The following is a 60,948-nucleotide window of genomic DNA, read 5'->3' as shown; positions in this document are numbered from 1 at the left end:
CTGTTGTTGAGATCAAAACAGAATTTCCATATAGGCTGGGTGTGATGTTTAGGCGATACGGGTCGGTAGTCAGACTCCACGCGGTGCGTTGAACCCACGTAATTGTTCCGGATATGTGACAGGTACCGGCCACCACTGGGCACGGGCGTGGTTGATTTTAATTGACGAAACGTGGTGCAATGTTACCACAGTTGCGACTTCGATCTTATAGATAACAACCAGGGGAAGGTCTGCCACTGAACAGCGACTAGATAGACCGATTCTCTGAAAGTTGTTTTCAAACCGAACCCAAACGCATTACTGCTTCTGCCACCTATCGCCAGGTGGTCCTACTACAAGTAACTACACAAATTGTAATTTTGCGGATTTTGATTTTTATTGCACGATGTTATTCCTTCGCCGAGGAAGTCAATCGTGAACAGCAGTTAAGTACATAGGTATTTTATTAGAAAAATTGGTACCTGCCTGCGGGATTCGAACACCGTTGCATCGCTGGATACGAATGCACCGGGCGTCTTATCCTTCAGGCCACGACGACCTCACGCCTGATGGGCCGTGAGCTCATTCTTCTAGATATCCAACAAAACAAATAACCTTATTATTATATTCTCATACATTTATGACAATCCATTTTGTGAAAAATGTCAAAAGTCATCTATTTCACTTTTACAGCACGTTCATATGTTGTGTTTAAGAAATATGTGTATTTTTTATAACTTTATTCCTATTTTTTGTTTGCACATATTTGCTTTTAATTTTGTACTCGTCAAAGTTTACAGCTTAGTTTCCTTTTTGGGGGCTGTTAAAGTTAATTCATTTCGAAATAAAGAATGCCTTTATACAAATGTAAATGATTAAATAAATAAATGAAAGTGCAATTAAAATTATAAAATAAATATCCTTACGAATGTATCGTGCGGCATAAACGGATCTGTTAGGACGGTTTACACCGAAAGCTCGCCATAAAAAGTCATAAAACGCATTTTAACATCCATCCGATAATCAATCTAACACGTCATAACTTTGACATCCAGCGTGCCTGGACTTAAGCCGTACTTCGAATTTGTTCACACAAACTGCACTCATAATCCGGAGACAGTAAAGGTCAATTTGGAATATCAAAACGGGAATGCAAAAGAAAAACTGTCGACGATGGCGACTTACCAAATGAGCGTCTATATAAACATGTTAATTTATAATAAAAGTTTGGTATTTTGATGCACTCAAGATATTTACCAACAAATTGGTAAGATGGAGCTAACAGCTAACCGTATTAACGGATCTGCTTTATTGCTATTTGTAAAGATAAGCTCTTTAAATAAACAAATATACAATAAAGAACTGTCTGTTTATATATATACAACTACAACTGATTATGAGTACAAAGAATGAAGTGAAAATTTACAAATTAAAAAAAAACAAGGTTATATTATTGATTTGCGAGAAGCATCAGTATTGTGAATTAATTTAATCAATAGGTGAGCAATATTTAGCTAAAATACAATTGTTATTGCAATGGAATAAAATAGAGTTCAGTAATGGGTGAAGGTTCCGGGTCGCTGCGTCTCGCGGCGCGCTGTGTGGCGTTTGGCTCGGCCACACTGACCACAATATTGTGTTACTAAATTGTATTAAATGCCACTGATGTACGTAATTAAATTGCTTTCAAATTTTTTGTCGGTAACAAAAAAAAATAAAAAAAATCAAAACTTCTTCACGCCTGTTGTGGGCTTTTGAAATTAAATGGTTAGGCTTTTAGGCCGTTCACCTCTGAATTTCAGAAACGTGACGGTACTTGTTTAAAAGTTCTCAGAATTCTAAGTTATTAGGCGTTACTATATAAGGGGCGGTGCAAAAAGACACAAAGACATGAGACGTATGAATAAACTATTGTTTTGAATTTAAATGAAAATCATTCCTATAACAGTTTTGTGGTCGTCGATGATCAGTCAAGCACTCGGCCCGTATGGCATTAAGTTACTAATGTCCATGGACATCACAACTTGACTGACTCAATTTAAAATATGAGATTGAAGTCGCAATTGTTAATTAAATAATAATATTTCTTCCACTCGAACCGAAATAGCTAGGATGTTTGTAATCATTCGTTAGCAGCTAGGCATACGACCAGTACTTCATGAAATAAGGAATTTCAAAATAGAAAGCACGTGAAGATTCTGCTGTTATAGACCGAAGATAAGTAGTAGTAATAGATAGATAAACTCTAGGACATCAACAAAGATTGAAATTTAGATTCTTTACAACTGTACAAATAGTTTATGTTGAAAATAGGGATTTTCTGACCTTTAATTTTGTATTAAAATTAGTTTTTGTACAAGGGCATATCCCGGCTGTGTTTAACTGAGAATTCTTTCCGGTCGTTTGAATAAAGACTTGATATATCATTGAAGTGACGACCATGAAGGAGATTTGAATATCGATTTGGACAAATATGATCTCCGGAAGCACACTCTGGATAACATCAGTTTCAAGGAGCAACCATACACCACGGGGGCTCGTGGTGTGTGGTAGTCGCACCTACACTTAGAGACATAAAATCAAATTCGACGGAATAATATTCATGATTTCTCCGTCATTTTAAAATAATGAAACCGAAGTATTGATCGCCTTACCTACTCGTGTGGGCAAAACATATAAATGTATAAGTATAGCTAACGTTCTTAAATTTCATACCCATTTAAATATTCATATTGATCTTGATGAGTATAACTAAAAAACAAAAATAACACTAAACATCTCGTAAACTGCTGAAAATCATCTCAAATTGTCCTGTGGTTATAAATGTGCAAAATTATAAATACTATATTATTATTATATAGGTATATAAGAATCTGAAGCCGTCGTGGCTTAAACGATAAGACGTCCGGTGCATTCGTATCTAGCGATGCACCGGTATTCGAATCCCGCAGGCGTATCAATTTGTCTAATGAAATACGTACTTAACAAATATTCTTGTGAATTTCTTCACCGTGGAAGTCAAACAATTGACTTCTACGGTGAAGGAATAGCATCGTGTAATAAAAATCAAAACCTGCAAAATTATAATTTGCGTAATTATTGGTGGTAGGACCTCTTGTGAGTCCACACGGGTAGGTACTACCACCCCGCCTATTTCTGCCGTGACGCAGTAATGCGTTTCGGTTTGAAGGGCAGGGCAGCCGTTGTAACTGTACTGAAACCTTTTCTGTTTAGGGTGGTTGCAAGTCTGCACAGGTACCATTGAAAGATGCAAAAATACCCTACTTCATACAACCCTTGATACAGGTGGGTGCTAAAAACATAATTAAATTCTTAAATTTCTAAGGCCCTAAGTATGAGCCTGCACAAGTGTTCATTATATTATCCTGTCTATTTTTATAACCACTGAGTTTCTCGTCGGATCTTCTCAGTGAGTTGCACTGCTGATCCGGTTGCACATTCTGCGAAGCACTTCTTTTGCTAGGGCTAGTGTTAGCAAGCTCTCTCAAGTTGAGCACTGTAAGCCAGCATAGCTATGTGTAGCCCCTTAGGCTACCAGCGAATAGGTAGGAAAAAAACCGTTTTTTACCGTGGTTCGTGCCTACGCCATAAGTCGATATTGGAATTGGTACCACTTAGAACCTGATTGTTTGATTGGACCAAATAGCCCATAAGATTAAATTGCGCAATAAAACCTTAATCTAAATGAATAATCAAAAAGTAATGTGATATTTTAAAAACCATTTTCTTAAACTATTATTGGAATTAATATTATTGAGTTTGATTCCTTTTATAACTATACAGATATCTTAGAACTTATGTTTCAAGGTGGGTGACGGCATTTGCGTTGTAGATGTTTATGGGCTTCAGTAACTGCTTAATACCAGGTTGGCATCCACCCATCCAAGCAATAAAAAAAAATTGTTTGTATTCTAATGTTAAAATTCGATAAGATATTATTTAAAGTACCTGTTTCGCATAGGTGTGAAATAAACAGAAAGGTACGGCTTGTTTGATTAATCACGGAGCACGGGCATTTTGATTTATAGATGCGGCTGACGGTCAGGTCGCCGGGCCGTCTGCAACGAAACGAATTATTTATTAACATTTTTGATACGATTGCGTAATTATATGATTATTTTTTGAAGCCATACGAAATATGTTATGTTTTCACAGTTATCAACATATATCAGAATTTGAAAGGGTACACTGAAGACCTTAGTTGGTATGTTGATAGCACACAAATCGGTATGTATATGAATTGTGTATTACCATTGGAACTCGATTCGCATGAGAAGTTAATGGATGTATAAAAGAGGAATTAAAAAAGTTTTCCTTTAACTGTGTTGGACGAATGTATGCGAAATTACGGGCGAAAGGCCAGTATTCGACATAAATATTTAGTACATAAAATAATATTATACATGTGCTGCCATCTACCGTCATCATAATTTAACATAGTTAAAATAAATAATCTTTCTAACACTGTGTTAATTATTAACACACTATAAATGATCATGTTGGTACATTAAACTCGCTATGTAGTTAAAAGTAGTAAAATAAAAATTTGAATAGAATCAGGCCAAGTAGATATTTTACTAAACTGTTACTAGATAGGGATAATAGGATACAATACAGATTGACATTACAAAACGGTATATTACTTTAACAGTATATTATTCACTTTGAAAAAATCCGAGGTGCTAGATGAGGAAGCTTTAAAGGAAAGATTAGCATTCTGCTATCTACCATACTATCGACTAACTTAGTCCCTCAAGTCCGACAGGGTCGCCGTGAAGTCAATTCCAGGAACTCGATAATGAAGACCGCCCTCGGGCGCGATCGAGGTAGCTTCTGACCGCAGCTTTAACCCTAGGACTTGTGGTTCAACTAGTGACGCTGTCAAAGAGCTCGAATTGAATCTCATCCCATTCGAGGCATTGATTGGAACATCACGCCCCGGCTTTTTTTTACCTAAGCTGATAGCCTTGAGAGGCTATATCAGCGTAACCCTAACGTGTAGATGAGCTCTCGGGGCTCAAACCAGGAGGCGTTGCTAGCATTGGTCCTAGTAGTGCTTCGCTGAGAAGATCTGGCGAGAAACTTAGCGGGCTGTGTGTATGGGTTACTTTACTCACTGAGGCCTTCGTTGCAAGCGACGGGTTCGACGAGAACGGTGACCAATGCTTCAGGTCTTCCCGGCTACCTATTCTCTAGTTAATATCCTTGACCGCGAAGTTCTTTTACCTGGAAGTCATCCAGGGTATGGCTTTTGAGCTCATGCAAAGTAATTGAGATTAGTCGTCTGGCACACATTGGACCAGAACTAGCTTGATTTGATTGTTCGCCGATCGCCCCAAATCGAATCACCAACCAGGCGACTCAACATTAATTTTTAAGATCTGCTATTAAAAATCTTTGTTTGCGCCATACATTTTAAATGCAACCAAAAGTAGGATATAGCCATAGATTATCACTTTATTTTTGACGTATTAATTTAGCGTTCTGCAAGTATAACAGAATAACAGAAATGTCAAATAATAATGTACATACTAACTACACATCTTTAAGATACCTATTGCTTAGACAAAACTGACCAAATTTTACTTAAACAAAGTAAAGTGAACATTAAAAATAAATATGTTTTTATGGATCTTCCTATCCATATTCTACGTTCAATAACATTATTACAAAAAATTCTACATTATATTATTTGTTACGAAAGTTCGTTCGTTTTGTCATTATATTTCCCTTCGCCCGTTGCACAATTAAATGCTATCCATCTCGACATGCGTGCACTGATCTAGACCTAATCCTACCATAATTTTCCCAGTGAGGATTTAACGTCTCGACTTCCCAGAACGCGTATTTCAACTGAATTCATGTACAAATACGTTCGCAATAACGCAGGACAGTAGCTATCTCGTCAGCTGTAAATCTTGTTCGGCGGCTACCATCAAAGAGTGCAATCAACGTTAAATCATAATAAAGAGAATCGATATCTCGCACGGACGAGAAAAATATCGATTTGAAAAAATATAGATTCCGATGCTAGATTGCGGTCGAGTTTAACCCTTGACTCTGCGTATGTGAAATGAGTCATTTATCAATGTGTAGTGTGGCCATGGAATTTTGGTAATTATTGGACGTCATTGTTTCGAAATATATTATTATCAATGTATCCCGCTATTGCAATTGTCAAATTTCAATTTTAGTTTGTTATTAATTGTGTAGGGCTATTAGAGTATTTAGTATATCTAAAGACTTGCAAGTCCAATTTCATGCCCAAAAAAGGGTTACACAAATACTAATAAATACAAATCTCTTCATCTTGCACATAGGAGTGATGTTGAGTGATAGCGCGGCACGTTTGTGGATCAGGTGCGCGCGCGCCGCTCTCACTTCACATTTGTCACTGTTACCTGCGATTATTCATCTCATTGAAACATTAACACCGCCGAGAACTAATCACGTTGACTAATGGAGCCCCCCGTCGACACTTCCTAAGGCCCTCGTGAGAGAACGATTGCAGCGTCTCGTTTAGGCTATTCGATACGTAGCGGGTTGCTATTTTGATTTATTTTGACTGCGGATAACATTTTTGATGTACATTGGTTGTACATACACACTTAATTGGTTTATTGCTTTTTTTATGATGGAAGGATTACTGGTTGCCCGGAGGCCTCTCCAGTTTCACCAGGACAGTTGAGCGAGCAAAAGCTCGACCAGGTGGAATTTGCTAACAGCTGCCCGAGCGCTTCTGAGAGAGACCTAACAGCTCAAAGATAGTGTTACGCGGTGAGCGGTTTTGTAGTTTTAAAAAAAACTTTATTTTAATATACACTGAATTTATTTATCCTTTACAAAAATCTGATGTTACACGGACAGAGTTACGATGTTATAAGTTTGAAGATTGATGACGAACTCCTAAGTTTCAAGGAGAAAGAGAATTTATACATGAATATTATTTACTAAACAATTAGTAAATGAGTCATTTAGACTATGAACCGTTTTGGTAAACATATTTAGAATCCGTAAGGACACAATTAGTAAATGATGGAATTTTACCGATGTGAAAGGAATACAATATTAACTAATGTTCTAATTCCAAATGAAGATCTGATGTAAAGTAAACAATATACATATGATTTAGTAACATGAGGAAATAAGTATGTTATATAGTAACAATGATTTAGAACTTAAGAACTAAGAGTTAGAGTACATTATGTGTTTATGAGAATTGATATATGACTTAGGTACTAGTGTGAGGGGCATAACATAACAATAGCTACTTCGCGAATGCATCTACTACCGGATCGGAATCGCGACCCTCTGAGAAGTTCCGGCGAGAAACTCAGCGGGCTGATGATTGATTAGGTGAATTTATGGCTATGTTAGTACTCGTAAGTTATCGGCATGCATGTCTTTCAATGACATGCATTTTTTTAAGGATGTGTATTTCAACATTATCTCAGATTGAACAAAAACAGTCTAAATAGAAAAGCGTACGAATGTTGGACACGTTTCTCAATCACGGTAATGATAAAGTGAAGGTTTATGTGCGTACGCGTACTGCCTCGCTCTCGACGGACAAACGAACAACCACGCAAAAAAGTACACCATAAACATTACGTTTATGACGGCAAATAAAGCTCGCCATCTTCCCCGTAGTCCCGTAGTGAATTATTGCTTTATTGCTTCAGAAATATTTCACAAACAGAAAATATTTTATGATTCTCCAGTTAAGAGCGGTCGTATATCATTTTAAGCCATAGATAATAAAATTCGTAAGTCACCATGAGCGAGACAAAGCGCAAAAACGAGAAGCTGTCGACCTGACCTCGGACACTAGAATTAAATCATACCTCGATTTATTATATATAGCTCGTAACAATGGTCTAGTATCTTTTATTGATGTATTTCAACTAAAGATAATATTAAAAAACGATAAAAATATTTAAAAAATTACGCATTATTTGTCGACAAATCGAAATAAATGAATTATGTTCCATGTTGAATTTAATAAGCTATTCGTGATATTACGCCAATATTTAAAGTTTTATTAGTATCTATGTAATAGAAAAAAAAACTTAAAAAGTCGAATATTGTAACACGGATTTTGTGTAAAACTAAAACAAAATATCTATTTTAGTTAAAGCTTCAAGACTTCATGATCGAAATTAATACACAAGCGCAGTAGATCTTTCTAATAGGTAATTCAACAAAATCGATCATAGCAAAATCATCAGATCATTCGTATAAAAACATGCGCGTAATAATAGCGCACCAAAAATCATGCGAGCGAACGTCACGCGTGGAATTTCGCGTTTTGTCCGTCACAAACATAAAATTGGAATAGTTAATGCCCAGCGAAATCGTTAAACGAACGAAGACTGTAATTGGAAGACGTTAAAAATATCCAACAGTTGTTATACTTGACTGTTAAATGTTTTAACGTGGCCATTAGTCTTTTCGTGTTTACACATGTGTTACATTGTTACCTCCTCGATGGTGCACGTCAGCGGTGCAACCACTTATTACATGTATCATGGCTCTATTGTCATATGAAAACGACCTTTGTTTTATTTAAATTGCATTTACATATTTTGTCGTAAACACGCTTATTTACTGACACTGATTTTATGTTTCATTACGTTTGTCACGGTTTATGTTGTGAGGTTTAATATAACGTTATTTATTCATACATCTATGCATGCGCGTAAGTAAATTTTGAGATTGGTACTGAATATCGTTGTTCGAGAAATTAAGACTTGTCGGATCGTGTTTGAGTTTTATTAGTATTGTGGTTGTATCGTACTGGATTTAATGTTTAGGACAAAGGTCATCTTTTTTTTTTTTTTTTTCCCTACGTATTCGCTGGTAGTCTAAGAGGCTAACTACGCCCGGACAGGTAGGAGAGCTCACGGGCTCAATCTGAGTGAATTTGCTAACACTAGCCCTAGAAAGAGCAATGCTTCGCAGAATCTACCAGGGGATCGGAATCGCGACCCACTGAGAAGATATTGCGAGAAACTATGAAACTGTGTCTATGGGTTAGTTCGCGCATCGAACTCTTCGTCGTAATAGACGTTATCATATTTCATTAGGTACTACGGCTCACAATTATTATATAGTTAGCAATTCTCACGTTGCTTGCGACACATTAACAAATTTTAGTATTCACTACACTTTTTTTAACGTCACACAGAGCATCTGCGTAACAAAAACGTCGTATTTACATAAAAATTTCACAAGACACATGTAAGTTTCGACAGCTCAGTGTCGCCGAGATGATTTGGTTCGCTGCGGGTAGCTTATGCCGAAACAAAAGAAAGTTCCCGTTCCCAGAACGATCAAGGAACTTTACGGCTACAATGTTGTAATTGTCGTGATTTTTTCGAAACCGAGGCCTCATGAGTTCTCGGAAGGCCGAAGGACATTACCAAGGTGAGCGTCTATAAAAAATAGTCGGTACATACGTGTCGAGATTCGTATTCTGGGCACGAACTCATTAGCGTTTTTTTACGTTCGATGACGGATTTTAACGTTCATTGATAAATTGCAAGCTCTTAGAGTTAATCATCATTAATCATATTTATTTTGGGAATCATTTTAGTGGTGCTGACGAGGAGTACGATGATCCGTCCGCTTTGGTTTTTGTCTAAACAGGCATAGTCCGTCTCAGATTTCTATGCATACAGTTGATGGGGACATACGGAAGACACATTATATTACGCACACAATGCTTAATTTGAAAAAAAAAAAAAAAAAAAAACTATCAGGCAGCGACTTAGCTGTGCTCCTGGCATTGCTGACATCCACGAGCAATAGTAACAACTTCGCATGAGGTGAGTCGCAAGCGCGTCTGCCTATTAATCGATTGATATATCGCTTCTCATATGGGGCAAACATTCGTGTCATGAACAGGTTTGTTTGCTCTTTGTCTGGGTGTATATTATCTATATATTTAAACGTACTATATATATACATAAGTATGTATGTCAGTCTCTGAAACCCACAACACGAGGAATCCTAATTTGGGGCCGGATAATCGTGTGTTATTTGTTCCCAGTTATTTATTTATTCACTTGGCATCAGGTATTTACTAGTGCTGGTATAAATATCACCAGGAATACCATTAGTCACCTTGAGATATAACGTCGAATTCTCAGTGAAGCTTTTGACAGCTTCATCTCAAAAACCAACTGACTGGTGGGGTCTCCCCGTGTGAGTTTTGCCGTCGGTTTTATTTTTTCATAACACATTATTGTTCCTTCATCGTGCAAGTATTTCCTTCAAAATTTGGTACGTCTCTGGCTCACCAATTTAGTCCATTGAGTTTCTCGCCGAATCTTCTCAGTGGGTCGCGTTTCGGTGATCCGGTGGTAGATTCTGCGAATCACTGCTCTTATTAGGGCTAGTGTTAGCAACGTCCTCAAGTTGGAGTCCCGTGAGCTCATCCATACCAGTATACCAGCTTAGAAAGACCAAAAAAAGGTGAGGTTTGAAACATTTTCAAATATTTTTATGACATTTGTTGGCAGATGTGCGTGCGGCTCATCTGATGATAGCTACATTAATGCAAGGCGCTCAGCTAAGCGGCTGCCTAAAGCAATTTTTTTTTTTTTTTATGTTTGAAAGGTTACTGGTGGCCCGGAGGCTTTTCCAGTTTCACCAGGACAGGTGGGCGAGCAAAATCTCAGCCAGGAGGGGTGTGATTTGCTACCAACTGCCCGAGCGCCTCCGAAGGAGACTTAACAACTCAAGAGAAATTGCTTTGCGAATGAATCTACTACCTACCTACCACCTCAAAAAGCAAATCATGGTTGTGTCGCTCGATGATTCGTTAATTCTTATTAATTTTGTTGCGATTCAAAGTACCATTTCCTAAACGAGATCTCTACGGTTAATATAGCGAGTTAATTCTAGGGTTGTCCGTGTAATTTTTCAGCGCTTGACATTGCAATCGGAAGTGTACCGGCGGCGAAGGTCTTTTTGTTCCTGCAACGCTGTCGCGATGGCTTTCGGAAGTCAGTTCGCAGCGCCGGCCAGAACCATTCAAATATCGACAAATACTATTTCATTCGGCGACTTATTAATGACGCCACGATTGTCCTATGCTGTTCGCGGGAGTATTGATCTGAAAAAAGAGAAGTAGGCATTTTCCACTGCATTCAATTGGTCAATTGTATGAGTTTTGTGAACTAAACAGTTTACTGGATGTGTTTATTTATTATTGTTTCTGTAAAATTTCTTGATGTCTCTATAAATCGAGTAATCTATAAATTTCCTATAAACAATTATTTAGTAAATGTATTTGATGGAGTTAGAAGAACCTAATGAGATTGTAAGCTAGGCCGGTGCCACAAAGCCAAGACGCAGCCCGTCTGACTATTTAGAGTAAAAAATTAGTATTATTCTTCTATTCTATTCTTCTCTTATAGTAGTTCTCGTTTCGTTTGAGGCTCGAATAGGGCTGTCAGTCGATTAAACTCCGGTATGTCCCACCTACCGCCCTCAGTGTTTAAGCCTTGTTGGGACTAGGCGAGTATTTTAGTCGAGTACCCATCGAGTAATTTAGTGGCTAAACTACTCGCTACTCGCCCGAAAAAATTGAACAAAATGGATTGACTTGACTAAATTATTTAATAACCTACTCGACTAAATTTTTGGTGTTCAGACACATTTAGCTACTAAATTACTCGGTTCTCGACTAAAATACTCGCCTAGTGCGAACAAAACTTTAGGGCGAAGTCAGGTGATTTTCTTCTCATTAAAAATATATCTTATCTAATCAGATGATTCCTCATAACATCGTTTTGTAAACATTTATAAGAGATGGGTATTAATGGCTCTGTTATAGACCGCCTTATTAGATTTTTTTTATGAATGATGTTTTTACTGGTGGCCCAGATTCCTTTCCAGTTTCACCAGGACATGTAAATCAGCCAGGTGGGGCCTTCTTAGATACGAGCCGCTTTAACATATTTTTTTAACGAAATAAACTCTTTACTTGATATTAGTATAAAAAAATACACACACAATTTTTTGTCTTTGAGGTTAGTTGCATCTAAGTGTAATTATACGTTGCATTGTATGTTTCTATAATCGCATACAGTTCTGATTTAAGTTGAACACATAAATTTGACACATCAATGATAGTGAATAATATACGGTGCGACAAAAAAAACGTTCCATTTCTTAAAATTACAAACTTCAACGTGGGAAGAACATGCTTTCACGTACGTACACAATGAAAACAGAATATCATCAAATTATTACGCATGTGTCCAAAATTCACGTTCATTAACCCGTGAGAACTTATTGTTTAACGTGACGCGTAATCTGTTCGTGTAATATGTATAAGTATTCACGGATAATAATGTCGAATGTGCTTTATGTATTAATATCAAAACGATATAAGCGCCACAGCAAAATCTCATTCGTTTCGTCGTCCTGTCATTTTGTTTGTTGTACTTACGTCACTTCGTAATCCGAGTCGAAAAACTTTAGGACGTCAAACCAAATAATATTAACTTGTCTCACTCTAATAGTCACGGTGTTTTTGTAGAATGTTTTATTAATTTACGTTTTTCTGTTGTATGTTCTTTTTTTTTGTTTTAGTTTCGGAGTTCCAGGAAAAATACGTGCGTTGGTTGCAAAAAAACGAAGAATTATATTCGTACATTATTGGATTAACGTGTGCTCTTTAATTTTAATATTATGAACATAAAATTGTCGTGGTTCTACATGATGATGTATATGACTCGGTGTAGGTAGATAAAAATAATTTAAAGACTATGATATACGATCAGGATGTCTTTAGTTAGTAACTATGCAGTTCCCGGCTTAGAATACGACAGATCTTTAAATTACTTTTTTTTATTGCATATGTGTGTATACGAGCTCACAGCCCACCTGGTGTTAAGTGGTTACCGGAGCCCATAGACATCTACAACGTAAATGCCACCACCCACTTTGAGATATGAGTTCTAAGGTCTTAGTATAGTTACATGAGCTGCCCCACCCTTCAAAGCGAAACGCATTACTACTTCACGGCAGAAATAGACAGGGTAGTGGTGGTACCTACCCGTGCGGACTCACAAGAGGCCCTACCACCACTAATTACGCAAATTATACTTTTGTGGGCTTGATTTTTATTACACGATGTTATTCCTTCACCATGGAATACAATCGAGAACATTCGTTAAGTACAATTCGAACACTGGTGTATCGCTAGATACGAATGCACCGGACGTCTTATCCTTTAGCCCATGACGACTTCCTGTGTGTTAAGGGGCTATTTCGGGCTACCTATAATCTTATACCAACTATAGGATTTCCAAGGAGGGTTGACGTCGGGCCGGCGGCCAGTCGTAAAACTCATACCAAATCTCTATGCAACATGATAGGTTATGCCGCACCGACTCCCAATTTAACTCAACATATAATTCTACAAACAAACATAGTCTTCGTCTTTCGAGAGTGTAGTAAAAAAAAACCTTTTGATACACTTCAAATTTTGTGTGATTGCTTTTAGTAAAGCATGCTATGATCTTGCACGGGAAGATGCCCATATCCGGCTTTTATCTGGGGCTAAACAACCATATGTTCATGTTTGAAGACTGGAAGGTTATGGTATAGGCTTTGACATCATGGCCCAAGAGGTTGGCGGCTCTTGTTGTGGTAACCACCTAACCTCAGATGGGCTGTGACCTTCCACTCTATTAATGCGATAAAAATATACCAACAATTTGTGAAAGTTAAACTGAGGTAGTTATTCCCTTCACATACATTAATGCCGTACTTTTTAAAGATATACCGAATCATACTAAACATATTTCTTGTTTAACAAAATACTCACTATTTTATCTAGTTATTCTAACCGCCTCGCATCGGGTTGGTCATGAGCTCATCTGTTCAAATGAACTAATAAATATAGATACAAAAATTATCACTTAATACTCATCAAAGAAGTTAATATCTTTAATAATATCTACACAAACTGGCGTGTTAAAAATGAATAATGTTATTAAAATCAACTCTCTTACAACCAGTCATTTATTAACGGACCAATTAATTCAAAGCATGAAAGTATACCGATTTAACATCTCGGACCGCGTAATCTGGCCACAAATATATAGTCCATTTTAATAGCCATAACAGTAACCATAACTCAATTAAAACAAGACTCTATTTTAAATTACCATCTTAATAACACGCACGGAACGGCGCTACCTGGTTTTGGTGGGATCTAAAAGTACTAGAAGCGCTATCTAAAATAATACAAAGAGATCTAAAAGTCTTAGTGGAGAATAATTAAATGTGATACGTGTGGTGAAAAAATTATATAAATCTGCTTATAAAGCATTCGAAGTTGTTGATTGTTATAAGAGATGATCTAGTCCTTTTCAACAAAGCGAATGTTATAATAGAATTTGTTTACTTGAAGATTGACGTCATTGTGCAATATTGTGCGTTATAGCATGAAATTAAAACGCATACAATTTCCTTGTTTATGAATATACTTCGATATTGTTTTCCTGATCGCTATAATTTACGAGATAATAATAATTATAATGTGAAAATTAAACCAATTTCAGGAGTTAAGTGAAATAAATCAATTACGCTTAAAAACGGGACCACCTCAACAGTATGTACCAATATAACAGATACAGAAACAATTTTCAAAATCGGTACACAAATGACGAAGAGATTGGTAAACACAGAAGAGATCCATTGGTACATAGGCTTATACATATATATCCTCATTTTTTAAGTGTATTAAAAATCAATAAGCACGCTATTTTGTAACTTGACCTCCTCATCTCAAGTCCATTCTAAAGTTCATAATTGAATGTGATCGTGCAAAAATATCGTTCTAATTTAAAATATTGTGGATTCTTTGCTTTCTATGGCCACAGTTATTCTTTTAAATGGTAATTTTTTTCTGTACGTGGACGGACCGAGTATACTTGGAAGATGCCTCCCACAGTGACGAATGAAACCATAGTTTCAATAGGACTGAAGTAACGCTCTCTTGTCTTGAGGTTACCGGAGCTCATAAATATCAACAGCGTAAATGCTGCTACCCACCTTGAAATATGAGAATTTCAGTTTTCATAGTACAACGGCTACTTCACCCTTCAAACTGAAACGAATTACTAGTTCAAGGCAGAAATACGCAGGGCGGTGGTACCTAGCCGAGCGGACTCAAAAGACTCCCTACCACCAATTTAACATTTAATTTTCAGCTTTTTTTGTTGTCGATAGCAAATGAGCCTACGTTAGTTCTGATATTAGGCAGCTACGTTATAAACAAAAAAAAAAAAGCCAAAATATGATCGTTAAGAAAAGTGTCATTTCTATTACAATAATTCTGTGTTGAAACCCCTCTAATAGTACCGATTATGAGAACTGTAAAGCGTTCAAGAATAAATAATGAAAAATCGTGTGTAATGTGTTTTGTGTTGTGGACGCGGCCCTGACTATAAATAGTTTAATCCATCATCGTGTCAAAAAACCTGTAGGTAAGTACTGGGCACTTTATGAAATTTAACAGATCGATTTGAATGGTCTTTACAGTAAACGATAAGATAGATAAATCAACATTGAAGACCATGAAGGCGACGACATAAAATACGAAATGGAACAGTTTTCGTTTTTCAAAATTGTCACACAAATTTTACCAAACTATGCCAACTGTAACTTTGTGACGTGTGACGTCATTCAAGCTTAAAATTAACGACGAGCTAAACATAATAATATAATAATGATGATGATCCATCCCATGCCGATTTCGGTATTGTAGACCGTACTGACGTTGGGTGGATGTTTGAATCCACAAACACAATTAGCCTAGTCATACACAGTGCGTTCTTTCTGTTGCCTTATCATTTTTAAACGAAGTAGTTTATTTAATTTTCTAGATGAATCAATTAAAATAGAACAAATCTTTCATCATCATTATCATTATCCTGCCCTTTTCCCAGTTACCTGGGGTCGGTGCAACATGTTTTCTCTTTCCATACTCTTCATCATATACAATTTCTTCGCTCACTCCCCTCTTACCCATATCGTCTTTCACGCAATCCATCCATTTCTTCTTAGGTCTACCTCTTCCTCCATATCCTTCCACATTCATAGTTAACATTTTCTTACCAAACTGATTTTCATTTCGTCTCATCACATGTCCATACCATCCCAAACGCACACTTCTCAGCCTCTCTGTCACAGGTGCCACTTTCAGACTTCCTCTAACTTATTCATTCCGTATTCTATCCATTCCCGTTACTCCACACATCCATCGCAACATTCGCATTTCTGCTTAATAGAATAAATCTTTATTTACTGTAAAATACAAGCTATATTTAAATTTATCAAAATAAATGAATATTAGACCGGCTCTTCCTTTACCTCAAATTTGAAAGTTTTGTGCATAATCGCTTTAATTTAACTACTATTCCTAATAAATATTTTCAAATTGTTTTATTTTTGGTGTCTCATTCCCAATCAAGTCCCTGAAACTATATTAGGATTTTGTATCGGAGACGCAATGTGCGATAAAACTATCAAAAAAAACGGTAGGCAGCGACTTGACTCTGCCTCTGGCATTGCTGAAGTCCATTGGCGACGATAACTTCTCACCATCAGGTGGGTCGTATGCTCATCTGCCTACAAGGGCAATAAAAAAACAAAAAAAAATTAAATGCAGTAAAACAATGCCGTTATATAACTAAATTTAATTTCAGATTAACAACGATAATGGAAACGAGTATTGGAGTCGGAGACCGGTGTTGCAACTGCCAAAAAAGTTGTCTAAGTCTAATTAAATCTGCCCACGTGTTCTAATACATACACGCCTCCGAGCCTCGAGGCGGAATTGTTTTAATTACACATAGTTGATAGTGATACCCCGGATCTCTCCACATCTAGACTTGCTTAGACATGTACAAAATGAATTATAACACGTTTTTTTTTTCTACCTATTCTGATAGCCTTGAGAGGCTATTTTAGCGTAACCTTAACTAGTAGGTGAGCTCACGGGGCTCAAACCTGACGACGTTGCTAGCACGAACCCTAGCAAGAGCCGTGCTTCGCCAAATCTACCACCGGATCCGAAACGCGACCTACTGAGAAGATCCGGCGAGAAACTCAGTGGGCTGTGTCTGTGGGTTAATTTACTCGTCGAGCCTTTCGTCCCAAGCGACGGGTTCGTCGAGAACGATGACCGGTGCTTGAGGTACCTAAAAGCACCGTTAGTGGATCGGGAGGATCCGAGATGACGTGTTTTGGGTGACGTCGACTGCCTCCCATTCTGTCCGCAGGACCGGGAATGTAGTTACCGGCGGCCACAATGAGAGGGTTCTCGTGTCGTGCCGCTTTGTCGAAGTGGAAGAATACGTGCTTGAATTTTTAAATTACGTAATTATAAAACACTACCCCGGACATTTGAAACCATTAAGATTTATTAAGTACTGTATTAATACTATCATTGTTTCATCATCGGTTCGCAATGACATTCACCTAAATTATTTTTACAGCCAAACGAGTCGAGTCGCCAGACTAGTGCATTGTAATAAAAACATAAACCCTTCTATAAATTCCTATCTAGACTCTTTTTTATTACCTTCGAATGCAGACGAGCTTACGGTCCAGCTGATTGTGAGTGGTTACCGTTGCTCGTGGACATTAGAAAGGTCAGAGGACCAATTAAGACACTGCCTATTGGTGTAATAGTTGCATGGTATTTGTGAATCAAGTTGGTTTGAAAGGTAGATTATGAGCTTTATACACGCTCTGAGGTGTATTACAAGATTGGTGTTCAAGTTTTGTCTCCGGTAACGAATTAATATCAGGTGGACCTATCGTAAGCTTCTCGACAGATCTAAATAATAAAGTGGGTAGGTAAAAAAATCAACTGGAAAAATGTGAAATGGATTTAAAAAATGAGGGCCGATAAATGAATCGACTTTATTATGATTAGTAATGTTATGCAGGTTAATGTTATGTCAGGATAATATGTCTTTCGTGAATCGAAAATTGCAATCTATGTTTCGAAGTTAAGGTGTTGATTAAAGCCTGCAGTAGAACCGTACAGCGTATTGCTTAGCTAGATAGCTTATAATCCCTGTTTGTGAAAGACTAGCGATTTCCACGTGCGTATGCTAGAATGGTCTGAGCTGCGTGCGCGTAACGAGCGCTCGTCAACACCTAGCGATAATATCGCTATGACTGGCTGGAAATTATTCCGAATCGTAATTACGACGATTATTCACGGCCGGCCGGGGGCGGCGGCCATTTTTCAACAGTCACCGTTCTTAATTATGAACCGCGCTGGACGCCTGTCGAAGCTTTGAGCCGCGCCGTCACCTCGGGCCGGCTATCGTGCGCCGGGCTTCGAATGCACTTATCTTCGATGTCGTTCGAGATTGCATTGAATTTCCGTACAAGATTTAGAAATTAAGACATTAAAACAGTACCATAATTGGAGTTTCTTTTTGTTTAACACATTCGGTATGTGGTCATTGATTGAAAATGACATCCACGCGGCATTGATTACATTGATTTACATTTATTTTTAAGTTGTAAAAAAAGCACAAAATAAATTTTAATTTTTTTTTCCTATTAGGATACCGAAATCGTCATTACTATTTTAGAGTTCAATATTGTTGCAGTTGCAATATCGAACGATTTTGATAATAAAATCCTTGGTACATTACTCCACACGAGAGTGCGACTAGTGTTTATTTATCGTTTTGGAAGGCTTAGAGAAGACAGATGGAATGTTGTGTTTTTTCCTTCAAGATGAGGTGTAAAGTATGGGTGTCTTTTTATTTTTAATTTCGAAAGTAAACAAAAATCACGGGCCGTTAATTTCGTGACATAATATTATGTAAACGCGTGAGTAATAAAAATGTATTTTTTTATTATCAATTTCATTACGTTGTGTTTTGTTTTTTTTGAAAAACTTTGGTTAACCTGTAGAAATCATACCGAGATTGATCTTTTCTAGACATAACGTATACGTTTTTATATTATTGGAAGATGCTTTTAATTGGAACCCATCCACCCAAGAAGTACAGGGATGTTCTTGCTTGCGGACTTAGAATATGCGAGCTGCACCATCATTAAGATTACATAAACATTTATCTAATCATCAAAAGGGCTAGACTTTGTGTAGTCTGCGGTCTTGTAGATTAATGCCTACACCAGTTTACGCCCTTTATATATTTCGGGAAAAAAATTGCTTTTGATATTGTAGTGTTGTCTACATTTATCGCGTTGGAACAGTATAGTATTAATCCACTTTTTCCCTACCTATGCTGATAGCTTTGAGAGGCTATTTCAGCTTCTCCTTGATGTTTAAGTGAGCTCACAGGGCTCAAACCAGAGTGTTGCTAACACTGGCCAAGAGCATTGCTTCGCAGAATTTACCACCGGATCGGAAACGCGACCCACTGAGAAGATCCAGCGAGAAACTCAGTGGGCTGTCCAAAATCAACACACACACTTCGAAGTGCGTCCTGCAGTCTGCCTGTGAAGGTAATAAGAGATGTCCCTTAAATTGTTGTCCTAATATTTTTCGAAGATCGATTGGCTATTGTTCGCCGATTAGTTAATGTAAACATAGTCTCATCTTTACATTGTTTTAATAATAGGCCTGGTCTAAAATCTCTATCCTGTATACATCGATCCGATGGTAGATTCTGTGAATTACTGCAATTACTAGGGCCAGTATTAGCAAACTCTTTCAAGTCGAGTACCAGCGATTAGGTAGGTTATAAAACATATCCCTTTAAGACATGACGACTCTAAATTTAGGAATAACTACATCCCGTTTTGTCTTTTGCATTGGCAGTATGTTTTAAACAGAAATCAAAATGCCAGATCAATCGCTAAACCCTTCTGAGGCAAACATTTAAAATAAAACAGATGAGCTTACGAGCTATGAGCTAAATGCTGTGGTTAGTAAAAATTCAATGATTAATGAAACACGAAAGTGTAGACAAAATTATCGGATGATATATTATACAATCTTAATAAAAGTAGGATGAGAGAATGATTAAAAGTGCTGCAGTCCGAGCTCGTGAAACGACTTCTAGATAATAATTGAAATCGCTGTCTGGTCACGACTGTAGTTTGTACAGTCCATCGCAAAAGCGTTATTTAGTTACGTTTTTTAACAAGCAGGAGAGGTGTAATAAAGATTCTATGATAACATAATATATGATAAATTCTATCTCTCATCAACCGAATGATCATTGTTCTATACTCTTCGTATATACTGTTTTACTTATAATATTTTGTATTCAAGTTTAACAATTTTTGCTATGTGTATGTGCATTACTATAATTCTCATGTTGTATTTATTATTTTAGGTGTTCTACACACACTCATCACTTTTAATTATTATTCTCATAATCCTCTCGCAAGTCTGCTGGAAGAGATTTCTTAAAGACATAAGCAGTGTCTTTGTACATAATTTTCCTATTACTCTGTACTATGTCTTCTTTTTTGTGTATACATAAATAAATGAAATTAATAATAAAGGATTTCGTAATTTTTTGTTCTGCCCCGTTTTTATGTTGTGGTTTACTTTGGTTTACCTAGAGTCTTGAGAGTGCTTGTCAGTCTAATGTCAGGTTTTTTTTTTGGGATATAGTGAACTTGGATAATGAAAAGGAATTTAATAATCAGATGTCTTTAGTATCCTTAAAAATCGCTACGAACGGATGATACACCAATCACTGCTTGATAAGGTGAGGTAATCCTCATCTTCCATCCGAATCCTCCATCACCGTATCAAAACATAGGTACCTATACTTAACAGACAAACCAGTTGTAGTTTTTGACTGAAGCGAATTTAAGCAACGAAAATATTTTTATAATTTTTCTTATTCTTTCTTTTGTCTAAAATTATTTTTGGCGGAAACGCGACAAAATATGTAATGTGAATTGTTTTATTTTGCCTATTTAGTATTTTCTCCAGGTTTAAACATATTATAATCGCAGTCTTTCAACCTTTTAGTTTTATTGATTGATTAAATAATAGATAAGATTGGGGAAATAAAATAAAATCGTTGGAAATGATATTATTCTTAAAAAAATTATTGAAGCCTCGATAAATTCTTGCCATTTTACTGAGAAAGTTGAAGAACCTATTGTAAAAGGTCGAGTAACCAATGGCAGTAAATAAATTAAAAGAAGTATATTAATAGTTACAAACAAACGATTAGTTATAGGTATCGTAAAATTATTATTTATTAACTTAGCATAATTAAACAACACTATAACACACAATTATTCCACACTTTCTCCATTTTAAATCAATAAATGAAACAAACAGTTACACGGTCGATCTATTTATAAAATAACTTCGAGACAATAGTTGTTAATTAAGCTTTCGTGCTTAACAGTACATGGTTGTTCCAGGCATGCTGACGCCAGCGCGTCTAATCGCCGTTTATTGGAGAAAACCGATTACGGTCCGCTCCATGGCCGAAACCGTTTCGACATGTCACCACACGGGAGCCTAACATCCAAACGTGGTACATGTCGCAGATGATTTTCAGTATAGGAAAATAGAATTTCGAAGCCTTTTGGGCGCTCACGTTCGATGAAAAGGTCAGTGTTTCTGTGAAATTGCTGTACTCTGTCGATGAAGAGCTTGAATGGGGATGTGGATGGGAAAATTTTACTGATGTTTCACGACGGAACTAGTCAATAACGGCCGTCTGGTATAGTGGTAAGTGACATGGTCACTACACAAGAGGGTCGCGGGTTCAAATCAATATTTGTGTGATAAATTATATAAAATGTCTTTTCCAGGGTTATGGATGTATATTCAATATATGTATGTGTATTATAAAAATCTTACATTTATTTCCGTTATCTAGTACCTGTAACACAAGTTCTTTACGAACTTAGCACGGGACCTGTTAACGTGGCGTGATTGTTAGTAAATGTTTATTTATTTATATTTATTTAATTTCTTGTTTAAATGACTTTGAACGTTTTGAACAAAGAAGTTCCGGAAGTTGTAATAAAAAAATAATAATAATAATAAACCAGCGTTATTTGTATGTAGGTTACAACGAGAATTACATAAAACGTATATTTTTATTTTATTATAACAGAATTCAATTTCACTTTCTCACAACATGACTTCGTAAAACAAAATGAATAAACAGCCGAACGGGGTAACGAGTCTTTGATATCAATTTGAAATGTAATCAATTTGTAAATGAGTTTTAGGTGTTACCGAGTCGTGTCGGTCCAAGCGCTCGCGGTCGGTGCCTGGCGCAAGAGCCTCCGTCAACCTGCTAGTCACGGAGGGCGATTTCGGGTAAAAATTACAAAAAACTAAATTATATTGATGGAATCGAGCCCGTTTGATTGATGATGAGTTGGCATTTTATAATTTGTTTCGAGGATTCGAACGAGCCGCTTTTAAGGTCACACATAGTAAGGTCGATTTGTGCAGATTCGGCCACAAATATTTGGGTTCTTCGTGTTTTTGGATATATAAGACGCCATCAGCGCAAAAGTGGTCTCCACAAAAAAAACTAATTTTTTTTAAATTCAAGCTTATAAGACCTATATTGGAATTTATTTAAAATAAATTTTGATGCAAAACCGGCCTGGCCTATCCATAGTTTCACCCATAGATAACTATTGCCTCCATACTGACTATGATAAGCTCAGGCCACTTTTGCGCTGACGGCCTCATATAATAATTAGAATTGTTGCGTGTTTTCTCGTAGATTCTGCGAAGCACTGCTCTTGCTAGGGCCAATGTTAGCAACACTCCGGTTTGAGCCTTGAGAGCTCACCTACACGCTAGGGTGAAGCTGAAATAGCCTCTCAAGGCTATCAGCATAGGTAGGAAAAAAAATCAATCAATGTCAGTACTGTAAAATATTTAGAAACAAAAGTTGTGAATTTGACGAATTTATTCGTTAGGGTTCCGTAACTAAACAGCACTGAACAGAACCTTTCCAATTTCGTCATGACCGTTACTTCTTTTGACGCTGTACAAAAAAACATAGGAAAGCAGACGGCTCAAATTTTATGTTCACGGATGGCTTAAACAAAATTCCTATACATTGCTGGCAATATTTCATTTATATGTGCTAAATTTAGTAAATTTACGTCTTTCCGTTTATTCCTGCGTCCTCCTCCTCCTTCAGTCGATCGCTCATTGCTGAGCATCGTGATGCGCCCGTCTGTGACCTTTTTTTGTAATTTTTAGCTACTTGTGTCGGTTAGTGGCACAGTGAAGTGCGTGGCTCAGTCTCATGTCCAGATACTCAGACACTTGGTCACTCCATCTTTTTCGGCTACGACCTCTGGATCGTCTTCCATCCACTTTACCCGTCATTATGAGTCTCTCCAGGCTTATTCCTGCGTAACAGTTGTAAATAACCTTATCTAGGTTTATTCCTAACTCCTTGACTAAATTCCTATGCAGAGTAGTGGTAATTTTCTATCACAGTGAGCCAAGCAAAAAAAAAAATTATTAATAAACTTTCAAACAAAACTAATTTAGTGCTAATTCTATAATAATTTCGAAGTGTTCATTAGAAAAAAAAAAACTGTACAAACTTAAAAAAAAATCCTTTTTAACGCAAATGTAACGTGACTTATCATTTTTATCGAAAAAAACGGATTCGCATGAAAAACAATGATTAAAACAACAGAGGTTCGTTGCCGGCGCCGCTTTTTTCTCCGGATTTCGCCTTCTGCGTCTATTAATATTAATTGACGTATGTGAAATTTGTGCTCTATCGTACATACACATACGTAGAACAATGACAGTGCAAAGTCGTTGATGAATTTAAAAATGTGTTTCGATTTCTCTCACAGAGATTGATGTTTAAATAACAACGTTTTTATTGTCGCTTTTTTTTGTAGATGAAATTTATCCTGGTTCGGATTTTGTTGATGATAAGTTTTTCATTTCGGATTGATTGCATTGAAGCTTCGGTTAAACTATGTGCTTATTTGTTTTAAGTTAGGTACGCATTGTAGATACTGGATTAGGTTTGTTTAGTAAGATCTTTATTAGATAGTCATACGTCTGATAAGATTCATTATACTGTTTCGAATTACGGTTGTCGCGAGTTGTAGATATAATTAAAGCTACTTTTACGGTCATTCGCGTTTAGTCTTCCGGCACTGAGAAGTATTAATTGAGAAAATATTAATTAAAAGATTGAGCTATAGAGAGAGAGAGAGAGGGGTAGAGATTATGCTTTATTGTACACAAAACAAATAAAAAATGCGAAACGTTAAATACAAAAAAGTACAATTGGCGGTCTTGTCGCTAAGAGCGATCTCTTCCAGACAACCAGGTTGACAAGAATCATTAGGAAAAAATTACCTGTAGGTAATTTACACACATACAGACATAAATATATATGAGTACTTTTAATTATATCTTACAACTTAGATCTGCAGAGTCAGCCTAAGAACCAAATTAATGTAGTAGTGATCTTCTCATGATGTATAACTGTGAGACAAAGAAAATAAAAGCTTTACGTACACACAGTTTCATAGGTATTGCACTCAATTTGAATAATTGAATTGGATCTTTCTTACAATCTCGTAGTCTACCGAGATTCTATAACACACACAAGATTACTGCCAACCTGATGGTAAGTGATCATTGCCGCTTATAATGGCCAACGTTTTAACGTAAGTCATTTTAATGTAAAACTAATGATATTCTTACAAATTTCGTTAACCAACAGAGGTACTACATTGGTAATCTGTTTAGTGTCCATTTTTCATTTGTCGTCACTGCCATGACAATTAAAACCTTGTGCTCATTACAAACAGATTAAAATAGATTAGAATACCGTTGAAAATTTTATTGTTATTTAAAGAAAATATGAATAGAGAAAATAATAATATTTATATGTTTAACCCCACGTAGCGGCTTTAAATCTAAAACATATGTTTATTTTTGTTATATAAACAATGTTATAACCTTCAACTGAAAAATATGTTCGACACGTACACTTGTGCAAGGTAAAATCAATGTTTACAGTAAACAAAGACGTAGGGTGGAATATTTATTAAATTTGTATTAAGATGAAACCTAGCCTTTTGTATTTAATGATTTCGTCCATGGAGTTTTGGATTCCTTTCGCCCGCAAGATTAAATAAATTTTATTTGAAGACCCACGATCAGAGTTTTAAAGTGCTACTTTATTTGTATGAAATTGGGAATCGGACTTGTTTATTTTTATCTCTCGTCCGGGCATAAATTGAGATTGTTTTCCCATCCTAATATTTCCCAAGTATATAATTTAGTACTTGGGAAATATTAGGTATATGAATGAAAAAAATGCCTATGATTTTTCGATTGAACTTGATTAGTCGGAAGTTCTGTAATGAATATAATTGTGTCTGTGCGAAATAAAACTTTGCCCGTAATATAGATTCTATAAAGTTTGGACACTACGATCATAAATTGGAAAATATGCGTCAGTAAATATCTATGTGATTTGTTTCTCAGTCTAAGTTATTATTTTATTTTGCTTATCTATTTAATGATGTACAATGCGCGAGGATTTTTAAAATGTTATTTTATTGAATCGATGCCTGGATGAACTGACGCCCCACCTGGTGTTTAGTGGTTACTGGAGTCCATAGACATCTACATCTACAAAGTAAATGCCGCTACCCACCTTGAGACATGAGTTCTATGTTTCTATTTTTACAGTACAATGGCTGACCCGCCCTTCAAACCGAAACGTATTACTGCTTCACGGCAGAAATAGACATGGTGGTCGTACCTACTCGTGCGGACTCACAAGACGTCCTGCCACCAATAATTTTGTGTAAATTTAATTTATGGAATCGATAAACATCAACTTACTTTTTTTTTTAAAGTCGCCTTCCCTTTCTTCTTTTGAATTATTATAGAACAGAATAAATCCGTCGCAATAACGAAACAGTAGGTATCTGTTGTCACAGATATTTCAGACGTTACCTTACCGTCACAGTGCGCAAACATAACGTGTATGTGGAACACACCTGAACATACTCACGTCAGCGTCATTCCGAGGACGTTACTCTGCGGTCTTCGTTAACATTTGTATATGTGCCTAGATTTTAGATTGTATTTATATAATATGTAGATTACATGTTTTGTAATATTTTTATAAATTTTTTCGTCGTGACATTGAAGTTCAGTTTTTTTTTTAGATCTCTTTTATACCGATTTGTGAACGCAGCGAGTTTATCTGTTAAGTTCTTGGTTGAAGATACAAAGCTTGAAGTTTGGTATTTTGGTATTAAAGCCTATTTTAAAAAACAACAGGTGAATTTAAACATGTTATTATTTTACAAAGCTCACTGGCAGCCTGTGCTGATGAGTAAGATTCGAAGCTCAGATATCTACGTTTGTAATTAATGGAATAATCTCATTGAATAATTCTAATTATCTACTTGAATCGTTTTGGTAATTTATTAATTTTCCACTCAGCGATTTTTATTTCATTGACTAAAGCATGCGGTAATTTGTTGATCTTTTTTTAAATAGAAATGGCAATGGAAAAGAAATAGGAATAATTAACAACCAATAAATTCAAATTCTATTATAATTAACAATACAGTTGTTTCTTTTTTAAATTATTTTCAAAGCGAAGATTCCGTAGAATGTTTTTTTTTTCAGTTTTAAATTTCCCCTATGAATTATTCGCACAATTTATCCCTTTAATTCAATACTGGCTTCGAGACAAGCGATTAGCAAGTCGTTTCTCATACCCCTTTGAGTTTCGACTTGATTTGATATAAAGGCTTACTTGTTTTGATTTGAGTGCTCAAACTGGTTCCGAACTGACCAATCACGTCAGACTAGTAAATAGTTTAGTGCGCGTGTAATTTAGTTTATGTGTTTCAAGATCTATACCTTTAGTTTTGAACTGGCCGTATGTTTTATGACAAGTAAATATTAGCATAGTTTATTCTGGAGTATTTGTCCCAGCGCAGCATACCGATATGAATATACTAGTATGAGCATGGTGCTGTACGGTCGAGATTAGTTCCGTAAAATATTAGTATATGGATAAATGTATTCGTAATTTCAGGTTTTGTATGTCATAATTATGTAGGCGATAGTCGAATTTAAAAAGATTTTCATCAATTATGGACTTAATAAAACTTAAATAAACTGAAAAAACTTACATTTAGGGTGTTTTTATATTAAAACTAGCTTGAAACTAAGTTCCAGAGTCAGTTAAAGCATCGGCTTTCAAAGACGAAACCCGCTTCGAACATCCAGTGCCTGTGCAAACAGCGACGACCGCATATTCCACTGATCCACATTAAATCAAAATAGCACACTGGGCCCTAAAAATTGTATAGGACGAGAGCGAAAGTTGTAATTTGCATATAACAATGCAACACCTGTTAGACGGGACCGCCATGTGGGCGCAGTGTCCTCTCACAATGGTCTTTATTCAACAGTTGCAGCACGGTGTAAATGAACCTTTTTTATCATTATAAATCGTCAAGGTCACCTCTTTTGTACTATCGCACGGCTTTGTGTTCGAAAGCGTTCTCAATCACTTATTATTGTAGTTCGATAATTAAGAAATTACCGGTAATATTGTTACGGTACCGTGGATTATGTTGATCGGTGCCTGAGTTGTAAGTGTAGGTGTTTCGTTATTATTATGAAGCCTGTCGACGTCGCCCAAAACACGTCATTACGGATCACGGAACGGTGCTTTTAGGTACCACAAGCACCGGTCACCGTCCTCGTCGAACCTGTTGCTTGCAACGAAGGGCTCGACAAGCGAATTAACCCATAGACATAGCCCACTGAGTTTCTCGCTGGATCTTCTCAGTGGGTCGCGTTTCCGATCCCGTGGTAGTAGATTCTGCGAAGCACTGCTCTTGCTAGGGCCAGTGTTTGCAACCCTCCGGCTTGAGCCCCGTGAGTTCACCTACATGTTAGGGCGAAGCTGAAATAGCCTCTCATAGGTATAGGTAGCCTCGCATAGGTAGGAAAGGCAAAAAAAGAAGCCTGCACCGGTGGGTATCACCATCCTGCCTATTTCTGCAGCGAAGCCACCACTGGTTCCTCGTTTGAAGGGTGGGACAGTCATCGAACAATACAAATTATTCTTCGGCATCACGTCTTAAGATGCGTGATTGTATTCACGTCGTTTGTGAACTTCGATAACTATTTAGCATCAGGTGGACCAATAGACCCCTTACCGTTACGAGATAGTAGAGTTTCCAGAAAACGCTTAATAATCAAATGATTGTTATTGTAAAATCAATCAAATTCGGTAAAATGCTTTTGAGTATCGATTTGACGGAATAAATGTACTGTTTTAGCGAATATGTTGAAAATAGTCTTTTCAATCAATCACCATACATGTTGTTAACAGGAGGTGTTGTTAGTTTATACAGGTCCATGAGCTGCTGCAAATTCCACTGTCTTATTTCTACTGCGAAGTACGGGTATCGGGATGAAGTGGTTGTCGATTTTAATGATAAGAGCTTTGATCTAACGTCTTAAGGTAATTGGAGTTTTGCTCCCCCATAGACAGAATTCAATGAGTTTCACCGGGTATCGATCCGGTGGTAGATACAGTAAAGCAGTGCTCTCGCTAGGGTCACTTTTTCAGATTGAGCCCGTGAGCTCACCTACTGGTAGGTGAGCAGTTGAAATAGCTCCTTACCTTACTATTAGGTAGGGGAAAAAAGAGCTCCTTGAACTCCGCTACGATTAGAATAGAAAAAAAATTACTATCCATGTAACAAGTTTGGCTTACAAACTAATTTTCTCCACACCAAGATTCAACTTATCTAGTATCTACAATCTGAGCGATTACCAAGTTAAAAAAGCTTAACCAGATTGAATTTAAACAAGATATTATACATAAGGTCCTTTTCTATTCTACAGGTATTAGTAATTTAATACCATAATAATCTTAGCACCAAGGGTTCGCCTTATCTATGCATCTACAACCTGAGCGCTTAGCAAGTTAAACAAGCTACAAGCTATTACCCGCTATCTACATATATAAGTAGAACACGCGTTGATACCAATCTACATTGTGGGTAAATTTACGATTTAAAACATACATTTGCCATGCCATGACCAAAAAAAACATGAACGTAATGTTTTTTTTTTGTCATGGCACTTTTGCGCAAATACAATGCGAAACTGCTGTCAAATGATTAGTTGTATTCGCTTTCGTATTGTGTGCAGTCCGGTCGGTAGGGTTAAGAACAGGGTTATTAAATTACTATAATTCTGGTCGGATGACTTAAGGGCTGGGGTAGCGACCGTTGGTCAGTGGGAAGAAACAACTTTTGTTGGGTTGTTAAAGAAAGATGCCCGCTAGTTAAATGTAATTTAGGACTTGTATTTTTTATCGTTACTGTTTTTTCGTTTGAAATTTCCACTCGAATTATCAACTGCTAGAGGTAAAAAGAGTAACTATATTTTTTTACGTTTAGTGTTTTGGTACAGCCTACTTAACCTGTATGACCCTAATAAAAAAATAAAGGGGTTTTTTTATTTTATTTTTTTAATGCCTTTGTAGGCAGACGAGCATACGGCCCACCTGCTGTGATCACAGTCGCTCATGGACGTCAGCAATGCCAGGGGCAGAGCCAAGCCGCTGCCTACCATTAAAATTGGTTTTGGTATTACTATAGATTTTGATGGCGATAGTTCTTCATGCAGGCAACGTTAGACGACTCCTGTGACGTGGCGAGTCTTGGGAGGAGCTTATGTCCAGCACTGGACGTCTGTGGTCTGAAACATAAATAGATAGTTAATTCATCATCTTTAACAAGTCAATTCACTGAAGTTTATATTTTAAGCGAAACATTTAAATGGATCTACAAATATTTGTATTGTTTTTAGTAGTGTAGATCAATGAACAAGTTTAGAGCGAAGCCGATTTTGTAATGTAACACGTACTTAACACGTGTTCATGAACGAATTTAATGAAAAAGGAATATTACCGTGTAGGTAATAAATTAGAATAGGCCGTAAAATTTCCCTATTGGTATAAATCATTTCGCTTCTGGTGGTAGGGCGTCAGGTCTGTATGAGTAGTACTACCATACTCCTCTATTCTGCCAAGAAGCCGTTATACGGTTCGATTCAAAGGGTAGTACAGTCGAAATACAATAGATTTGAGACTTGGACGTGTCGTGATAGATGGAGGAATTCACGTTATGATGTACATAGATTCCTTAATCACTTAACACTAGCTGATAGCGTGCTCATTCGTCAAAGCAATAATAAAATTAAAATAAGAAATGAATTTAATGAAAAAGGAATAATTACTGTGTAATAAAAATGAAGCCGTAAAATTTATCTGTTGGTATGAATAATTTAGCTTCTGGTGGCAGGACGTCAGGTCTGTATGAGTTGTACTTACCATTATGCTGATTTTTGCCAAGAAGCCTCAAAGGGTGGTACAGTTGAAATACAATAGTTTTTTAGACTTGGACCTGTCATGATAGGCGGAGGAATTCACGTTATGATGTACATAGATTCCTTAATCACTTAACACTAGTTGATCTGAGAGCGTGTTCATTCGTCAAAGCAATAAAAAAATAAAAATAAGAAACAGACCCAATGTTCGTATCCACCTATGTGGGTATACAATACGCACTACCACTGTTATAAAATTAACACTTCCAAAAAAGTGTTTCAATGTTGTTTAGATGATCTTTTCGGGTTCGTTGAAATTAAGATTTTGTGAGTCATAACAAATTGTACTAAAACAGATCCAAACTAATCGGTTTTACACTTTCATATGGAACGAAGATCTTTTCTTTAGTACTTTTCTTTACTAAAGAAAATGAGACAATTAAAATTGCGATGGACAGGACATATGACAAGAGAAAGCAGAATGAAATGGACTAAAATCATAACAGAATGGCAGCCACGTGATGGCAAAAGAAAAAGAGGTAGGCAAGCTAGAAGGTGGACAGATGATATAAAGATGATTGGAGGGTCAATCTAGTCCAGAAAATTACCAATAGAGAAGATTGGAAGCAGCTGGAAGAGGCCTATGTGTCACAGGACACGCTGATCACTAAACCGGGAAACCCGATATATTAGATTTAAGTTAAAACAATTTGCTACTGTGTGTAAATATCATTGTTTAGTTATTAGCAATAAAGGCTAACAAAAAAAATATGTAATGAATACTTTTACAGTTTTCTCGGTCAATCTTGTGACTACAAAAACTGCAAATTAAACGAGAGAATAAACTGTAAACACAATAAAGATTTTAGATTTAGAATATTAAATATATTCACATTTAGTTTCAAATTGCGAAGTTCAATTGTCACTAAATTTGTTTTTATCACTAAAACGATTTTAAGTGATGGACGGCAGGTTCGGTACGACCGACATATGAATGGACACGAACTGACACAAAATCATGTTTGAGCGTCGTAAGTCATGATAGAGCTTCAAAGTTACACTAGTATTTTGAAGTACTATATTTTTTACTTCTTAGACGTTGAAGGAGCCCACGGCTCAACTGAACTGGTGTTAAGTAGTCCACGGAGCCCATAGACGTGAAGAATTTAAATTTATCCTAAAACTTTGAGATATGAATTCTAAGTCTAGGTTCAATAGAATAATGGTTGCTTCATCCATTAAATCGGAGCGCATTAGTGTTGGTGGCATTAGTGACAGGAATAGGCAGTGGTTTCCGTGCAGGCCCCCAAATCAAAATTCCAAATTTGTTGTATGGCTGCTGATCCACTTTTCAGACTTGATCCTGTAAGCTTTTTGTTGTAATAAATAAACAAGAATGTGATTACTTGATACATTACGATTTTAGTTGTGTTATAAATTTTTCAAATTAGAACACGTTAAAACTTCGCGACAGAAATAGGCAGGTCGAAATTAAAAAAAACTGCCGCATTATTTTATCTTTTGTATGCCACAGTCCTTAGGCGATTTTATCGCTCATAACCAACCAAGCGACGACGGTCTAAAAAACAAAGTTTTTTGCCAAAAATAAAAATTGCGTCAACATTACAAAACGGCATGTAGGGTGACCAACCGATAAACGACGGAGTTGCAAACTTTTTCAGCTAAGGCTTTGTGTTTACGTAATGGTATATCTACGACTTTCCCGATTTATTTTTTGCCCATTACAATGCCGCCCGCCCGTTATTTCGTTATTACGTTTACGTTTTGTAACGTTCGTAATTCGTTACAACGGACATTTCGTAATACTGACATTTGATTTTGTCAGATTTTATTTCACAGCTGATTGATTGCTCTAAATTATTTTTTGAGTTGCATTATGTTGATGGAATATTCAACCTCAAGTAAATTAGCGTTCGAAAAGAGAAAGTTTGAACGATAACAATAAAATTTGTCTAGTGTTTCGTGGCTAAAGGGAGCTTTATCGTACAGACTTATACGAATAGTTTGCGGAATTTAATAGTAGGTTAGTCGTGTATGTTTAAGCAGAGTTGACGTTAATACTAGCATTGGATTATTTTTTCCTACCTATTCTAACATCCTCGAGGGGTTGTTCTAGATTCACCGAGTTAGTAGGTGAGCTCGCGGGGCTCAAACCTGACGTTGTTGCTAACACGAACCCTACTAAGAGCCGTGTTTCGCAGAATCTACCACCGGATCGGAAACGCGACCCACTGAGAAGATCTGGCGAAAAACTCAGTGGGCCGTGTCTGTGTCGCGATTCTGAGCCGGTGGAAGATTCAACGATTCTTGCGAGGGATAATGCTCAACTACGCGTCCGCGCGTACCTAGAACGGCCCTCCAGCGAATGGATAGAGAAAAAAAGCTCTTTTCAGAAGGAAGACAAAACTTACTGGCTTGAGTTTAGTATTAATAGAATAAAACCTGTGCACATCAGTAACGCATACTCTAGCATATCAAGGGATATGTGGAACGGCTTATTGTGAGTTTGTACCGGGACGGACCACCATCTTACCTGGTTCAGCGTGGTTGCAACCTCATGTCTCAAAGTGGGTTCCAACATATCGCCTCTATGAACTTTGATAAATATTATACTAACAGATGACCCTTGCTTCATTCGTCCGGCTGGGATAATAAAAATATATTTATAAATGCCTGTATTTTGAGAATTACAGTCAAAACCGTTTACTGCGACATCGTTTAGAACAACATGCCGGTTATAACAACCTAGAACAAAGGTCCCGGCTGAATGCTATATGACCGCCTTATTAAAAACATTGCTTTATACGACACTGCTTATAACGACATACCTCATAAAACGACCACATTTAACTAATATTTCGGAGAATTAGATCTGTTAGAACGACCGGCTAAGCTGTATTGTAAACAATTTGAATAGGTATCCACATTTGTCTTCAATGGCTATTAAAATCAGGAAAGAAAACAATAGGATTTAGTTTAGTGTAGGGTCTTTTCTAATTCTTAGAAACAAAACACGTGCATGCAGTAGAGTCAAAGACCGCTTCTTCATATCTCTTCAGTTAGTTTATTACTTATCTATACACAAAACGCACCAAAACTTTGTGGAGTTATTCGTGAAACTTTCAAAATGTCGCAAAGAAAAAGAAAACAAATTAATATTGAAGAAAAATCGCGTATTATGTAAATATATTTTTCCAATAATTCCCTATCGATTTGTTTGTACTTGCACGATACACATTAACCATCACCGGTTGTTACGACTATCGGTTTTTACGACTGAATATGAGCAGTCCCTTCGATGTCGTTATAACAGATTTTGACTGTAATTATAATTAAGTAAGTCAAAGTTACTTAAGGAACGCAAAGACGGGGGTAAATCTAATAAGTATGGCATACCGGTGCAGTCACTTACGTCACGCAATAAGGGAGGCGGGGTGCAGGAGACGGGGGGTGGTTCCCCCGGTGTAGCGGAAAACGCAGGTAAGGGAGTTGCGGTCGAGTCTAGCCTTGTAATTAGAAGCCGAGAACGAGTGTGTTTGCCTTCATTAATTGCTTTAATGTGGCAAGAGTAAAACTTAAAAATTTTGTACTTTGTATTTGATATTAAAAAAAATTGTTTGTTTCTGTTTGTATTAGAAAAAAATCAGTGTTTATTAATTTAGTGTTTCGTCCTGTTGAATTCCGTACATTTGTAATGTTATAGACGGCAGAAGTGTTCTTTTTTTATTTATTGCTTAGATGGGTGGACTAGCTCACGGCCTACCTGGTGTTAAGTGGTTACTAGAGCCCATGGACATCTACAACGTAAATGCGGCACCCACCTTGAGACATAAGTTCTAAAGTCTCAGTGTAGTTACAACGGCTGCCCCACCCTTCAAACCGAAACGCATCACTGCTTCACGGCAGAAATAGGCAGGGCGGTGATACCTACCCGTTCGGATTCACAAGAGGTCCTACCACCAGTAAAAAAGTTCATAATCATGCTTTTAAACGGTTTCCGTGGCTCGCGTATAACGCAACGTGAATCTATTTCGAGATTTGAGGTTCACTTTTCAATTATATGACCTCTGTCCTAATCTTCGATTCGGAACTCATAACTCATAGTTTTGCGGTATATTACTGCTGCTTACATCACGCAGTGCCGCCACTAATCACGCTAATTTAAAACAAGGCGTGTTGGGTTTTCATAGCACTATGTAGTTTCTTGATTAGGAAAATCGTTTAAGGATCTTTAGAAAGTCGAAATCGAATTCATCCATCTAAAATACATTTAGAAACGGTGGCATTGTCGCAGGATTAAAACCCCGGCACTCTCTGATTTAGACAGACATTTTTAGACGACAAGCAAGCATTTCTAGATGTTACAAATAACTTACGTATAGTATATTTATAATCTACGTAAATAAATTTAGCTTCATTAGTAAAATGTTGTTTCTCTTTTTTTTTTGTCATTCCCACCGACAAATTTAAAATCAATCATGTAGAAAGATTATCTTTATTTGGAACATAAGTTCATATCCAATAATACGCTAGAGTATGGTTTAAAGAAATGAAACCGTTCCGGATCGGTATAATAATAATTGGTGCAAAACAGATAGGACGTCCTGTGTCGAATTGAAGGCATAAAAACAAACATAGAATTTCGGCTACAACGATGGTACTGTAAGGCAAAATGGTGTCTAGTCCATCAGAATAAGATCTAGTTACACGTAACTGCAAATTTAGTTTCGTACACCAATCTAGCAAGAATCCCTTATCCGCGTGACGGGTCAAAATCGCGATTTTATTTATAACATGTCGTATTATACCAGCTGGGTTTTGTCAAGAAGAAAAAAATAAGAAAATGAATCCTCACCGGGCCCCTCGACGTCTCCCTTCGGCTCTCAAAGGGCGGACCACCCTTCGAACGGGTTTCGCCATCATAAATCCCACGTTCGTTGTGAATAGATATTTTAAAATGCGTATAAAATTATTCAGGGCAGAAATAATTCGGTGCGCTATGGAATTTATGAGTGCCAGTTGCGAAATTCGTGCACGTGTTTTATTCTGTACAACTGTAGCCGGTACAACTATAACTGCTTGTTTTATGTATCGAAACACATTGTTTGATAGGATATATTTAAGTTGTATACGATTTTTGGTGTGTCACTTTTTGTCAAATAATTTCAATAGGTATGCTTTATGATATTACTGCCCCGGTCATCTTTAGGCGTGTTTACAGACAAGAACAAACACGTATTTTGGTAGGTAGGACCTCTTGTGATTCCGCACAGGTAGGTACCACCGCCCTGCTTATTTCTGTCGTGAAGCAGTAATGCGTTTCGGTTTGAAGGGTAGGGCAGTCGTTGTAACTATACTGAGACCTTAGAACTTATATCTCAAGGTGAGTGTCGCATTTACGTTGTAGATGTCTATGGGCTCTAGTAACCACTTAACACCAGGTGGGCTGTGAGCTCATCCACCCATCAAAGCAATAAATAAATAAAAGGTAGCTTAACATGGAATTGCAATAAGAAAATTGAACAAAATAAGTGTCTAAAGCGAAAAAAATAATTTTAATATCTCAACGTTATTATAACCTTGACACGAAAACTGACAAAATTCAAATAACGAACGAAACGATTCACAAATATTGTATATCTGCTCCGCGAATCGATGGGCTATTGACATGGAGCTGAGCTAAAAAAGAACCAATTGTTGTACAACAAAAAGGGACAATAACAGACACGCCCACTCGCCTGGTGACCCAGAGAACTACAAACTACCTCTTAATTAACCAACAATGACTCAATAAAATGCTCTCAGATTCATCTTATGGTAATCACAGAGCAGTTACATAGACCAGCACAATGAACTGCCTGCGAGTACTGTTTATCTACAACGGTTTACAGTAATAGTCACAATACAATAATACTATATGGCTTTTTACAATGCCGCGTTTGAAAAGAATGCTGTGTACAGGTGAGTGAGTAAATGTTTTAATGGTGAGGTCGGTGACCCTGTCAAAATACTATTATCTAGATTTGTGAGCTATTGTTTTGCTCGTTGCTATTTTGAATTGTGTAATGCGCACTTGTATATTAATTTAGGTGATTCTTTGTTGTGTGTTCAATAAGCAAAATAGTATTTCTAAGCTGTAGGTATGTCAAGTCTTTTAATAAACACGTGCTCGATTGAGGACGATCCGATTGGCGTTTCATTAAATTTGCAAGAAATACATCAACAAATCGTCCCCTTTCCATAATACGTTGATGCGTACTGTTATTATAATTTCGAATTCATGTATGGAAAAAAAAACATTTTGACTAAAGCACAATAAACTAATAGAATCTACATAAACGTCTACTGTCAATGATTGTACAAAACCATTAAAGTTCATCGACCGCTATTATAAAACGATGATACACTTGGATGTAGTCAGGTGAAATAAAAATTTTTGCATATCTATTCAATATGTTACATTAATGTGTAAATTTGTTTCACTTTGTTATGTTACCGCGCGCGAGTCTATTGAACGAAAGTTTCATCTCATTCTGAACGCGTGCTAAACACTATTAACATAAATTCATATATTTTGAATCCTTCGATTAAGTTTTTATGATTCATGTATTGGTACAGCGATAGTGGTGCATGTCATTATTTCTTTAAGAATTTGTCGACGTGTGTCGATTCAGTTTTAGCATTCACTATTATGTCAATAGATGATCGAATGTCACCTACTATTGTGACCGTGACAGTGTTGTATCTTTACACAGAGGGTAATTCAGAAGACAAAAAGTTTTATCAGAGTAAATTTAATTTGCTAATGAAGCGTTCGTGGCCTAATGGATAAATATGTCTTTTATATCAAACGATGCAGCTATGTAATAATTTTTCTAAGCAAATATGTATGTATCATCTCTTTCCGGAGATTTTTAACGACGATGGAATAACATAGCTAAACCTGTAAAGTAAAAAAAAAAGTGTGTAATTACTGGCATTGACTTTCTTACTTGAAGGGTTATACGTTATACTAGAGCAGTTGGGATTTCGAAGAATATAAGAATTTATTAACTAATGTTTGTTCAAAATTTACCTAGACGTCTATCAAAAAGAAATGTAAGTTTGTTTTTAAAAGACGAAGTTAAAAGAAACAGTCAAGGAAGTAATGAAATCATCTTGTCAGTAAATAACATATGTTATACTATCAATAAATACATTCAATGTTAATTAGCTACCAAAAACAGTGATCTATGAAGAATTAAACATCTTCTTTAATAGGCGTTGATGGGCATTCTAGGCTGCAGCTTGAGACATGAAATTGGTGTCCTGGACACTTTGGAGTCCTACAAAAATCAGCGCGCGCTTATTTTATCAGAGAAAAGCGTAGGGCGATATTATCAACCTTTAAGATTCTAAATTTGAAAATAACAAACAAACTGTACCATATCAGTGTATTCCATGATACGAAAAGTAATAGTACACTAGCGCCCACTGGTTGTAGAGGAAACAGGGGTAAATCAATCACGGTGTTTACAGTAGAGTAGTTTATTTAAAAGTCTTAAAAGTTTGAATAAAGAATTTCAAAGTAAAGAAATGAACCTCCAAGAATTAATTGAATTAAATAAACTAATGTGAAAATAATAGTTGAATCTGATTTTTTATTAATTAAAGTTTTTAAACTACATATTTCATCGCAGTACATAAATATTATGTTACATACCATTTTGGTATTTTCTTTTTCTTTTATTTCAACGAATGCAAACATGTTAACTGAATTTATTATTAATAGCGTTATTAGTATTGTTGATGTAGTGAGCTTGATAAGTGATCAAGTGTCTTTTCTTCATTTTTATTTATTAATATTTACAATTATTATTCAGTTTTTTTAAGTCATGAAATGGAGGAAAATTCGCATTATGATTTTTTAGTTAATGGTTCAATTAGAAGTTTTTGATTAAAATCATCAAAATTAAGAATACCGATTCATTAAATCCTAAAACAGTATGGCAACTTATTTCCTAAGCCAAATTAAATATCAACAAACATTTGCTGTCAAAGTAATAAGTGCATCAAGGTAATAAGTTACGTTTTGTCAATTTTTTATAATAATTGAACCAGGCTAACATTGATATATACCGACAATGATAAAGAAATTGCTCTGAGGAATTGTTTAAGATGATACCATCATCTCGTTTTTACCATCGCACCGCCCGCCACCGGAGAGTTTACCCATACTACCTAGAGCCACTGCGTTCATCCACAGTGCGCTTCCAGAGATCTTTTTTGCCACTTACTATCCGGCTTTGGAATAAACTCCCCTCCGTGGTGTTACCCGAGCGCTTTGACATAATATCTTCAAACGAGGCCTTTGAACAGTACTTAACGGTAAGCAGCGGCTTGGCTCTGCCCCTGGCATTGCTGAAGTCCATGGGCGACGGTAACCACTCACCATCAGGTGGGCCATATGCTCGTCTGCCTACACAGGAAACAAAAAAAAAAGAAAGAGCCTATTTTGAAATTGTCTTTTCACGACATATATATTTTTTTATGCTTCTATGGTTGGACGAGCTCACAGTCCACCTGGTGTTAAGTGGTTACTGGAGCCCATAGACATCTAAAACGTAAATGCGTCACCTACCTTGAGATATAAGTTCTAAGGTCTCAAATATAGTTACAACGGCTGCCCCACCCTTCAAACCGAAACACATTACTGCTTCACGACAAAAATAAGCAGGGTGGTGGTACCTACCCGCGCGGACTCACAAGAGGTTCTACTACCAGTACAAATATCGTCAGAAATATTTAAATTGTATCAGAATTGAATCTAAGTGCATGGTTTGTTTTGGCCGTGTGTCCTCGCGTCGCGCTTCGCAGTGCGTGCAACCGCGTAGGCGCAGGAAGGCTCGTCTCATCTCGCGCAGGATGCGGCGCGCGCCACCGATACTCTGACCAGAGACCACATCGACTCGTGGTCATTTACACGTACTCTAGACACGTGTTACTCAGTTTCAATATGTTTCTTCATTGCGTTTATCGAATAACCCTAACAACGATTACAGTTGATTTTTGTTTTGATTGATTTTTACTGGTGGTAGGACCTCTTGTGAGTCCGCGCGGGTAGGTACCACCACCCTGCCCATTCCTGCCGTGAAGCAGTAATGCGTTGCGGTTTGAAAGGCGGGGCAGCCGTTGTAACTATACTGAGACCTTAGAATTGATATCTCAAGGTGGGTGGCGCATTTACGTCGTAGATGTCTATGGGCTCTAGTGACCACATAACACTAGGTGGGCCGTGAGCTCGTCCACCCCTCTAAGCAATAATAAATAAAAAGTACAATTTGGAATATTTTACTTACGAAAGCATTAGCTAGGTATTCCAGCAAGTTTGTTAAATTAACATAGACTATGTTAAAGCTATAGAAAAATGGCTTGTTTATTATTTGAATGTAACGATGAGAACTGAATATTTAAATACTCTTGAGTTTTTTTCACGATTGCTTTACATACAGTTTTTGCTTTGGGGCTAATATTTTATTTTAGTCAACAATTCAGTTGAATTTTGATTTAACTGTCAAATGATTCGCTAGAAAAATTTGACGACCGTAAACCTCACATCTCGTAGTTCTGTTGTTCCCTCAGGTATACTGCAGTGGTATTGTCTAGAGCCGGATGCGTCAAACGGGACAGGCTAATGTGCGCGTTTCCGACGCAGCCGTCACTCTTACGCGAGGTACGTACTCCGTTGAGGCAGCTCTGACGCACGTCTGCAGTCATCTTTACACATACCGGACTGTTTTTATTATTTTTTATTATTGCTTAGATGGGTGGTCGAGCTCACAGCCCACCTGGTGTTAAGTGGTTACTGGAGCCCGTAGACATCTACAACGTAAATGCGCCACCCACCTTGAGATATAAGTTCTAAGATCTCTGTATAGTTATAAAAGGAATCAGACTCAATAATATTAATTCTAATAATAGTTTACGAAAATGGTTTTTTTTAAATGTCACGTTACTTTTTGACTATTAATTTACATTATGGTTTTATTGCGCAGTTTGATCTCATGGGTTATTTGATCCAATCTAACAATCAAGTTCTAAGTGGTGCCAATTTCAAGATCGACTTATGGCATAGGCACGAACCACGGACGGTAAAAAACGGTTTTTCCTACCAATTCGCTAGTAGCATATGAGGCTACACATAGCTACGCTGTGGAGTTTACGGTGCTCAACTTGAGAGAGTTTGCTGACACTGGCCCTAGCAAGAGCAGGGCTGCGCAGAATTTATGACCGCATCGAATCGCGATCAACTGAGAAGACCCGGCGAGAAACCCAGTGGTTATAAAAATAGTGAGGATAATATACTTAGGGCCTTAGCAATTTAAGAATTTAATAATGTTTTTGGCGCGCACCTATATCAAGGGTTATTTCGTCATGAAGTAGGGTATTCTTGCATCTTTCAATGATACCTGTGCAGACTTGCATCCAAGCTAAACAGAAAACAGTACAGGTAAGAGAATATCGCACGTATAGTATTTGTATTTTTATTTATTTCGTATTTAATGTATGTGAACTAAATTACATAACGCAAAATGACAGGTTTAGCAATGGACGCTTGTCGGTCGACTGAGTGTGCGGATGCTGCGCAGGCGCGCCGCCGGAAACGGAAGTCACGGGCGCGTTCGCTCGCTCATCTGAAACACGCCGGAACAGCCTGCTCACCGCTCTATGACACACTTGCGCGCGCACTGTTCAATAATTTCGGAATGATCCATCCATTACATCATTAAATCAAATCGTATCGTATAAAAAAATAAATAAAACACGTACACTTCAAGTGAACTAGGAGAAATGAGAACTTGATTAACGTAACGAAAACGATCAAAATTGTATTCGAATTCGTGTAATACTCGCCAACAACCTTAGATACCTTCCTAATCGATCGATTTCAGATCCACAATATTCCAAGAAGGAAGATAACGGCGAAGCTAAAACTGTAAATTAGATCTGAAGATGATTTTTACGTCGACTCTGCTATGGGCTAGCTTTATTTTTTATTTATTTATTTATTACACTTCATGTAAATTTACTTTGGCGGACTTAATGCCTAAGGCATTCTCTACCAGTCAACCAAAGGTAGTGCAGAAGGAATAGTGGTAGGTGCAATGAAATTTATATTAAGTTTTAGATCCACATGAAGAAGAAAAATCAATAGATATTCAATAAACAACAGAGCGATTTAAAGATTCACAATAATGAAAAATAGTGTTAGACAGCGGAGACAGCTAGGAACTTTCATTCCGTGCGCTAATGGAAAGTCGGCGTGACATTAGCGGGGCGTGACCCGACGCCGTGACCGGTCGCCGCTCCGTGAAATCCGTCAAATCGCCGTGCGCCCGCGCAAACGCACGCTCGTTTGCCCGTGCTTTACGGTCACTTGTAACAGGACATTTATAATTACCTACAAGTCGATACGATATCTCGGCGGCAAGTCGTGTCGTCGCTGGAATCAGATTAGGAATATTAATCTGAATTCCTTGACACCAGGATTTAAGTTTCTGAATGAAATGTCAAATTTACATATATAGAAATATCTTATGTGAGAATCTTTATTCCTTATGTATTTGTTGGTGTTTATTTGTTGTTGTGGGTGGACGAGCTCACGGCCCACCTGGTGTTATGTAGTTATCGGAGCCCATAGACATCTACAGCTTAAATGCCGCCACCCACCTTGAGATATGAGTTCTGACGCCTCAGTTTCAGGTATTCATAATTATTTACGTGTAGTCGTCTCAAGATACCGACTCTAAAGACACAGCCGAAGCTATTTCTGGCACTCCCGATTCACCACTCAGACGTAGTAATCTCTACACCATTGGTACTTAGCAACATTTACAGTAATGGAAAAAAATGTGCATGTAACAAAGTCCTAGTGCTTAAAACCTATATAACCAAAATTCTGGACAACATTAGGTTAACGGTCTTCAAATTATTGATATAAGCAAGATATTATTACATTTAGACAAACTCTAAAAAGTATTCTAATAAGCTGCATGCATTACACAACTTTTAAAGTTGGAAACATGTTTAAAGCAGCATTAAAAATGTGGTGTCTTTTTGGTTCTAGTAACACGATATGAGGCTTACAGTCGCAAAAACTTTTTTAATTTAATGTACAATAATACTTGAACAAAAAACAATATCGTGGAATGTAAATACCACTACGCGATGTGCATACGCTGCCGACGCGATGTGTAGTCTCGCACGTTCTTAATCGATTGAAGAATTAGAGATCGCAACACTATTCTCCGTAAACTTTGGAAATTTATGTGGTTGTAATGTAAAATGGATTTCAAGTTAAAAGTAGAACATATACCTGTAACACAAGTTCTTTACGAACTTATCACGGGACCAGTTAACGTGGCGTGATTGTTAGTATATATTTATTTTACTTATATTAAAGATTTTTAATACTTGACAAATATAACAGTGGCATGGCTGCCAGCGCTTACATACAAATATAATGTCGAATTTGCAACGGTATTGGAACAATGGCTTTCCTGCTTAATGACACAATTAGACATGACCGTAGTACATACCCGTGTAGGTTTTACCACATACCGTCCAACCCAAAGGAAGGACGGAACCTAGAAGAAAACATTGTGAAGATATTAGAACTACGGCCAGATATGGGAACGAAGTAGTGGAAATATCTAGAAGGAGCCACCATCGCATATGGCTTTCGGTGATTGCGAGCAGTACACACCAGCAGTACAGACACCAGTCACGACTTCATCCGCCTACCAAGCCACTGTAGCCAAAAAAATGTGGAAGTCAGCGGCTTGCTCTGCCCCTGGCATTGCTGAAGTCCATGGGCAACGGTAACCACTCACCATCAGGTGGGACGTAAGCTCGTCTGCCTACAAGGGCAATAAAAAAAAAAGTCACTCTAAGTAGCATGTGCCTCAATAACCGAGTCGAGAGCCCGAAGCCATAACTACTGTATGTTAGTCGTAGACATAATTAAAATTATATTTTAATGATGCTATATTATTTTTTAATTAATAAGATTCATATTTGGAATCAAGTAAGTATTATAAATGGCATTGACGAGCATAGCAAAGCTCATCACCTCTTGGTATGAGCTAAAAAAAATAGAATAGTGGTCTTAATTCTACTTATTAATATTCAAACTTATTCAAATTACAGTGCATGCTTAATTAAAATTCACCTGTTGAAGCCTAGAAAAACAAGACCATCTCGAACAACGATCAAAATTAATTCAGCTTATCGAAATAATCGAGAGATTTATTCCATTAAATCCTATTAAATCAAAATAATAGAATAGGTAATATTTCTTGCTTCAGTTTTGCAAAGCTTCATTTGACTCCCAATTTAATTGTAATGTAAGTATATTATGTAAATGATATTTTTTTTAAAACATTTATATTTATTGCAATTCATATTATGAATATAAATAACTTATCCTGAGATTCCAAGTATTCATACTATGGCAAAATAAATCAACGTAGCTCCACTTAAATCATTATAATGTTTATTAATTATTTTACTGTATTACATACTGAAGATCTATTATTAAATAAATTGTGGGTTGTATATGTTGGGCAGTACTGTTCCTGATATGACCGCAAAAACTTTGGGTTTCATTACTCTAATAGTTCATTGCTTTTAATACATTGATATGAAACAAATTAGTATCTGCGATTGCTCTGCGCTATTGGGAACTACTCTAACTTTTGTAAACATGACAAAATACATATACATATAATATTAGACACGGTTTTCAGTGAATACTGAGGCCCAAGGATATCGTGAATGTGGTCACTCACTATGAAACTTGAGAAGTTTTTTTTTTATAATTAAGGATTACTGGTGGCCCGGAGGCTTTTCCATTTTCACCAAGACAGGTGGGCGAGCAAAGGCTCAGCCAGGAGGGGAACACTTGAGAAGTCTCAATTGTGCTGTGTACAGATTGTCTTACACTTAATATCAGAGCGTATTTTTTCCTACCTATTCGCTGATAGCCTAAGGGACTATTCCAGTTACGCCCGGACGGGTAAGTGAGCTCACGGGTTCAGCCTGAGAGAATTTTCTAACACTAGCCCTAGCAAGAGCAGTGCTTCGCAGAATTTACTACCGGATTAACAGTGCGACCCACTGAGAAGATCCGGCGAGAAACTCAGTGGACTGTATCTGTGGGCTAGTTCGCTCGACGAACTCTTCGTCGTAATCGAAGAAGTCGATAGAGGAGCCAGAGCGTATATCAGCTTCGCGGCAGTAATTAGCAAAATCTTACTACCATTCACTATTTAAACGTGCGAGTAAACTTTTTGGAACTTTTATTTTTATTACTTGGAATAATTAGTGCCTTCAGCATTAAAAGCCTTGATACGTGCACACTGAGCATCAAATCCGTTAGATCGCTCACACTTATTTATCGATGTTTCCTTAAGTTACAGAAGGAAATGTAATAATTTAATTAATACAAAAAAAGCTTAGGAAAGCGGTGCTCAAACGAATTGTCGACACGACCCGCCATTGTGCGAAAGTTGACACGTTTTCGCCTGTCCTCAATCTTTTTAAGAGACTGCAGTAGAATTAGCTGCGCTTTAGCTGACAGACTTCTTCATATATTTTTTTCTTATTAAAAATACATCCGCCAAATTCGCCTGCAACATGATTTTTTTATCAAGTTCCCTATCTAATTTTCCGAAAATTTAATCTTTGATCTATTGGATAGTATTATTTTTCTGCAGTAAAACAATTATGGGTTTTGATTTAAAGTAGAACAGTCGTTGTGGTAGTGAAATACAGATGCTGCATCGACCTTATGTGTCAAAAAATTTGGAGGCATTTAGATTTTTTCGCCTACCTAATTGTTGGTGTTCTAAGGCTATTCTAACTACTCACACACCGTAGCATTTACATTATGGTATTACCACTTAACGTCAGTTAGCGAGTTTCTAGCTTCTTGATAATTTAACAAATAGTGCAGTACGTCTTACACTTGTTGTATATTACAACGTAAATGCCAGTACTCACCTTGAGACATGAGGTTGAGGTCTCAATTGAATTTTATAACGGTTGTTCCACCCTTGAAACATGACTGCTTCATGTCAATGGCCAGAATTGCGGTACCCCCGTTGGCTGTAAATAATAAACAAAGAGACAGTGACTATTTTATTTGTGTAATATATTTTGTGAGTACATAGTATCAAGTTTAGGCACATGTATATCCGGTCAGTTAGGCTAGTGCCAAAATACTAGTTAATAATAATAAAATAGTATTTTTTAAAACTTATTCCAAATTAAAATTTGTCATTATTTCCGCTTTCAGATCAGAAATCAATTCGTCATGTTCTTACACTATTAATGTTATTAGGGTTTTAATTGAATCTATCGATAGTTTAGTTACTATATACTATGTTTTTTCAGTAAAATCGGTAGGATCGTCATGAAAAAGCTTTTCTGTAATCCAAAAACGAGAATTGTCAGCTGTTAACTTAAGTAACATGAGATTTCATCAACTCAAAATTACAACAAGCGGATAAACCATCGAAGAATTCCAGTACTAACCGAAACCGTAAATAATAATCCACTAAAAATCAGATATAAAAACATGTAGGATAATTACTGGCGGGGAGCGGCCCCATAAGGGCTAACATAAAGTATTGGGTTCCACGCGAAGTACACATACACGGATAAATACGATACTTGACTGACTGTTTATGTCATGGAAGCGGGTTTGTGCAAGCATTCACAGATTTGGATGGGGTAGTGCTGTACAGTCACTCGCAAAAGCGTGTTAGAAGAGAAAATTCAAAGTACTTAAATACATTTTAAATGACAACAGACAATTTAAATGAAATATACCTAAACCATTTTTGTTATTTAAGGTGGAGGACTTCTGGGAGGAATAATTGCAGACAATTGCGAGGTATTATTTTACTGCCACAACGCCAGTCATCAGAAGAGAGCGCATCTTAAATATCTGGGACCGCTACGTTTATCTATAGAGCCTTGTAACAATAGTCTGTCAAATCAAATCCTTTCCTGATGGCTATGATAGGTTCTTCATCAAACGACATTTAAAATAATTCATCCTCTGTGCCCCTAGAATTGCCACTGATCATGAACGACGGTAACCTAGTATCATAAATACGGATGGGCTTCATGCTCACAGAGCAAGATTACTGGATGGCTCTTTCGACAGTACTCGGAATTCAAGATGGATTCGTATTCTAATCATAAAATGTGGTTAATTTTTTTATGTAAATATCTGTACGCTATTTTTTTTTGTTGCTTAGATGGGTGGTAAGTGTTAAGCGTTAAGTGGTTACTGGAGCCCATAGACATCTACAACGTAAATGCGCCACCCACCTTGAGATATAAGTTCTAAGGTCTCAAATATAGTTACAACCCTTCAAACCGAAATGCATTACTGCTTCGCGGCAGAAATAGGCGGTGTGGTGGTATTTACCCGCGCGGACTCACAACAGGTCCTACCACAAGTATATCACCAGTATACATAAGTAGTTTTATGTAGTATGGAAGAAACCAAGCCCTATGTTTCTTTCAGATTCTTCTCAGCGATGAAACTGCATTTGTAATGGATAGAACCAGATAGAACTGTCATGATAACTTAAAAGTACATGTAAAGTCCTAATAGAATAAAAACGTTTTTTTGTTTTTCACTTTACTCGTCGTTATTCTAAGGGCTGCTGCCATCGATTGAAATAAAAATAAATAAATGAGTAAAAAATGCAAAATATTTTTATAGAAATAACAAAAATACCACGCAATTGTAAACATTAATTTAAATATGATTTTTAATCACTTTAAATGTCTTAGTATTAAAAAGAGTATTGCATTATGAACTTTCAAAATCACTAGCCAAAAATGGTATCTAATAAATCACAGTGGGAATGTTATCAATTGTACAAGGGGTGGGGCTTGAGGGGTATTCCGCGGCAGGGGAGCGCACACCTGGCCGCCGCAGCTGCGCGCCCGAGCAAATCTCACGCGCAGCTTCCTCGCCGCGCATGCGTGAACACATACACACACACAGGACAACGTAAAGCAGAGCTATGTATGTGTGCGTGCGGAATGTATGTAAGCAGATTTATGTGCCCGCTGTCGGTAGATCTAGTTGGCTTTCAGTTTTATTCGTATATGCGTAATTCGAACGAATATCATTATTTGAAATCAAAGTTTTATTTCTTGTTTCGTATCAAGTGTCTATCTGCAGATATAGACTTGGTAGATTAGGAATAGGATGAAGATACAAGGTATGAAAGGAAGAAGAATATGTCATCGTAAAAAATCTGTACCTAATAAAATTATTTTTAAATCTGGCTTTGTTATTCAAAATTATCTGAATCGTCATTGTTACTTCCCCAAAATAAACAAAAAAATATCCATATTTTATAATTCCAGCAAAAATAATTGTATTCCAAGTTATCAATAATTTCCACGCGTCTTCACTATAAACACTCTTACTATAATCATATTTGCGAACTACACGTATTTCAATCAGGCAAATGTATTCGAATATTGTTTAAAATTAAAACAAACAGTAAAAGAAACTCGAGTGTACGCAATCACATGATTTATATCACACCATAAACACACACACGCACACACGCGCGCGCTTTATAAGTACACGCACTATTTACCTACATAAGAAAACCGAAAACCGACAGTACACATGTGCGTGTTGTCGACTTTTTATATTTTAAGATTTTCCGTTGAATTTGAATCTAGAACGAATATTTAATCATTGCAAATGTTGGTTTTCCGTTGAATTTGAATCTAGAACGAATGCGACGAATTAAATCATTGCAAATATTTGTTATAGTTGTGTCTCACAAACTCGAGTACATCGTCAGGTCAACTACTAAAATGTGTATTAAATTATTGATATTATCCAGGCAGCAGGCTTAAGTTTCGTTAAATTGGTTATTACAGATTTAGAACGTAAAATATTAGTAAAAATTACTTCATCTGAAAATAATTTTATTCAATGGTTCTCATCCAACGCCTCTTAGCTGGGAATTTTACTTTTTGTTTTCATACCTAATCGTTGGTAGTCTAAGATGCTATTCCAACTAACCCGAATTGAGGTGGTGAGCTCACGGGGCTCATCTCGGTAGGATTTGCCAACCCTGGCTTTACCAAGAGCAGTGCTTCATTGAATCTAACGCCGGATCAGAATGGCGACCAACTGAGAAGATCCGACGAGAAACTCAGTGGGTTGTGTCTCTAGGATATTTTACCAATAACATATATACATACACCGACATGAATATAACAAGATCTCGAATGTTAACTACCTCAACTAATGATTTTGACCGGGAAACGATACAGTATCCCTATTATTGAGTAAGTTATTAACATTTAATAACTTCTTTTGCAATTATTACCTGAAAACAGCATGTAAAATTTACTTTAGTTAGTCTGTTTTCACGTTTGAATGTTTGGATTTTAAACGAAATCGGGCTCTGTGATACTTTTTTTGATTGTTAATACCACAGTTTGCTCAGATACTGGCGTAGATTTTGCCTAGAGGAATCGCTTGGGCTGGTAGGTGAATACTGAGTGTATTTGTAATATTAATAATAATACGTAGTTCTGAAAAGACAATTTAAAAGCAAAATTTTCTTATTGCAGTATGCTCTCAGTGTATGAACAGATGCGGAAAACACTTCTGTTTAAACATGTTTTTTTAAGTAAATGGTACGAATACATTTATGAAATTCAGCACACACCTGCCTATTTTGATAAATAATCTCGAACTCCACAGTATAATTATTTTCGTTCGAAATATATTTTCTTTCCATACAAAACAAAAAAATAGAATTTAATTATTCAGGATACCGTTTTAATTACTTTTACCGCAACCGTACCGTCTTATAACGGTAATGGTTTCTTAATATTAAAGAGCCGTAATTTTGTCTTTTATTGTCCAAATTAATTAAAATTTGATCTTTGATTAATTAAAAATTGAAGCCTGACCATACAGTGAATGCTTTGAATAAAAAAATAAAAACAATATTTTCCGAAAAAAGTTGCCCATCAGAATACAAACATCAAGTTTTGTAGTGAGTCAAATTCTGAATATCTTTCATTGAAGCCTTTGAACGCAACAGGTTACATTATCACGCAAATCCGCCACAAAACCGAGCCGATCTAATAGTGAATGGAGGAATCCTAAAAAACATTCCTTGCAAGTTGTATTGTCTGTATACAATGACAGGCGCCGTTTAACAAAGAGTTTACAAGTGTACAATTCACGCGATTGCTCTTTATATATCCACCGGTATATCGAGAGCCGTGATCTTCACAGCAATTAACCCCCTGCGAGGCGATTTGTTCAGTGCAAGAGCGGCAGGGGAGCTCAACTAACGCCGGCTAGGTTCCAAAAGTGTGATTGTTGTTATATCAATAGTAACAAAACTTTTTGTGTGGCGTGTGTACTTTTGTGATTAATATAATTATAATGTTCGCGGTGAATTTCGTTATTCGCGAACGATTATGAAACGATTGTTACGATTAATTCAATGATTCATATGAATATCATATGAAATTTATGAAAATGTGGTGAGCTCGATTTCGATACATTAAATTGTTTGCTCTGTAAACATTTCAAGTAAGTTTGCCGTTCGACGCTGTTAACTTGTAATAGTAGATTTTAGTTGTACAAAGTAGACTCAATTTATCATTATATGTATATGAGGAACGAGTGTGAATCGATATAATACTTATTCGTGTATTTTTTCTTAAAGTAAACGTCAGTAAACAATACCGCCATTTTCTATTTGCAGTATATGACTTGACGTTTCCGTATATGACCATTCGAAATTTAAAGCATAGGAGAATTTGATATAGCATCATTATATATTCGTAATTTAAAATCAATGCCCGCGCTTCTCTTATGTAACGTGTCGGCTGTGACGTGCACGTGCGTACGGTGTAGACTTTCAGAAATAAGACCCGCCTCCCGCTCTCACGGCTGAAGCGACAAAAAACGGCAGTAACTGAACACCGAGGAGGGACCAGTTGTATATTAACGAATTTTGGGGGCAATCTTACCTATGTGCCTTGCTCCTACCTATATCCGGCGAGGATTGTAAAACGTAGGCCCAAAGTTTAAATATGAACGATAAAGTGTTCGGTAACACGTTTTTTTTTTCTGTTTGTCAATAAAAAAAAAAAAAAATTTGTACTTAGTCCTTTGACCAATAACTTCGGATCTTTTGTATAAAATCACATTTTTATTTGTCCTTGTCCTTTGGATATTGGCGGATTTGTATCAAACTGGCATCGCGTTTTCAAGTCTGCTAATCGAGTACCTTTTAAATGCCTTTTATTTGTATTAGTGATGTAAAATACATCATAGGTTTTTTTTTATTTTTTTTATTTTTTTATTGCATAGATGCGTGGACGAGCTCACAGTCCACCTGGTGTTAAGTGGTTACCGGAGCCCATAGACATCTATAACGTAAATGCCGCCACCTATCTTGAGATATGAGTTCTAAAATCTCAGCATAGTTACAACGGCTGCCCCACCCTTCAAACCGAAACGCATTACTGCTTTACGGCTGAAATAAGCCGAGTGGTGGTACCTACTCCTGCGGACTCACAAGAGGTCCTAACACCAGTAAATGCCAGTAGTTACCGATATAACATATTATTGTTAGGTTTATTGTGGATATAGTATTATTGGACTGGTTCTATCCTTCAAAACGGAACACATGCTTCGCGACAGAAACAGGCAGTGTGGCCTTAGATGCCCTAAGCCTATTGATAATGCAAATTTATAAATCTTACCAGTTTATTTTTTTAATACACAATTTTATTACTTCATCTTATACGTTTTTCGGGATTGGGAACATTTTCTTAGTACGTTTTCCTTAGAGAAATTGATATCTGACTACATGATTTGAGCTCTGATGTAGTTTCATCACACATCATGCATCTAATTCATTAGATTGCGACGTTTTTTTTTATTGCTTAGATGGATGGACGAGCTCACAGCCCTCCTGGTGTTAAGTGGTTATTGGAGCCCATAGACATCTACAACGTAAGTGCGCCACTTACCTCGAGATATAAGTTCTAAGGTCTCAATACAGTTACAACGGCTACCCTACCCTTCGGACCGAAACGCATTACTGCTTCACGGCGGAAATAGGCGGGGTGGTGGTACCTACCCGTGCGGACTCCCAAGAGGTCCTACCAGCAGTGATAACGAAAATTATATTTTTGCGGGTTTTGATTTTTATTACACGATGTTATTCCTTCGTCTTATCCTTTAGGCCACGACGACTTCGCTTCGCTTCGCTTATTTAATATTTTTCATGTACCACAATCAAGACTCGGTAATAAAGGAGAACGGAAACCGATACTCATGTTCAATCTGCTTCAAACTGTGTTTACGTGATTACAAATAATATGAGGTTGAGATTTTTTTATTCTGAATTCGAAGAACGTGTGTTTGGGATAACCATAGGAAGTTTAATTATAACGATTGGATATCCGAACGGATGTTAACATCAGGTAGTGAATTTCATTGAACAGAATCGATCTTATCATTGTGACGATAATTTAAAGTAGGACTGAATTTGAGTGTGCCTGTGAAATGCGATACGGAATTTTTTAAATGCATTTGTTAATAATCAAAACCGTGAACAGATTTTGTTTTGTTTTGTGCACGTGTTTGTCTCAAAGATTGCTCAACTAGGTTGGGCCAAAATTTATATACATATGAGTCGACTATTATCAAAGCCGGCAATCTGATTTTTGGACAATGATTGGTAAATCAGAAAAACGAATTATTGACTTTGTATTCCATTGGCAGTCACAAAACTCTTCGGAACGACATCTTAGATAAATAACAGGTTAACTATTAACCTTTATTTAATGCAGGTTTTGAACCGTATTCTTTGAAGGAGACGATTATATTCAAATCAATCTGTATTGACATATCAATAAAAATTTTTTGTCCAAATTCACAGATTGCCGCCTTTGATAATAGACGACTCATATATCATAATGAATTTCATTCAACGGTAATTAAATAAAAGACCTTATTGATTATTTATGGTTTATCGCAAGAAGTGTATTTACTGTGCCTGCACACGTTGAGATTTTTTATTTAATTATTTTTTTAATGCTCTTCGTGTCTCTTCTTCTGTCGTTTGTATATCGGTCTGCTGAACTGTATTCTTTTTCGGGAATGATACCCTGATGATGCGGTTTCGTACTGTGTAACTCAGGAATATTCCACTGTTTCGTTTTGCCCACGACATTACCAATCTCCCGTGACGATGATCACACACCAGTAAGTTGGCTGAGCTTATCTTGTTACAAAGTTAACTAACTTAAAAATAAACGGTTACAGATCCATTGTAATTCTACTTATTTTACTTTCTGTGAATAACGACATACATAATCTTGAAAGGCAACAGCGTTCTCATCAAAATATGGTTGAATGTTTATAAAGTAAGGTAAAGTACAAGGAAAACGTTAATGCCAACACGTTGGCAGGCGTATGGCAAAATGCCGAGTCACCGGCGCGGGCGCACTGGTCCGTGGGGGCGAAGGCTTTGATGCCAGCCGACGTTCGACGTAGTTCGATAGCCGACAAAACGACAACCGCGTTGGATTGCATTTTAATCTACAGCATGTAGCGATTTGGATGTGATAATTTTTGTAGGTTGATTTTTTTTTTCGAATCCAGCTCGGATGGGCAGCGTTCGGAAAGCTACGTAAAATCTTCTCATCACAAATACCACAGTGTCTTAAGACGAAAGTCTTTGACCAGTGCGTGTTACCAGTGATTACATATGGCACCGATAAGTGGTCGCTCACAATGGGCCTTATAAGAAGGCTCAAGAAGGCATAAGAAGGTCACCCAAAGAGCAATGGAAAGGGCTATGCTCGGAGTTTCCCTGCGAGATCAAATCAGAAATGAGGAGATTCGCAGGAAAACCATGGTAACCGACATAGCCCAAAGGATTGCGACGTTGAAGTGGCAGTAGGCAGGACACATAGCTCGTAGAACGGATGGCCGTTGGGGCCAGAAAGTTCTTCAGTGACGACCGCGTACTGGAAGACGTAGCGTGGGTAGGCCTCCCACAAGATGGACCGACGATCTATCGAGGTTTGCGGGGATCCGCTGGATGCAGGCAGCGTAGGACCGATCTTTGTGGCGAGGCTTGGGGGAGGCCTATGTCCAGCAGTGGACGTCTGTGGGCTGATAAGAAGAAAAAGAAGATGCTTTTTTTTAAATCAGGAAAACAGATTTTTCATTTCGTTCAAAATCTTGACTTCCTAATGACTATTTATCTTTTAATAGCAAAAAACAGATAAGGTCAGTCTTGATACCTTTGTTACTCACCAACTTTACTTAAACTTTGGTGACTGCGTCGTAAATAGAAATAAGTTGTACCACTGGAATTCTTCAAAAATGTAATGAATGAATTGTAAAGTGCCAAAGTGAATTGCTTTGCAACTAATATCTTGTACAAAATCAAAGGGTTTTTCAGTTTCACAACTCAGCAAGACGTATTGCAAACAGTGTGTACCTTACCCGTCATGAAGGTGATCGCGATGCATCGTTCAAGTGGCCCTTTAACCTAATTCTGGGTTCCGAGCACCCGGGCAGTGTTCTATATTCCCCACAGTGCAACACGATAAACCAAAAAAATTTAAATGTTCTAAGACATATTTCTTGATGGCGATTTAAATGTAGGGTGATGAATGATACCTTTTTTGCTGTAAACGGATGGATGAACTTAACGTACAATAATAAATGCCTCCTCTCATCTAGAGTACTCGATCCATTGTATTGATATTAAATTTACAACCCTTACGCTCTTACTACAAGTATAAAGATTTTCTTGCTTAATTTTTTAAAGGTCGTTCGTGATCTCACAGTAGTAGAGGGGGAAGCGGTCGACCGAAGAAGACATGGATGGAGTGTGTGAATGATGATATGAGAGAGAGAGTTAGAGAGTGTTGAGATGACGGCTGATAGAAGAGAATGGAAGAGAAAAATGAGCTGTGCCGACCCCACCTAGTAGGATAAAGTGGGGAAAAAGAAGAAGTTCGTGATCTCACAGCTACCTATTCGAAAAAAATATATACATTCCTTGATTTGTTTCCTATTTTCAGTCCATACGTTTTCATTGAACGTGTTAAATATCTCTAGGGCACGGGCGTTTCATAAGTCACAATATAGATAAATACAAACAAATTTTTGTAAGTGATATTGTTTACGCTTCAGTTTAAAATTTAAGCCAACGCCTAATCGCCTTCGTCTCCTCCCGACATTTGTGAGATGATGGTGTGAATTGAACGCTAAGATGAGTAAGCTCGCTTGATAAACAACTGCACGAGTACTGTAATTGGTTGGTATCTCCATGTGATTTGTTACTTTCATGATAGTCTGTCATTTATTTTCCGAGGGTTTGACGAATATCAGTACATCGTTATGTGTTTATTTTAATACTTATATCTCATAGATTGGTCTATTGTCGTGTATTCTCAAAAAAGAAAACGTCACGTGGACGCAACGTTTTTTTTTTTAGATGAAGAGGGATGAAACTATATTATGGAGACACAAGCAACAGACTGATTAGCGGAAAAATGCGAAATCATTGCTACATTTATTACACTATTACTAGTTATAGGCAGAATGCTACTACCCCTAGTGGTACTATCTTCGTTCTTACCATTGCAAGCTAATGCTATGCAAGTAGCCTCCGGACTATAAAGCGAATCAACACTCTAGTGTGAAAGCTCTACTCACTCGGTAAAACATGTGACTGATAACTGATGTAAATTTTGTAATTTCGTTTTTTATATGAATCGTAAAAAAAATATCAGTAACAATCTCTGAACTTTCTTTTTAACAATTTTAGTAAAAAACAAAACAAAAATAAGTACAAGGGTGGGTCGGGTGTTGGCGCATTTACGTTGTAGATGTCTATGGGCTCCAGTAACCACTCAACATCAGGTGGGCTGTGAGCTCGTCCACCCATCTAAGCAATAAATAAAAAAATAAGGTAAATTTAGTTAAGAAAAAAAAAAAAACGGTCTGTATTACAGGAAGGAACTACGATGGAATCTGGAAATCTATCAGTTTCACTTTGATTTTCATTTTCACAATAAGAAGCCGCAGATGTCAGATAAGCGTCAACAATTTTCTCTGTTCAAGTTCCGATATACATATCTTATATGGCTTTGCTCACCTTGCGTGAGATTTACTTGTTTTCTCTAGCGATTTGAGTTCGCTCAATAAATCTTTCAGCGTGGCCACACTGCCGTCCCCAGTTGGGACAGATGACCATGTGGTATGTTAGTCACCGTCGGTCATTCTATGCCTATTTCTGCCGTGAAGCAGTAATGCGTTTCGGTTTGAAGGGCGGGGCAGCCGTTGTAACTATACTGAGATCTTAGAACTTATATCTCAAGATGGGTGGCGCATTTACGTTGTAGATGTCTATGGGCTCCAGTAACCACTTAACATCAGGTGGGCTGTGAGCTCGTCCATCCATCTAAGCAATAAATAAAAAAAAAAGCGTATCGTGAAATCTATTTATTTTTGTGATGCATTTCTTAGCTAGATCTACCAAAGACAAGACAATTACTTAGCCTAGCATCTTGATAAGGAACACGAGGAAAAATAAATGAATAATTAAACACTTACACTTTAATTTAAATATGTATGCAATAAATGCAATAATTGAGCGCTGTTATGCCGAAGTCTTTGTCGATTATTAAGCAAATTTCTGTTTCGATATTGTTATAATTCAAATCGTGTTGTGGTTGTGAAAAATGATTCAAAGCTATAAAACACTTGTATATACAATCGTCACATCGACACATACAGTCACCTTCAAAACAAACATAACAACAATAAATCAATACTAGTTTATAACAATTCGTAATTGTGCTAAGCTTATTAACCTGTTTGTGGAAACATTATAGGATTGTAAAAACATTGCACTTTGGTCTGAACCTGGGTTATTTATCATTAAATATTTAATCACTGTTACGATTCCGATCGGGTGGTAGATTCTGCTCTTACTGGGGCTAGTTTTAGCAAATTCTCTCAGATTGAGCCCGTGATGTCACCTACCCGTATCTGTCAGCAGCATCTGGGCGTAGCTGGAATAGCCTTTTAGGTTACTAGAAAATTGGTAGGGAAAAAAAAGGAAAAAAATATGTCAGTGACTATAAAAGTCGCAATAGTAACTGTACAAAGTTTAAATGTGATAGAATACAGGAAAAAAGAACGATTATAAACTGTCTTTGTATGTACATACATGTTATTTGCATCACTAATGGCCCACCGAGTTTCTCGCCGGATCTTCTCAGTGGGTCGCGTTTTCGATGCGGTGGTAGATTCTGCGAAGTACTGCTCTTGCTAGGGTTAGTGTTAGCAACACTCTCGGTCTGAGCCCGGTGAGCTCACCTACACGTCAAGGAGAAGCTGAAATAGCCTCTCACAGCTATCAGCATAGGTAGGAAAAAAACATCACTAATGCTTCTGGCTTGTGATGCTAAAGAAAGTGTAGAACTAATTTAAAAATCGACGAATTTGAGGTGAGATCTTTTCATCGCGTCCCCACTAGCTAAACTGATACATTTTATAACACCATGGTTCCTAGCAGTTAGTAGACTTGAAGTCGTCTGAAAAATCGTCAGGCCAACAAATGATTTTTTTAACAATCACTGTCTTTGCTGCTGATAGTTTCAAATTACTTCTACGTCCAAAATTATTTTCCCCAAATTCTACGTACAAATATCTCACGATGTGTGATAGCATTTGTTCAAGATTTACATTTCGTCAATAATATCAGAGTTCAGAGAGACTTGACTTTGGATACATTTATAACGATCGTCAAATTTGATTGTTACAAAATTTGAATGGAAACGTTTTCAGCGTATCATTGAAAGACTTCAATTAATTGAATCCTTACATGGGCCGCGTGTGTATATTACATAATATGTTAATCCATTATTGATCTTTAGACTTCTTTGATCGTGACGAGAATAGATTATTTGTTTTAAGTGTGTGGGTGTTGTATCTGAAATCACGTTCGTATTGGGATTTGTAATGTCACTGGTGTCGCGATTACATTGGCCTATTTATATTTTATTTTATTACGTTAGATTGGTGGACAATCTCACGCCGCATCTGGCATAGTTAGCAGTGCCCATATCTATCACAAATACCGTTACAAAATCTTAATTGTATGGCGACTGTCTCACACTTCAAGTTAGAATGCCTCGAATTCGAAATTACCGGCATGGTGGTACGTTCCGTATTAGTAATCAGCAGAGAAATGTATGCGACTGCGACTTTCTCGACCTTTTTCTGGCATTTCCTTGTCGAAATAATATATCAGTACAACAGTATCTTAAGTAGGTACTGAATTTAGGAAATGTTGCAGGCTTACACGACTGGATAACACCATTATTGATTAGTGATTATCTCAATGTAACTTCTGAGTTCTTTCGATTCAGACTTTGACTTCGTGTCTACAAGCTCCGGCAATGACTTAGATTCTTACCCGGAGCCCGTCTAATTATAATTCTGAAAAATATATACCTATGTTGAAAATAGATGAGAGTGGGAATGAGTTGCTCGCTCCGGGCATTTCAATATTGTAATAATTGTTACGTTATGATACTCATTGCAAAAATGAATATTGAAAAAAAATCTGTTATAAAAAAAATATCTAATATTTAAAAAAAAAAATACACCCGCTGAGTTTCTTGCTAATTCTTCTCAGGACGGAGGCTAGTTTTTGTGAATTGGCGGTAGTTCTTTTGACGTTCAACAAGTATGTACTTTCATTTATGTTGAATAATTTTTTTTGATTTGATTTGATTTGAGTAGTGCGAAATCTAGGGGATGATTACTTCCCTTTTCCTCCTGTCTAATCTTTTTAACGTATCGTATTTCTACTACATGTGGATTGATAGGTGCTCAACCTGAGAGAACTTGCTAACCTAGCCTTAACAAGAGGAGTGTTTCGCTTAATCTACTACCGCATAGGAATCGCGATCCTTTGAGAAAATCGGTGGGTGGTGTCTATCGACTAGCTAGCACATCGTACTGTTCGTCGCATTTGACGAGTTTGATGTAAACGGTGACTGGTGCCTGAGGGACTTGAAGGCTTCGAGAATGGATAGGGAAGATCCAGTAAGATTTACCAATACTTCCTGCACATGTACATTCTTAAATTACTTTTTAATATTTTTTTGTATTTGTTTGCAGACCCCAGACCTCTAAGCCATATAAGTAAATAAATAACATAGTAAAACTAATATATCAGGTAAACACTGTGTTGGTAATCCCCAAAAATCCGTATTTAATCCTTTCCGGCAGGGTGGCAACAGTTTGGGCTTTCGGCAGACTTTGTGACGCCGAAGCGAAATTATGAAATTTCGGAACGTTTGGCGGCACTCTGTGTCTATTCAGGTGTGACAGGGTTGTCGAACAAAATTTTCAGTTTCCACATGATAATATGGGAATGAAACGATGGTGGCGAAGAAGGGACAAATATCATACGAAAATTGTGTCATATTTGGTTTTTTAATCTCTGCGATCTTCTAGTTTATTAAAATTTATCGTCAAATTAAGAGTATTCGTTGTTATCATAATTGTTATTTTATACGTCTAATTTTTTTCAACGATTTTCAATGTACATTTTATTAATTTACATACTCTGCAAATTTAACATTAGTGTTTAAATTAGAATAGTGACAACCCTAAAGCTAGTTAAAAATCATCAAGTAATCTTTGCAGATCGCATGTTCCATGGAACAGGATTACGCAGTTTGGCATTACTGTATTCTAGGAAGGTACGTCACCAGGTAGCTGGCCCTATGCATTCTTTGTTTTCGAAACTGCGAATAATAGTCGCTCTAAACACGTTAGAACCAGGGGCTATATTTGCTTGCGGCAAAAGAGGGTTGTCTATAAATTTTTGTAGAATATTATTTATTTGTACAGCAATCTCTGCCTTTTACCCACGTGTTATGGGTTAGTATTGCTTATTTAATATGAGGATTATTTTACTTGCATTCTTCTTTTCAATTTCATTTTTAACATAATTTTAAATTAGTTTCACCGTTATCTGTGAATGAATATGACCAATTATATTTCATGAATGTGTTCCTAGATGTGCGCAACGAGGGTGGTCGTTCTTATCAATGCACTGATAAAAAAATGACTCACAGGTGATACCGTTCGTGATTCATAAAAGACGAATCTATTCTTAGTTTCAAGAATACTTTCTTGCTTAGGATTTTTCATTTGAAGTGACCAATTTGTGGTTGTAAGCTGATCCACTAATTAGAAAAATGGTTGGATCGCTATTTACATTATTCAGATCGATTATCGTGGGAACTGGGCCAAACCCCGAGACATGTGGAACAAGTCATTAGTTGACAATAATTACTAAAACGATTAGACTTAACATAACGCGTGTCGACGTATTACAGTTAAACGTGGACCGCCCACCACAAAGTACGAGGGAAAAGCAGGAAATAAAATAAGTTAGGTACAGAACAGGAACGGATTTGGAAGGCGTCTCTTGTGACTCGTAAATTATGTAGAATGGTAGGTCCGTATATATCATACGGACCTCTAATAAAATTTGGATACGTGATTTGATTGTAAACTTGTTTTTATTAGTAATTTATTTTATCAATCATAATACATATATATGAAGACACGTTGAAATGTTCAACTCTATAATTATCGAAAGTTGCTAGTGATGAATGATGATGACAACGAATAGTTGCTTCGCCGCCAAAATTCTGATTTGAGTCAAAGCCGAAGAAAGCATTTGAATTCAAAACCACATTGGCAATCAATTAAAAAACTAAAGTTTCAAATTTAACACTTGTAAAGCATTTCGATTAGTATACGTGGAATCTGATCAGCTCAACGATTTTTGGGTCACGACCCCCAAAAATCTTTGAATGCGGGCCCAATAGGACCGCTTGACATGCGAATCAGACATTAGTAACGACTCTAATATCCCTTTTGATTTTAAGTAATTTATATGAAATTACGCGTAGTGAAGTCCTGAAAACGGGTATGCTTTGATAAAATTCCAAACGCGGTACGATTAGGCAGACGTATCGATGTTAATGATCGATTGTCCTACAATTATAGTTTGTACAGTGATTTTATATTGAATATTTCATTGCTGTTTTTGAATGTAACGTAATAACTTATTCCGAATGCGACTTTGATAGATAAATTATAGGTTTCTATAAATAGCTTCGACCGCAGAGTTTAATTCATGTTAAAGATTATATAAATGTAGTAATTTACTGGTGGTAGGACCTTTTGTGAGTCCGCACGGGTAGGTACCACCGCCCCGCCTATTTCTGCCGTGAAGCACCAATGCGTTTCGGTTTGAAGGATGGGGCAGCCGTTGTAACTATACTGATGCCTTAGAACTTCTATCTCGAGGTGTGTGGCGCATTTACGTTGTAGA

The 60,948-nt window shown here is 36.9% G+C and overlaps 1 long non-coding RNA gene across 1 annotated transcript; it reads right to left on the bottom strand.

Annotated features, from left to right (window-relative positions):
- Positions 1 to 3,948: 3,948 nt before the first annotated feature.
- LOC134198743 (uncharacterized) lies at positions 3,949 to 35,479 on the bottom strand. The gene is made up of 3 exons (XR_009972906.1): positions 35,277 to 35,479; positions 29,666 to 29,770; positions 3,949 to 4,058 (listed from the first exon to the last, which is right to left on the bottom strand). It is a non-coding gene; the product is annotated as an uncharacterized LOC134198743 (long non-coding RNA).
- Positions 35,480 to 60,948: the final 25,469 nt, after the last annotated feature.

Source organism: Bombyx mori, chromosome 4 (assembly GCF_030269925.1).
Source record: "Bombyx mori chromosome 4, ASM3026992v2".
In the NCBI taxonomy this organism is placed as follows: Eukaryota; Metazoa; Arthropoda; class Insecta; order Lepidoptera; family Bombycidae; genus Bombyx; species Bombyx mori.
The sequence above is the reverse complement of the archived record's forward strand: the minus strand, read 5'-3'. Positions and strand labels throughout refer to the sequence as shown.